The following is a 51774-nucleotide window of genomic DNA, read 5'->3' as shown; positions in this document are numbered from 1 at the left end:
TTATTGAAGCTTTTTTATATATTGATCAACTACAATAATAAATATAAAATTCTAAAAAATTAAAAATTAAAATAGCTTACCAGTCATATCGGTTTTTCGATAAAAAAATTTTAACTGACCGATTACCGACCGATAAGCTTATCGGTATAAAATTTTTAACTGATAACTATCGGTTCGGTTAAAGTCGGTAATCGGTTAATCTGCCCACCCCTAATTAAAAGTCAATAATGATAATCTCAAATTTAACAATAATTTTAAAAGACATATCACAATTGAGAGAACACAAAAAAAACACTAAAAAAACACCTAAAAATTTTCATATTTAAAATGTTTAAAGCCAATAAAGAAGAAGTGCTGCTTTGTCAGAAAATATCTAAGAATTAATCTAATCAAATCAATTCGTTTGAATAAAAGTGCGAACATTTTAAAATAAAATACGATGGAAAATAGTGGTCAACAATTTCACTTTATGCTTTTGTGCACGTTATATATTATTTTTTATTTACCCTGCCCCACCTGGCAACGGCCCTTCCATTTTCCACAACAACATCAACATGCCTACGACGTCGTCGGTTGAAGCTGTCAAAAGACAAAAGATAAATAAAATCATGCAAAGCCTTATAAAAATTTTCCAAAGGTTTTCCCAAGTCCGAGTGGTCATATGTAATTTATTAAGCTAGCAAAAATATTAAAATAAAATAAAAACAAAAGACAACATAAAGATATTTTGCCTAAATAAATTTATTTGGAAAAATTCATATACCCTCCTTAAACTATCACACAATTGACAATGTCCCCTCTAAATTTTTAATTGTGACAATTCATTCCCCAAACTATCAAAAATTGTCAATGTTCCTCAAATGACGAAACTACTCTTAGTAAAATAAAAACAAAAAATACTAAACTTCTAGAAAAAAACCTAAAACTAAAATCAATAAATAAATCCAAGGGTGGCAAATTTAAAATTTTAAAAAAATCCATTGTATAAGAAATTTTTTTTTTTTTTTGTTATGAAAAATATTTTTTTATAACTTTTTAAAATAAAAATTTCTGTGTTAAAAAAATTAACAATTTTCGTTTAAGAAAATAAAACCGTTTCTTTTAAATAAAAATCTATGTTTAAAGAAAAAATCGTTTTTTTTTAAAAAAAAAAATCGTTTTTTAAAAAAAAATTAAAATTTTTGTTTCAGAATAATTATTTTAAAAAAATATATATTTTTTTTTAAATTAAAATTTTCGTTTTTTTTAATTAAAATTTTATTTTATTTATTTATTTTTTGAATTTATAGGGATATTTTTGTCTTATTGAGAAATACATAAGGGCATTTTTATCTTTTTGCTAGCCTTTAGAGGAGATATTAACAATGTTTTGATAGTTTGAAGGGGACACTGTCACAATTGAAAGTTTGTGGGGTACATTGACATTGTCAATTAGCTAATAGTTTGAATGAGTTATACGGACTTGACCTAAATTTATTTTTATCTTTCTAAGATTGGTTGAAAGATAAAAAGGAAAACTACATTTATTTTCTCTAATTAGCATTCTTTTTGCAATGGCCCCCAATATTTTAATTTTTTTAATGTTTTTTCCCAATTTACCATAGGGGTTGTAATATCTATCTTTCACGACCCAAAATGACAAAACAAGATAAAAATTTTAGAAAAAAATATATATAAGTTTTTTTTTTTATTATCTTATGGGAGGTATTTTTGTAATTCTAAATCACAAAAGGAAGATATTGCAATTTCAATTGTAGACTAAAGAGACATTACAAAAATTAAAATATTGAAAGGAAAATGCTTGGGGTTGGAAACTTAAATAAAAGATCAAAGTTTTAGTAGCTAACATGATAATTGATGAATGTTACGTGAATTGACACATCAATTTATAAAACATGGTCACTATCATGTGAACTCCACGTCGCAATTTACATTTTAGTGACTAATATAATAAATGCCACATAAACTATATTGAAGCACAACTCACCAAGACAACGCAAGGAGTCCATCTATCTCCAACACTATGATCAACGATTACGAACAAAGACAATGAAGATCAAATTAACTTATCAAAAAAAAAAAGATAATCATGAAGATTAGTGTTAGTTTGAATAGATCAACATTAATTGAACTTGTACTTGTATTTGAAGAGTCCTAACTTAGCAATACATCTTATCTTGTAAAGGCTATTTATATTGTACACACAATTCACTGAAAATCTAAGTAGGCTCTAGGCAACTTCAATTTTAATCATGTAGTGTAATAATAAATAACGAGTAATACTATTTAATAAATATTATATAATTGAAATGACGTGATAATAAAAATTAATCTTTATTTTTTTTTTATAAAAATTAATTTTCCCTATTAAGATGTCAAATGCCTAAAATGATTTGGCATATCATTACTCATAAATAAATTAGAGGAATTAGTTTAGACTCAATGCCATGTGTACAGCCAGATCTCCAACTCTTTACGGTACAAGGATATCCCTACACGGTTCCCAAAATTCCATTTCTGCCCTTCCCTTTTCCTTTGCCTCCTCCCTCACCAGATGTTTCGGCCTGCCGAGTCCCACCAAGCTCTGCAAAACCCTGACTCATGTTAAAGCCTCTCTCTCTCTGTGTCTCTGTCTCGCGGTCCCTTCTGTGAAGTTCCGTTGTTTTCACTGAGAAACGGTGAAACTCTCTGCCAAACTGTGCTCTTTTTGTTTCCGAGTGTTTTTTTTTCTTTTTTTTTTTTCGCCCATTGAAACGCCTTTGGTATGCTAGAAAAAGAAAAAGAACCCCCTTTTGGTTCGTTTACCTTTCTGGTTTGGTTTCAGCCTTCTTTGCTACGTTCCAGAACTAAAACAAACCAAACCCTGTTCCGTTTTTTACCACTATCTTCCGGTTAACGCCATTTTAGTCCTCTCAGGATTTAGTTCTTGGAGCTTTTCGTTTCAGAGGCAGAGCACGTAATCGTTGAATATATGTTGTGTTTTTCGTCACAGATATTGAGCGACAGTGAGTTTTGGTTTACTGGGTTTTGTCTAATTTGTCTGTCTTTTCGTTTTCCTTTGACTGGAGTTCGATTTTTGTGGGAACCCAAGTGCCATCTGAGGGTTGTGAACTGGGATTGATTGTTTTTACTGTGTAACAAACTGGGTCTTGTTGAGTGTCAAGGCTTGTTGCCTGAATTGGGCTTTTTTAGCTGAATGTGATAAAGCGGCGCTCCTTGAACGCTTTTGTGGCTCTCTAATATTCAGGATGTCTGAGGATAATCAGGGTTTTGTGGCATGGGAGGAGCACATTGTATGTCATGAGCGTGGTAATCGTGTGATTCATTTTTATCTCAAGGATGTGTCTGGGGACTCGGTCCTTGCTGTTATAGGAACTGAGAGGAGTATAAGGCACATGACATATGTTGTCTCGGATGAGCTTATGCGATTAGACGGGTTTGAGAAATCTGTCATTGCGTGCACGAAATGGCGGGCAAGAAGAGAAGTGGTGGACTGGCTCACATCCTTGGTCTCAAGGCATCGTGTGCCGTATTCAGATATTTCAAGTACGTATTGAATAAATTACAATTATAGTTTCCTTCATTGGAACTTTGAAGTGTTAGGATTTAGCTTGAATGGAATAAATGAATGGCACAATCGTCTATTTGATCAAATTTAGTTACCACAAAAGCCGAAAAGATTCATTTTCTTGGCGTGTTGTTTACACCTTGATTTCAATATGTTAGAAGACTAGCATTGAGATACAAGGTTGAGGACAGATTTGCATGTATGATCATTATTTAGTGTTTAGGAATTTTCCAGGATTGTGCAATTTGAAGATTTTTCTTACTTGTTGGATTATGTCATGTTGTCGCCCTTCTGAGTTCTGACCTTTTGTTAATGTCAGTCAAGTATTGTCCTCCATTGGGAATTTTGAGTTTGTTCCACCTATATCTTAACTCTTATATTCCTTTCTGTAATCTAGAATTAAGTATACATGGAATGAAGAAGATGTACGTGAATTAAAACTTTGAAACTTCATTATTGCATCGGCACAACGAATTGCACCAACTAGAATTTCAATATCGAAGAAGACTAGCACCTGAGACATTCAGATTTAGACAATGTTCTGTATTTAAGTTCCTATTTCTCAAGTCAAAGTTAATAATTATATATAGTTGTTACCTAAAGAAATGTTCTCACTGAGAATTCCTTTGATTCAATTTGTTATAATCTCAATAGTTGTTTGAACTCAATTATTTTTAGGGTTACTTATCAAAAAAAATAGTTGTTTGAACTCTATTTAAGAAACATTTTGTGGAAGTTTGTTGGAAACTTTTGGATACATACTATCAGAGTAGTCATGCCAAATTACTTAATTTTTTGGCAGTATCTTGTTGTGTGATTCATCAGCAATATTTGATATATAAAAAGTTGTTCATGTCTGTCCCCCATAAACAATGTATGGTGCCACTTGTGTTGTTTTTTTTTTAAGAAATCTACCAAAGCAGATTATCTTCATTTATGGTTACTCCTCTTTCTCACGTGCATGCAGGGGCAGACCTACCTTCTATATTGGGGGGTCTTTGGCAACCCCAATTTTTTGTATAAGTCCTATAAAAATTTTATTTTCTATAGTATAGCCCCATCAATATTAACATTTCAACCCCAGATGATTTCAGCTTTCTACTAGTAATCTTATCTTATACATAGAAGCGCACACACGTACGCATAAAGAGACTATGTATCTATGTATTTATTTATTTACGTAGGTTCAGACCCCTCATACAAAAAATCCTGATTCCGCCCCCTGCGTGCATGTGGAAGTTCACATAATAATATGTTATCTACTGGCATGGTAACTACTTTTGGAGTATTAACTCAACCATTTTTATGACTAAATGTGCGTAGTGGTATTTTTTATTGCTGGTCTTAAGCTTAAATTTGTAATTAATGTTGGCTAGTCACATTTTATAAGTTCAATATCGTGATTCAGCATACCTTTTCATTAAGATCTGTGTGATTCTTTTTAGTTTTTGGATTAGAAGATAGAAATTAACTTGATTCTATTGTTAGAGATGCTATTATTTTAAGAGATTATTTTCTATTAGGAAGTGAATATATGATATTCCTCATTAATTTTCTTACCAAATGCTTTTCTATTTTACTTATCAAAAAAAATAAAAATAAATTATATTCCTCATTAATATCTATATTCTTATGGCTTAGAAATCTATTTCAAGAGGCTGTCGTTACTTTCTTAACACCATGTAAAAAGTCATATGATTGACTCTGAATCATTTGGTCTAGATTGTCATTTTAAGTGAAGTTGTCTGTCATATTTCAGGCCCAAGGGTTAGAGTCTAAGAAACGCTTCTTCCAGGAGAAGAATAATTTAAACCCGACTTGCATGCCTATCTATTTTGATTGAATGATAAGCTCTTTCTACCATGTCACCTTCTTCCTCTACTTATTTAAAAACCCATTGCGTCCAGCCCACTTGAGAGCTCAGCCAGTTATAAATCACCATCTTTCCATGTAAGAGAGGCTGGTGTTATGTGTCTGTCTATTCTAATACTTTAATAAGCTCTTTCTGCCATTACTCCACTTCTTCGATATTTACAAGCCGTCTGCATCCACTTGAGAGACGCTTTAAGTTGGTTGATATGATCTTTGAGCAGTGACAAGGGAGGGGTACTGTATCAAATCTGAAACCTCTCATCTGTCAATTTTAGTTTCTTTCATGCATTGTATTATTTCTTTTTAATTGTGTATGATTGGTAGGGATCCAAATAATTTGTTCCTAAATATAAAATTTCATTCCTTTTTTGCCTTCTCAAATTAAAATCCTTAACTTTCTTCTTTAGCGAAATTCAGAATGCTTATTATACTGCCATATTTTTCTGCACCTGGTAAATCTTTGGAATTTCTGTTCATACCTCTAGACATTGTGACTGTAGGCTCCATGGGTTGGCTAAACAGAGTCTGTATGGTTAATGCAACTTATCTAGATTATTATGATGGGGTTAGCATGCTTCATTCTTTTCTGGGACTTGTCACTCTAGTTTAAAGCAGCTGAGAAGCTTTAGTTCTCCATGAATGAAAGAGAAATAAATTTTTTACTTTATTTGAGAATTGGTTATCTGTTTGGTTTAATTTTGGTTGACATTCGCAATTACCATTTATGAGAAAGATAGAACATTAAGGTTGCACATGTTTTAACGTAAAATGGTTTCTGAGTGAAAATGTTTTGAGTCGAAAATATTTTCAAAGAAAATAACTGATTAAAAAATAATATCGATTTTTTTTCTTTCTTTCTGTTGTTTGGTTGGTATGAAAATTTTTTCCCATTGTGATTAAAAAAAAAAAAAAAAACTGAGCCAGATAATGTGAAATGTGAAATACCAGTCAATGAGTGGGGGGGGGGGGGGGGTGCGGCAGTGGGGAGTTGTTTGGGGGGGGTTGGAACACAAGGGTACAAGGGAAATCATGAGAGGTTTGGGGTTAGCAGGGGGATGATGGGTGACAACCAGGAGGAGAGGGCAATTGGGTTCCTTTTGTTGGGGTGGGATTCGTTGTAGAGGGGAGGAGGGTTGGGATAGGGTGGGGGGATGGTGGCCGAGAGGCAGAGGGGGGTGGCACCAGGGGAAGGGGGCAAATGATTTCCTTCATAGGAGTTGGTGGTGCTGTGGTTCAGGGAGAAGGGGGTGGGAGAGAGGGGGAGACAGTCCAGAAAATGACTTACACCTCTTGAAAGGTTTAAGCAATTTTCTTCCCTACGGTGGAAAATTTGCTGTTGACTTGGAAATTGTTTTCCATTGACCAGTATTTTTTCGTCCACACCGACACCGGGAAAATAGAGAATATTTTTCGGAAAACATTTTACACTGAAACAAATGCAACCTAAATTAGTTTGGTTGTCATGCTATGAATGCCTCAGGTTGTTTTCGTTAGTGGAGCAAAATAAAATAGGCTTCTTTAGTTGTGATAATTTCCCATTTTGTTTTCAGAAGTTGATTACCCAAGAGAGTACCACTAAGAGCTTCCAGTTAAAATTGTTTGTGTCAAATGCAACCAGTAAACTTTGGATTTTTCATTATAGAATAGAGCTATTTGTTTTTCATCTTTAGATAAAATTATCTGTGTTAAGAATAACTGTTCGCAAATCTAACTAGCAACTAGAACATGTTCATCACTTGGTTGGCCCAAGGGGTTTATTATAGGCTACTGTACTTAAGTCTGTTTCAATTTCCCATAATTCCAGGTATCATTGGAATGAGAATGACGGGATATCTCTTTTTAAACTTGAGCAGTCCCCACTTGCCTAACAATAGCATAGGTGAAGGTTTTAGTCTTGATTGGGCTCATTACCTTGAACTATCACTAGGACCAGACTGCACCAAGGACCCCTTTACCTTGCCACCGGCTAGTTATGAAAGGAGTAGCATTCCCTGGTTTGATTCTTTATAACATGATATATGCCTAGTTTTTCACTGTTTTGGTGTTTCATCATGGCATCAAGCTTAAAATTTGTGCGTCCACATTTTTATTCTTACATCTTTCCACAAATTGTTGTCATAAAATCAATCTTGGATAGATTATCTTTAGCTGAAACTCACCTTCTGTTAATGAAGGGGAATTTTTTAAAGCAATTTTAGTATGTGTGTAACAGATTCACCAACAATTGACTCAAGACAAGCTTTAGGACCACTTGAAGTATCGATGACTGGATCCTGTGCTCGCCCGACTTACTTCCAAGATCATATGGTATCTATTTACTGAAGTTTGTTTTCTGCTCTTTAGATTAGTATTTGTTCTATGTTTATTAAAATATTGAATTCTTCATGTTAATTCAGGTTTCAAGGAAAGTGAGAGTTCAAAATTCAGACATTGTATGGTCTGGTATTGCTTGGATCTGTGCCAAACAGCTAAAGCACTACCCAGCTTTTTGCAGGAATGGAACTACCATAGCTGTAAGCATCAACACATTGGTTGTTGTTTCTTTATTTAGTATTGGTCTTGCCCTGAGTGATGTTACTAATTCTATCACTTATCTTTGGATCCTCAAGATTATCATTTTTTTTCCTTTTGGTTTTACCGGGCTGTTCAGGTTCATTCATTTGTATTTATTATGGCTGAAGAAGGAAGTCAGTATCTTGGTTACTTGGAAGATATGTATGAAGATAAGAAAGGACTCAAAAAGGTGAAAGTGCGGTGGTTTCACCATAATAAGGAAGTCAAAGGTTTGATCCCTCAACTGAATCCCCACCCAAGAGAAGTTTTCATTACACCTCATGTTCAGGTGATCAGTGCCGAGTGTGTTGATGGTCCTGCGACAGTTTTGACTCCTAAGCATTATGAAAAATGTGTGGCTGCTGTTGCACCTGCTTCTTCACCTGGAATCCACATGTGCTTCAGGCAGTTTAAGAACAATAAGATCAAGCCCTTCACTCTTCCTAAGTTGCGTGGGTATTCTAATCAAGCAATCCTCTCTTCTATAGATGGTTCTCTTGTGGCCCAGCAAAAACTAAAGCGCGATAAATTGGATGAGGAAGATGAGGAAGAGTTTGCACATGGCGACCCTGTGAAGGTGGGCGCTAAGAAAAGCAGAAGTTACAAGTGGCATCAAGGACTTGAAACTGGTTCTTCTGATGTTAGAAATTTATTCCCTGGGGAACAGATAACGAAGTGTGAACCAAAATTCCCAATTTTAAAATTAAAATTTTCGAGGAAAGTGATGGGAATAAAGACCGTTGAACCCCTGGCACAATGTCCTGATTCTTTTAAGGTTGATGAGAAGATAGAACTACTCTGTCAAGATAGCGGCATTCGAGGCTGCTGGTTTAGGTGTAAGGTCTTGCGGGTGTCTCGGAAGTGTCTGAAAGTGCAATATGATGATGTGCAGGATGCAGATGGTTTTGGCAATCTAGAGGTAAGCAAATGCTTCAGTAATTTAAGTTTTGAGTTTTCCTTGGCTTTGATTTGGAATGGAAGGGGGAAATGAAACCTAGGTCGTGGCATGGGCATATAGTTGAGAGTAATTTTTTTTTTCTTTTCTTTTTTAAAGGGCCCTGCCTCAAAGATACGTCACAAAGAAGTTTGATTACATACATTCAATGATAAGTGTTTGGGTTGTTTATCTTACATGGCTATATTGTTTCATTCTGTAATTTGTGTGTTGGCTGAAATAATAACAATGGTGATTTGTTGGGCTATACAACACGTAAGAGGTGGCCCGTGATCTCCCATCAATTGGTCTCAACATGTGCACCTGCATTAAATGTTTCCTTCATGTAAAGACCTGATCAGGAAAGAAAATAGAATGTTAACATTTATATTAATCTGTAGGAATGGGTACCAGCATCTAGAGTTGCAGCTTCTGATAAATTGGGCATGAGATGCTCAGGCCGCCTGACAATTCGGCCAAGCCCTCCTGAGGATTTTACGGACTGTAAATTCGAGGTTGGTGCAGCAGTTGACGCACAGTGGAGTGATGGCTGGTGGGAAGGTGTTATAACTGGAGTTGACATATCTGGAAATGATACTCTGCATGTTTACTTCCCTGGTATGTTCTAATATGCTAAATCTGATGCGTTTCAGTTTAATTATTCTTGTGCTGTTGTTTGGGGTGCACATGGCTCATTGAGTTGATCAACAATGTCATGTCTGAGTTATACCCATCAGTTCTTATGGTGAGTGATGTGAGTTACCCTGTGATCTTAGGCGAAGACATGTTTCTGAAGCTCCAGAGAAAGAATGTTCGAACTTCCAGAGATTGGGTAGGGAACAGATGGGTTGATATAAAGGCAAAACGTGACATACTCGGTTATTTATCCGAAAATGCCAATCCTAGCTTGAAGCTCTCAATGTCTTCTGCTATGGCTGAAGTATTTGGGCGTGGTGGCTCTGCATTGTTGGAGCCCAAACTAGAAACAGTTGAAGAAAATGAACAAGAATTGCCTGAGTTATCCATATCTGATGACCTCCTGGAAAAAATAAATGGGTTCAATTTGAGTAAGCAGCCTCATGAAGAAGATGAAAATGGAGATAATAAGGATAACATCGATATTGATTCTGCCAGCCAGAGATGTGCGCAGCTGAAGCCATAGCACTAGTTGCTTACTGTCTGTCAGAGCTGAAGAGTTTTGACCTCAATGATAGATCCTTAAAGTTGGGTTCCCTTGTGTAAATTAGTGCATGACTTCTGGTATAGGAAGGCTGAAGGACGATCCTCAAGTTTTCTAACATCAGGAGGAGAATTGGCAGGTGTACAGCAATATATCAGGTAGGTTTTAACCTTGGGGGAGATGAAAGGTAGCATTTTGTTTATAATCAAAGTTCGTAGTCAGTATATCAGGCTAGGCAGTAGTAGTTGAATTAGGGCTTTTGCACCCGCAGCCATTGTGCTACCAAGATCTGGCTTTGTCTTCTCCACCTAATGGGTTTAAAGTAATAGTTTTGTGTTTTCAACTGTAAATCTTATTTTAGTTTCGGAAAGAAATTAAAGGATATATGTTGTTATCAATATCAATGATCTCTCACCATCTCAAGCTTTGTGTCGTATACTTCAAAAAGACTAATCAAGTCATAATTGAAACTCTCTAAAGTCACTTAATAGTCTTGCTAATATAAAACTTAATACTCATAAATGCATTTATAATCCACTCATTTCATTTCAACGTGGGGTAACTTTTTTTTGGATGTCACCGGAGTCATAGACATGATAACTGGTTTTAACTACACTCAGAAATTAGGCTACACTATGGTGAACAAAAGGGTTTCCTTTCTCCATGCCTTGTGAATACCAATTAAGTAATAATTATTTAAAAATAAACAACACAAAAATATAACATGCTTTTCATTTCCACAGAATAAAATTGATAAAAATGAAACAATTTACTATTAAGATAAAGAACAAAGTAAAGCAGGAGATGGTTTCAAGTTTCACGGTTGAGCAATCCCTTTTTTCACAAGCATGTCATAAACTCTGTCAATTTTGCTGGCTTCAAGCTTGAACAAGTGATGGGCATCGGGTTTCTTAGTGACAGAACCATTGATGATCTCGATTGACATAATCTCCTGCATCTTAAGGTAGAGAGGTGGGGGTAGCTGAATCTCGCCGCATAACCGTTTCTCCTGTTTAAACATGGAAGCAGACATCATAAAACATTGTCCGAGTTAAAAATCAAGAGAAATGTACACCAAAAATTCAACCGATATATAATACATGGTATAAATTGACGGATGAAGTTTTCTTTCAAATTGGGTTGACAAATATTCCTCCGACCTAACTTATTAAACTGACACGCATCCTAAAAGCATGTGATTCTCAAATATGAAGTTCAAGTTCGAAAAAAAAAAAACTTTATCCTAAACATGCTTCTTTCATAGTAAAAACAACATAGATTTTGGCTAGTTGCATTCAGAATTATATCCAAGCCACACACTAACATTATCTTACAAATTACCCAGCTGGATGGGTTTTTGGCCTGGGCAAGTGTGAGGCTACAGTTTTTTAGGCAGCAGACTCAGAAGAGCATATACAATGCACAGCAAACTTTGGGCTCAAGCCAATGTTTCCTGTGTCACACTTTAATAAGCCCAAATAAGCTCAAGCCGTCCTATTAATGTCAATTACTTGTCAATTTTAGGAATACAGCACACAAAAACAAAAAGGTTTCCTTATGCTTTCTTGTTAAGAAATAAAACTTAGGGACTGCATACTTACACTTTCAGACAATAATTCTGCTCCATAAAAGCCCATTATATCCAAATCGTTCACAGAGTTTGAAGTAGCTTGTCCCACTGGTCTCGAATCAAACTCCTTGCCAACAGACTCTGAAGCCATGAATGCATTTGGACCAGCTTGACTGCTTGGACCAACCTGAGAGCTTTCCTTTACTAGACGAGCATTCTCTTCAACTTCCCTTTTCCTTTTCTGTTTAAGGTATCTATCAGCCTCAGCTGATGTGCGGCAACCAGCAGCTCGGGCATCCTGAAAAATTGTACAATGAAGTTCATGCAAGCAAGACATTAGTTTGACAAAATGAATTATCACATAATATAAACCAGACTGAAGCATTCTAAATTCACGTGTAGCATTGGCGGTTGTGCATCATTTGCATACAATATGATATCACACAAGGGAACTTTCAAGAATAAGAGGCCATGTCAATGTGGCAAGCTTGTTTTATATGAAACGTTTAAGGTAACCATATAAATAATTAGGGAATGCTAAGTGCTCTCCTGGTGTTTTCATAGTGTCTTCTTAGTTCTAAGTAGATATTAATTTTTAAAAATCAAGAGAGAGAAATAAGAGAAACTTTTTTTTTTTTTTTTTTTTGCTTTTTTAGAAAATAATATCCACTTAAAACTAGGAAGACATGAGAAGAATATTAGGCGAACACCTAACATTTCCCTAAATAATTTCAAGCACAACTGTGATTATTTTCTTTAGACCCAGTCTACACAACCTCAGTGGGGCAAGCCATGTATCATACCTTAAGTTCTTGAATTCTTTTCAGTGTTCTATGCTCTGTAATAACAGTCTGAAGCAAATCTTCATGCTCTTCCTTGGTCAGAAAACGCATGAATACATCATATCGCCGACAGATCGCCCTCTCTTCAGGCGAAAAGTCCTTCTCAAGAGGATTCGGATATAACAAATTTCTTTCTAGTATAAAATCCTTCCTGCGCTTCCTCTCATCAAGCCTGCCAACAAGTTTATTTTAACCATAATGCGGACGAAGAGAGAATAAGCATATTTCAGTTTGAGCCAGTAGGTTTATGCCATACTATTAAACAGTCTACACAAAACCTCCACAGCAAATAATTTCATCAAAAGACAGAAAAATAAAGAAATTATGCAGAAAAATACTCATCCCGTGTTCATCATGATTTTTTTAATGATAATATCTCAATTCCTCTTCTCCTCCTTTTTTTTTTTTCTCATTCTTTACCATTATGCTACATCAGTCTGACTTAAAATGCTGTCTTACAAGTTTCACATATTTAAATAAATAAATCCACCAAAAAGTGTGAAAATCAGATTATTGTGCCCACATACCTCTTTGAATAGATACGCAGCACTCGCAACTTCAGCTCACGCTCCTCCTCTAAGTCTGTATCCTTAAATTCCATCTCAGCCAATAACTGTTCAGCATCATTGTCATATTCAGGATCAAACTCCTGTCTTTTGTGGTTGTAACCACTCAATTCAACTAAAGGACCCTCATTCCCTGAAGAGTTTGGTTTCTTTCCCCCAAAGCTCCTGTCTGCTTGAGGTTCTGCCAACAATATTAAAAAACATAATTTAATGGCTTAATCATTACCATTCAGATTATGAATGCTCCACCAAGTTTTGAACTTTTCAGTACATGAAAAGTTAGAAGCATAGAAGGCAACAGACACCAACAAACAACAAAATACAAAAATGTGATTATAACATTTATTCAAGAAAATCTTTTAGTTAGATCAGCTTTACTAGAAAAGATATATTAATCAACAATTATTTGCAATCTGTAGATAATTTGTGTCACACCTTCCACTTTAATGACACCAGGGCCATCTTTAACCTGGGCAACATTAGATGCCTTCTTGTTAGCAGCTGTTGCTGCTGAACGGACCCCAGATTCCACTTCTAAAGTATAAGAAAACAAGGTAGATAATTTAAGGATCATATCTAAAATTTAATTGAATAAATTATTTCATAAATAATGGAAGCTAGTCAATAATATAGTTTGCCTCACCAGCACTTAAGCTTGACAATAAGCGGCCAGAGGAACCACCTTTATGTGAATCTTCAATTCTGGTTAAAATAAAAATCATAAGAAGGCTTCTGAGGTAAATTGTACAGCACATACATGGAAGAGAACGAAAGCATACTTGACTCTTGAAGAAGAAAAAGGAGATTCTTCCTTCAAATTAAGCTCCCCTATCATAGGAAATCCTGTTATAGTCACCAGCAGTTGTTCATCACAAAATGAATATCATAGCCTCACTAATCATTCACCATATAAACAAGACAAGATTAAAAATGATCAACAAAAAAGAAAACAATTGAAAGGTTCAAAGAGTTATGGTAAACATGATCACACACCTTTTTTGTCCTCACTATGTCCTTTAGCCATAGCAAGAAGCTCCTTTCTGTTTTTTCCAACAACATGAGACATGTCCTAGAAACAAACATGTTCCACAAGTTACCTTTCTAAAAATTAACAATTCAGAAGAGAATTCACTTTGTTCAAGATGTCATACCGGAAGAGGGAAGTATGGGGAGTTCTTATATACATTTGTATAGTGTTCTATACATTGTTCTTTACTCTTAGTTCCCACATGCTCAGCAACTTCTGCCCAGTTACCCAAGCCATACATTTCAGTCCCCTGAAATAAGAATTTTGATAATACAAGTAAATAGATTTTTCCAGGTAACAAATATAGAACTGAAAAAAAAAAAAAAGGTAGGATCAAGCAACGCTATTGTCGGGATAAAACAGAGATTGAAAGTACCTCTAGTAGCAGTATTTCATCATCTGCATTCCAATCAGGGCAAAAAAGAGGAAAGGATAAACTATCCTGTTGAAAGGGACAACATAAAAGCATAAGCACAATTTATGGGTTTACATCCTCATCACAAAAACATGAATAACAGCCTCTACTAATAACTTAACACCATACAAAACTCTACGACTCTGTAAGGTATCAGCAGGAGAAGTACTTTATTAATGAGATTACTAACCATAACCCTGTAAGGGTGATTGTTCTTATGTGGTGTCACCTCAGCTCCAACAGAAAAGCACTCTATACATAGGTCAAAATCAGGGCACACGACACATTTGATACGGATCTTCCCTGTAATGTCTTTGTTGCAATAATTGCAGTGGTATAAAGCCCTTTTCCCTTCACTTGTCCCTTGACCTGTGTCCAACACACACACACACACACACAAGAAAAAGAAAAAGGATCAGAAAGAAGAAAGAAGAAAAAGAACGTAAAAAGCATATATAGACAGCAACAGCCAACAGGTACCACTACCAATTATGACTTAGATAGAAAATCATCAGCACCATCATATTGGTATAGCAGCTTCTAAAAGTACTCCAAACTCATTATAGCAACAGAAGGCAGGACTCAACGACATAAAAGATGAAAAAGAAAACGTATGCCTGGGCAGAACCTCAATCAAATGACCCTAAGAGTTGAGGTTTCTTCAACAGGCTTCCTACACATACTGTTTATAAAATGTTAATTACCAGATTACAACGTAGACATCAAGGGCGAGAGTGCATGTGTGTGTTCCAGGGGGGAAGTGGGAGAGAGGAGATTGGGTTTTAGTTTGAAAAGAGAGAATAGTTGAAAACACTTTCATACCATTGTGACCTCTCCTACAGCTAAGTCATCAAGAAACCATGCCACTAGAGATTACTTCTAAACAGCCCACATTTAAAGCCATGCAAGAGTGGAATAGTACCTGCAGCTGCGGATTCTGAATTTTCTCCACTGGAGGCATTCTTTTTTCTTCTTGATCTGCATGGCCGAAAATTGGTACTCTAAAATAAGAAACTACAGCAATGTGCCAAATGTGAATCAACGAGGCAAGTAATATGATGCACTCATATAAAGATAGAAAGCTTAACCAAAATCATAGCACAATTAAGAAATCAAAATGCTTCAGAATCTTGTCAAGCTTGTTACAGCATAGTGGAAATCCCTCTCTTTTTCCTTCCCTCTGGGCAAGTATGAGTCTACGCTCAGACAACTCAGTTGGAGAGGTGACTGCACGTGTATATAGATGAACTAACTAACCTTTTTCAGTTGTAATATTTTTCAGTCGGTTAATTCTGTCTGAGTGCAGTTGAAGTTAGTTAGCTTAGTTATCAGAATCTGTTATCATTGTAGCCGAGTATATAAGTAGAATTGATTCATTATTGTAATCAAGGTTTATTATACAGAAAATAAGAACATTCATTCTCTCTTCTTCTCTCAACTTGTTTCAACCTTTCTTCTTCCTTCTTCTTGTTCCTCTGTTTGTTTTCTTCTTCTTTCTTCTTTGCATTCTTCTGTTGCAGAGCTTGACATCTACTTCCACCATTATTATCAGTGGTTACACATAAACCAATTATGTATTTACTGCATTCTTTCCACTTTCACATTTAAACAAACTGCTAATCTTATATAACATTTCACAATTCCATCTTTTTTGCGCCTAAAGATATGATCAGTAAGAACTAAGAAACACCGAATGTATGTCCAAAAATCGAACTTTTTACACAAAAACTAACAAAATCAACAACCAAGCAAGCTCAAATGTGAATTAAACTCCAAAAAAAAAAAAAAATAAATAAATAAATAAAATATTAGAAAGCAGATAAGAACCTTTGGGTGGGGTCCTCATCGGCAGAGTGGAAATTTCCACGAGAGCGACCCATTGAACTCTGAAGCTGAGCGAGCTCAGGAAGACCTGTGTAATTAACGCTGCTTGCTCAACCCAAAGGCACAAAGAAGAATGCGCGGGAGACCAGTATATAGGACCCAGTACAACCCAAATTTCACAACACTCGTGAATTTTTGTGATTGCTTCCAAACTGGGTATTAATAGGTCAAGCTCAAAATCACAAATTTCTGAGTTTTTTGGTCATCTTTTTGAGAATTTTGGTTTTCGAAGTAGATTTGGATTTGGGTTGTCTCACAAATGCTCAAACGTAGGGGCTTTAGGGCCAAGCAAAAACCCCTAAAGTCCTCAGGCACTGAGAATTGGTTTTGATAGCTTCCAAACTGGGTATTAATTGGTCAAGCCCAAACTCATACATTTCTGAGATTTTTGGTCCTTGGGAATTTTGGATTTTGACAGATTTGGTCCTACGTGAATGATTTTTTTAAAACTCGTAAAGGAGATAGATGTTAGGTTCTTAAACTTTTTTGAGAAAACTTGAAAAAAGAAAAAAGAAAAATTCAAACAGATTAATTTTGCTTAATTTATTAATGAACTTGATGTCTTTAAATAAACAATTATAATGCATAAGTAAAATAAAATAGTCTAATAATAATACTTATCTCTATTATTTAAATTTTAAATTCCTATTTCTAATATTATCTATAAAAATCGTATATTAGTGGTAACAAAATGCGCTACTATGAGCTAAAGTTGCAGGTCAAACTGAGTTTTAGAGCTCGGCTGTTTTCATGAGTACGAACTCGACTAGAAAGAAAAAGTGTGTTTGTTTGGTGAGAAAGCGAATGCGCCAGCCAAGAAAACTTTTAAATGGACCGAAAAAGAAAAAGTCCTGAGTTTATTTGGGCTTTGGCTGACTTTTTATAAATGGTGGCTTCTTTGTTTTGGGTAATTAACGTGGGATAAGTTAGGGGGTGTACCGTGTACAAACGAGGCAGCCGTTTATATCATTTAATTGCATAACCGTTTTGGTAAGGTTTTTTCAGCAGTAAGAAGGGTATTTTACCTAATCAAAAAGTGAAATTCTTTATTTTAACTATTTATTTTTTAATACCAATTCTAACAGATACTTTATTTCATCTTTTTTTTTTTAAAAAAAATATTATTATTTAATCTTTCTTTATTATTTTCTTTTTATAGTCTTTGTTCATCGTCAAACTAAAAGCATTTCCCATTTCTCATCTAGTATATGAACCCCTTCCTCCTCTTCTCGGTATGATTTTTATTACCAGCCATGCCCTTTTGGGTCAAAGCAGTCGAGAAATTCATGCCCTCTTGGGTCATGCTCTCTTGGTCTAAAATCCACGGGGGCAGAAAGGACGACATCAAAACAGTAACAATTTCAATAATGTAGAGTAATGAGAATGAATTGCGATAACAATGAGGACCAATATTGCTAACGTTTCAATAAAAACAGAGTATAGATGAACTTTTTTGTTGGAGAAAGTGAGTCTCCAAAAGACCAAGGAAGGTTGTGCTAAACAAGGCCGTTGAGGGTGAGAGAGAAGAGAGCAAAACGTTGAGGGAGAGAGAAGAGAGAGAAAAAATATTAAAAATTTTGAATATTGTGCTACAATGAATAGCAATATGTAGCTATTCATTGTAGCAAAATCTGTGATTTATTTATTCCGGAGCTAATATGTTTGAGACATAAAAATGCTCATAATAGCTAAATATACTTATTATGAGCTATTTAGCTACTCTGCTGGAGATGCTCGGAATGGGCGGTTAGTGGTTTTAAGAGTAGGTAAAAGCAGTTAATAACTGCTAACAACTTTGTCCAAATTTAAGACAATTTCACCTGGTTAGTCAAATGTTATTTTGGTTAGTCAATATGCTAGAATATCTGCAGAATGGGTTACATCTAGCTTAACAATGAGCGCTGTTTTACTCATCAAATATAAAATCAGATCATTTTTTAATCTTTAATATTCTTTCTCCTCTCAATAAATAATATTTTTTTTTTTTAAAAAAAAAATATTTAAATAAAACGGTGAAAATGAATAGCTAAAAATAAAGCTGAATATGGATTTTTTTTTTTTTTTTAAAAAAATGGCAGCTAAAATTAAAAAGGACAAAGTTTTCCTCCAAACTAGGTTGGAGGAAATTCCTCCAACCTAGTCTCTAAAATTGACATGTGTCTTCAAACATGTGCTTCTCACATGTTTTTTTTAATACCCTAATTTCCACAAACTCTCCACCGTTAGTTTATGTCTCTCACGTTCTCTCTCTCTCTCTCTCATGTTCTTCTCTCCTTCCCCTCCTGCACGAGACCAAGCTGTCTTTCCAACCCAAAAAATCTCTCCATGGAGAGTTTCAAAGCAACAGAAGAGCACGACACTCCTTCATCAACACTCGCGTCGTCGAAGCCTCAATGTCTTCATTGCCCTCGCGTCCTCGAAGCCTCAACGTCTTCATTTGCCGACTTTTCAGATTTGACCAATCTGAAGGAGCAATCGACGTCAACCCATCTCTCAGATATGGTTTCTGTGATCAATTTTTGAGATTCTGTGACTAGATCTAGATGGAGATTCGCCACTATGATAAGCAAGAAGAATCATGGTTGCAGGGAAAGTGTGGGGATGATTTTATACCGTTGTTGTTTGTATTGAGAGAAATTTACCTGAAGAGGATTTGAGAGTTCTTTTTTTTCTTTTTCTTTTTTTTAACAAAAAAGTGTTGTATGAACGTGTTTGTTGAAATGCATGAATGGCAATTGAAGTTTAAGAATTTTTTTTTGCACATCAATTGCTTGCTAAAATGCATAGTAGAGTTATTATTATCAATTGTTTGCTGAAATTTAGAACCTCTTTTTGGAGAGAGAGAACATGAGAGAGAGAAACTAACGGTGGAGTTAACTATGGTTTGTGAAAATTAGGGTATTAAAAAAAACATGTGAGATGCACATGTTTGAAGACACATGTCAATTTTAGAGACTAGGTTGGAGGAATTTCCTCCAACCTAGTTTGGAGGAAAACTTTGTCCAATTAAAAATTAGTAACTTTTTAAAACAAATTTAAAATGCTATAAATAGAGTAGGCCGATGTAACTTATGTGGACACAAATTGGTTTTTCATCATAATTTTTGTTTTTAGCCCTCATAAATAGAGTTTAGGCGTTGTAAAAAAAATTATTGAAAACTTTTTGTAGTTTTTTTAACAGTTTAAATTTAATTTTATTCCCTCCTTTGAATACCAAAAAAAACAAAAAAAATCTTAAAAAAATCATCAACAACTCCAATGATAGCACTAGCACGTCCTAAGTATTGATCGTGAGGTCCCAAAAACTAGCTAGAACATGATTATCTCAATTTCAAATTAAATAAAAAAGATTAATTTAATAGTTTAGATTTGATTTTACAGATCTAATAATGAAAGTGTTATCACACAATAAATATAATACAATATGATTTAAAGCTTTAAATAAATGTAGCACTATATACACGGTTAAATACAATAAAACAAAATCTTTGACAAGATCAAGATTTGGATCCTCTTGCTTGGCTTTAGAAACGAAGCTATATGGTTTAGCCAAATTTCTCATAATTTTCTTTCTTTGCCTTTGTGGGAATAAATATATAATTTTTTCTTTATTGTAAGATTGTGATACCTTGACTTGGGACTTAATTCCGGTCACTCAAGAAATTGATTTGCAAATAAGACTTATACCACTTGCCATTTTGAAACTCTTAACTAGATATTGAAAGTAATTGCAAAGCTTTGAATCATTCGTAATGTGTAAATGTAGGAGAAGTTCCATTTTCATGGATTTTATATAATCTCAAGTCCATGTGCACTTCCCACAGAAAATACTTCAATAAGTATAACATATTAACTTTATCAATTTATAAAATAAGAAAGAGAGTTAAGCTTTTATAGTTTTCTTACAAATTGACTTGTATAAGAGTGTTACTCTTGTTGCGTCATATGGCAGTATTCGTCACGTGGGTTTACAAGAGAAGTATAATAATTGACGTAGTGTCGAAAAAAAATTCCTGTAAAAAGAAAAAAACAAAGTTACAAAAGTTATTGTCGTTTAGGGTTTATTATTCAGGATTATGGCTAAACTAATCCAATATGAAATTAACAAGTTAAGGTTGAGAAGTCTAATTCGTTTAATTAAATGAAAAAAATTATAGTTTACCTATATAGTCTTATATCAATGTCTCGACTCGAATCTGACATTCAACATTAAGGACTAGTCATTTTGATACGACTTGCAAACTCTACACGAACTCAATATAAAACTAACGAATTATAATTAACTTGATCGGATTAAAGTTAAAGTATATAATTTTATATTCATATTTTAACATAGCCTAAAATCTTAAAACGAACACGAATTGGCACTCTATTTAGGATAAACTGGATCGCTGCAACACAGCCATCTTATTTCACTTATGTAAATCATGATAAGGTTGATGACATCAACATGTTAAGAGTGTTCAGCAAGTATAGGGCATAATAAAATTGTGTACATATTTGGACTTTGACCACAATAAAATTCAACACAAGAATAATGAGAAGAGTCGTCACGCCAAACGTCATGCGTTGAATCTTTGAAACTGCCAAGAAATTTCTGGTTCTTGCCACAGTTGATCACTCACCTCCGCTCTACTATATAGTATACACCGTACTTTGGCTTCCCAATACTACCACAAGTCCACAACCATTCATTTCTTTGAACTCCATTCAAGAGCTCCACAAAACAATGGCAGCTTGTATTGCTAATTCAAGCGAAAGTACTTATAGTAGTTCATTTTCTTTGAACTTCAAGCGAAAATCAAGAATATTTTGGTCTTTTTTAGTATTTTTAACGGCTAAAATTGAAAAAAAAAAAGAAAAAGAAAATGGGTTCACATTGAGAGTAATTGAAAGTTTATGAGTCTAAATTGAGAGATTTTAAAGTTTGGAAGAGTTTGTCAAATCACGTAGAAGTTCAGGGGTCTAAAGTGAAGTTTTTCTTAATAATTATGTTTTCAACTGTAAATCTTATTGTAGTTTCGAAAAGAAATTAAAGGATATATGTTGTTATCAAATATCAATGATCTCTCACCATAGCAAACTTAGTGTCAGATACTTCAAAAAAAACTAATCAAGTCATAATTGAAACTTTCTAGAGTCACTTAATGGTCTCACCAATATAAAACTTAATGTCCTCAAGAGGTAGAGCTTAATCGGCTGGGACCACGCCTAAGGAAGTAGATGTCACTAGTTTGAATCCCCTTCTCCCTCTTGTGCTGACATGTCAATATATATATATATATATATATATATATATATATATATATATAACTTTTTTTTGGATGTCACCAGAGTCAACAACATGATAACTAGTTTTAACTACACTCAGCAAGTAGGCTACATTACGGTGAACAAAAGGGTTTCCTTTCTCCGATGCCTTGTGAATACCAATTAAGTAATAATTATTTAAAAATAAACAACACAAAAATATAACAAGCTTTTCATTTTCACGGAATAAAATTGATAAAAATGAAACAATTTACTATTAAGATAAAGAACAAAGTAAAGCACGAGATGGTTTCAGGTTTCACGGTTGAGCAATCCCCTTTTTCACAAGCATGTCATAAACTCTGTCAATTTTGTTGGCTTCAAGCTTGAACAAGTGATGGGCATCTAATTTCTTAGTGACAGAACCATTGATGATCTCGATTGACATAATCTCCTGCATCTTCAGATAGAGAGGTGGGGCTAGCTGAATCTCGCAGCATAGCCGTTTCTCCTGTTTACACATGGAAGCAGATAGCTTAAAACATTGTTTCAGTTAAAATTTTATACTAAACTAAAGCTATAACATGCTTCTTTAATAGTAAAAATATTATAGATTTTGGCGAGTTGCATTCAGAATTATATCCAAGCCACACGCTAACATTATCTTACAAATTACCCAGCTGGATGGGTTTTTGGGCTGGGCAAGTGTGAGGCTACAGTTTTTTAGGCAGCAGACTCAGAAGAGCACATACAATGCACAGCAAACTTTAGGCTCAAACCAATGTTTCCTGTGTCACACTTTAATAAGCCCAAATAAGCTCAAGCCGTCCTATTAATGTCAATTACTTGTCAATTTTAGGAATACAGCACATAAAAACAAAAAGGTTTCCTTATGCTTTCTTGTTAAGAAATAAAACTTTGGGACTGCATACTTACACTTTCAGACAATAATTCTGCTCCATAAAAGCCCATTATATCCAAATCGTTCACAGAGTTTGAAGTAGCCTGTCCCACTGGTCTCGAATTGAACTCCTTGCCAACAGACTCTGAAGCCATGAATGCATTTGGACCAGCTTGACTGCTTGGACCAACCTGAGAGCTTTCCTTTACTAGACGGGCATTTTCTTCAACTTCCCTTTTCCTTTTCTGTTTAAGGTATATATCAGCCTCAGCTGATGTGCGGCAACCAGCAGCTCGGGCATCCTGAAAAATTGTACAATGAAGTTCATGCAACATGCAAGGGAGACATTAGTTTGACAAAATGAAGTATCACATAATATATACCAGACTGAAACATTCCAAATTCACGTGTAGCATTGGTGGTTGTGCATCATTTGCATACAATATGATATCACACAAGGGAACTTTCAAGAATAAGAGGCCATGTCAATGTGGCAAGCTTGTTTTATATGAAAGGATTTTGGTAACCATATAATAAATAATTAGGGAATGTTAAGTGCTTTCTTGGTGTTCGTCTAGTCCTTTTAGTACTAAATGGATATTGTTTTTTTAAAACCAAGTGAAAGAAATAAGAGCAACCTTTTTTTTTTTGCTTTTTTAGAAAATAATATACACTTAAGACTAGGAAGACACGAGGAGAACAATAGGAGAGCACCTAGCATTTCTCTAAATAATTTTAGGTACAACTGTGATTACTTTCTATAGACCCAGTCAACACAACCTCAGTGGGGCAAGCCATGTATCATACCTTAAGTTCTTGAATTCTTTTCCTTGTTCTATGCACTTTAATAACAGTTAGAAGCAAATCGTCATGCTCTTCTTTGGTATGAAAACGCATGACAAAATCATAGCTCCGACAGATCGCCCTCTCTTCAGGCGAAAAATCTTTCTCAAGAGGATTCGGATATAACAAATTTCTTTCTATTATAAAATCCTTCCTGCGCTTCCTCTCATCAAGCCTGCCAACAAGTTTATTTTAACCATAATGCGGACGAAGAGAGAATAAGCATATTTCAGTTTCAGCCAGTAGGTTTATGCCATACTATTAAACAGTCTACACAAAACCTCCACAGCAAATAATTTCATCAAAAGACAGAAAAATAAAGAAATTATACAGAAAAATACTCATCCCATGTTCGTCGTGATTTTTTTAATGATAATATCTCAATTCCTCTTCTCCTCCTTTTTCTTTTCTCGTTCTTTACCATTATGCTACATCAGTCTGACACTTAAAATGCTGTCTTACAAGTTTCACATATCTAAATAAATAAATTCACCAAAAAGTGTGAAAATCAGATTAATGTGCCCACCTACCTCTTTGAATAGATATGCAGCACTCGCAACTTCAGCTCATGCTCCTCCTCTGAGTCTGTATCCTTAAATTCCATCTCAGCCAATAACTGTTCAGCATCATTGTCATATTCAGGATCAAACTCCTGTCTTTTGTGGTTATAACCACTCAATTCAACTAAAGAAGGACCCTCATTCCCTGAAGAGTTTGGTTTCTTTCCCCCAAAGCTCCTGTCTGCTTGAGGTTCTGCCAACAATATTAAAAAACATAATTTAATGACTTTATCATTATCATTCAGATTATGAATGCTCCACCAAGTTTTCAACTTTTCAGTACATGAAAAGTTAGAAGCATAGAAGGCAACAGACACCAACAAACAACAAAATACAAAAATGTGATTATAACATGCATTCAAGAAAATCTTTTAGTTAGATCAGCTTTACTAGAAAAGATATATTAATCAACAATTATTTGCAATCTGTAGATCATATGTGTCACACCTTCCACTTTAATGACACCAGGGCCATCTTTAACCTGGGCCACATTAGATGCCTTCTTGTTAGCAGCTGTTGCTGCTGAACGGACCCCAGATTCCACTTCTAAAGTATAAGAAAACAAGGCAGATAATTTAATTGAATAAATTATTTCATAAATAATGGAAGCTAGTCAATAATATAGTTTGCCTCACCAGCACTTAAGCTTGACAATATGCAGCCAGAGGAACCACCTTTATGTGAATCTTCAATTCTGGTTAAAATAAAAATCATAAGAAGGCTTCTCAGGTAAATTGTACAGAACATACATGGAAGAGAACGAAAGCATACTTGACTCTTGAAGGAGAAAAAGGAGATTCTTCCTTCGAATTAAGCTCCCCTATCATAGGAAATCCTGTTATAGTCACCAGCAGTTGTTCATCACAAAATGAATATCATAGCCTCACTAATCATTCACCATATAAACAAGACAAGATTAAGAATGGTAAACAAAAAAGAAAACAATTGAAAGGTTCAAAGAGTTATGGTAAACATGATCACACACCTTTCTTGTCCTCACTATGTCCTTTAGCCATAGCAAGAAGATCCTTTCTGTTTTTTCCAACAACATGAGACATGTCCTAGAAAAAAACATGTTCCACAAGTTACCCTTCTAAAAATTAACAATTCAGAAGAGAATTCACTTTGTTCAAGAAGTCATACCGGAAGAGGGAAGTATGGGGAGTTCATATATACACTTGTATAGTGTTCTATACATTGTTCTTTACTCTTAGTTCCCACATGCTCAGCAACTTCTGCCCAGTTACACAAGCCATACATTTCAATCCCCTGAAATAAGAATTTTGACAAGACAAGTAAATAGATTTTTCCAGGTAACAAATATAGAACTGAAAAAAAAAGGTAGGATCAAGCAACGCTATTGTAGGAATAAAACTGAGATTGAAAGTACCTCTAGTAGCAGCATTTCATTATCTGCATTCCAGTCAGGGCAAAAAAGAGGAAAGGATAAAGTATCCTGTTGAAGGGGAAAACATAAAAGCGTAAGCACAATTTATGGGTTTACATCCTCATCACAAAAACATGAATAATAGCCTCTACTAATAAGTTAACACCATACAAAACTGTACGAGTCAGTAAGGTCTCAGCAGGAGAAGTACTTTATTAATGAGATTACTAACCATAACCCTGTAAGGGTGAATGCTCTTATGTGGTGTCACCTCAGCTCCAACAGAAAAGCACTCTATACATAGGTCAAAATCAGGGCACACGACACATTTGATACGGATCTTCCCTGTAATGTCTTTGTTGCAATAATTGCAGTGGTATAGAGCCCTATTCCCTTCACTTGTCCCTTGACCTGTGTCCAAAACACACGCACACAAGAAAAAGAAAAAGGATCAGAAGAAAGAAGAAAGAAAAAAAAAAAAAAACGTAAAAAGCATTTAGACAAGAACAGCCAACATGTACCACTACCAATGATGACTTGGATTGAAAATCATCAGCACCATCATATTGGTATAGCAGCTTCTAAAAGTACTCCAAAGTTATAGAAGATGAAAAAAAAAAAAAAAACGTATGCCGGGCTAGAATCTCAATCAAATGACCCTAGGATCAAGTCAGTTGAGGTTTCTTCGACAGGCTTCCTACACATACTGTTTATAAAATGTTAATTACCAGATTACAACATAGACATTAAGGGCGAGAGTGCGTGTGTGTGTGTTCCAAAAGGGAAGTGGGAGAGGAGAGATTGGGTTCTAGTTTGAAAAGAGAGAATAGTTGAAAACACTTTCATACCATTGTGATCTCTCCAACAGCTAAGTCATCAAGAAACCATGCCACTAGAGTTTACTTCTAAACAGCCTACATTTAAAGTCATGCAAGAGTGGAATAGTACCTGCAGCTGCGGATTCTGAATTTTCTCCACTGGAGGCATTCTTTTTTCTTCTTGATCTGCATGGCCAAAAATTGGTACTCTAAAATAAGAAACTACAGCAATGGGCCAAATGTAAATCAACGAGGCAAGTAATATGATGCACTCATATAAAGATACAAAGCTTAAGCAAAATCATAGCACTATTAAGAAATCAAAATGCTTCAGAATCTTGTCAAGCTTGTTACAGCATAGTGGAAATCCCTCTCTTTTTCCTTCCCTCTGGGCAAGTATGAGTCTACTATCAGACAACTCAGTTGGAGAGGTGACTGCACGTGTATATAGATGAATTAACTAACCTTTTTCAGTTGTAATCTTTTTCAGTTAGTTAATTCTGTTTTAGTACAGTTGAAGTTAGTTAGCAGAATCTGTTATCATTGTAGCCGAGTATATAAGTAGAATTGATTCCATATTGTAATCAAGGTTGATTATACAGAGAATAAGAACATTCATTCTCTCTTCTTCTCTCAACTTGTTTCAACCTCTCCTCTTCCTTCTTCTTGTTCCTCTGTTCGTTTTCTTCTTCTTTCTTCTTTGCATTCTTCTGTTGCAGAGCTTGATATCTACTTCCACCATTATTATCAGTGGTTACACATAAACCCATTATGTATTTACTGCATTCTTTCCACTTTCACATTTAAACAAACTGCTGATCTTACATAAGATTTCACAATTCCATCTTTTTTGCGCCTAAAGATATGAACAGTAAGAACTAAGAAACACCGAATGTATGTCCAAAAATCGAACTTTTACTCAAATGTGAATTAAACTCCCAAAAAAAAAAAAAATTAGAAAGCAGATAATAACCTTTGAGTGGGGTCCTCATAAGCAGAATGGAAATTTCCACGAGAGCGACCCATTGAACTCTGAAGACCTGTGTAATTAACGCTGCTTGCTCAACCCAAAGGCACACAGAAAAATGCGCGGGAGACCAGTATATAGGACCCAGTACAACCTAAATTTCACAACACTTCTGAATTATTTTTTTGCAAACACAAACACGTAGGTACCTCGATCTTAGATTCTAAGGAACTAAATCTCTTTCATTTTGAGAAAACTTAAAAACTTTTTTTCAAACAAAAGGTTTTCGATTAATTCTGCTTAATTTATTAATGAACTTAGTATCTTTAAATAGATAATTACAATGCATAGTGAAAATAAAAGACTAAGTAAAATAAACTACATTAACGATAATACTTATCTCTAATATTTAAATTCTAATTCATACTTCTAATATTATCTATAAAGTTAACATATTAGTTATAGATAACATATTATTCTAAGATTAAAATACCTCTATTAGACTCCTAACACTGTCCAAAAGCCGTAACAAAATGTGCTACTATGAGCTAAAGTTGCAACATTTGAAACATGATAGTGCTGTCATTCAAATCAAGATTGGAGTTATCATCAACAACTCCAATGACAGCACTACCGCTAGCACGTTTTAAGTATTGATCGCGAGGTCCCAACATTTGAAACATGATTATCTCAATTTTAAATGAAATGAAAAATATTGTTTTAATAATTTAGATTAAATTTTACCGATGTATTAATAGTGAATATGTTGTTACATAGTAAATCTTTTACAACATTATTTAAAACTTTAAATAAATGTAGTACTATATACACCGTTTAATACAACAAAACAAAATTTTGACATCATCAAGAGGAACTTGATTGCTTGGCTTTAGAAATGAAGCTATCTGGTTTAGCCAAATTTCTCATCATTTTCCTTCTTTGCCTTTGTGGGAATAAATATATAATTTTTTCTTTATCGTAAGATTGTGATACCTTGACTTGGGAGTTGGGACTTAATTCCGGTCACTCAAGAAATTGATTTGCAAATGTGACTCATGCCACTTGCCATTTTGAACCTCTATTTATTATTATTTTTTTCCTAATAAAATAAGAAAAAAAGGTTATATGAGAGGATCTTTCCCATTTTTGATCCGAATGGAAAAGAGAATGAAAGATCTTATGGGAATGCTTTAAAAAATACAATTAAAAGCGGCCCATTAAGTTAAAGCATGTGTCCTAAAAAACTCTAATAAGATATTGAAAGTAATTGCAAAGCTTTGAATCATTCGTAATGTGTAAATGTAGGAGAAGTTCCATTTTCATGGATTTTATATAATCTAAATTCCATGTGCACTTTCCACAGAAAATGCTTTTAAGTATAACATATTAACTTTATCAATTTATAAAATAGGAAAGAGTGTTAAGCTTTTATAGTTTTCTTACAAATTGACTTGTATAAGAGTGTTACTCATGTTGTGTCACATGGCAGTATTCGTCACGTGAGTTTTCAAGAGAAGTATAATAATTGGCGTAGTACCGAAAAAAAATTCCTGTAAAAAAGAAAAGCAAAGTTACAAAAGTCGTTGATGTTTAGAGTTTATTATTCAAGATTATGGCTAACCCACTAATCCAATTTGAAATTAGCAAGTTAAGGTTGAGAAATCTAACCCGTTTAATTAAATGAATCAAATTATCGTTTACCTATACAGTCTTATATCAATGCCTCGACTTGACTCGACTCGAATTTGACACTCGACATTAAGGGCTAGTCATTTTGATATAACTCGCAAACTTTACACGAACTCAATATAAAACTAACGAATTAAAGTTAACTTGATCGAGTTAAAGTTAAAATATATAGTTTTGTACTCATATTTTAACACAGCCCAAAATCTTAAAACGAGCACAAATTGGCACTCTATTTAGGATAAACTTGATCACGGCAACACAGCCATCTTATTTCACTTATGTAAATCATGATAAGGTTGATGACATCAACATGTTATGAGTGTTCAGCAAGTATCGGACATAATAAAATTGTCTACATATTTGGACTTTTGACCACAAAAAAATTCAACACAAGAATAATGAGAAGAGTCGTCACGCCAAACGTCATGCGTTGAATCTTTGAAACTGCCAAGAAATTTCTGGTTCTTGCCACAGTTGATCACTCACCTATATACACCGTACTTTGGCTTCCCAATTCTACCACAACCCTTCATTTCTTTGAACTCCAATCAAGAGCTCCACAAAACAATGGCAGCTTGTATTGCTAATTCAAGCTAAAGTACTTCTAGTAGTCCATTTTCTTTGAACTTCGAGCGAAAATCAAGAATATTTTGGTCTTTTTTAGTATTTTTAACTGCTAAAACTAATGAAAAGGTTCATATTGAAAGCAATTGAAAGTTTAAGAGTCCAAATTGAAAAATTTTAAAGTTTGGAAGAATTTATCAAATCACGCAGAAGTTTAGGAGGATAAAGTGAAGTTTCCCCTAATAATTGTGTTTTCAATTGTAAATCTTATTGTAGTTTCGGAAAGAAATTAAAAGATATATGTTGTTATCAAATATCAATAATCTCTCACCATCTCAAGCTTTGTGTCGTATACTTCACAAAAACTAATCAAGTCATAATTAAAACTCTCTAGAGTCACTTAATGGTCTCACCAATATAAAACTTAGGTCCCGTTTGGTTTGCGAATTAGACCCTTGGATTGGACTAGCTAATATTATGCATAGCTAGTCCTTTGTTTGGTAACATTTTATTCTTGAGAATAGTCTATTTCCATGTGACTACTAATCACATACACACAGAATTAGTTAAGCCACTAAAAAATGAATGGCTTAGCTAATCTAGTACTGTGGAGTTATAATTAACGTATAAAATTGCCAAAAAAAACCTTACACTTCTCATACTCATGAAGCTCTCATGATCTCCATCTCTCTCCCCCTCTCTTCTCTTCGATCTCTCAGTTTCTTGGTTATTTCGATCTCTTTTTGCTATTTGAATTTTTTTTTTCTTCTCTAAGTTTTTTTTTTTTTTTCGTTCTCACTCAGTTTTTTTTTTTTTTTTTCTACTCTCTCAGTTTTTTTTTTTTGTTGCTTCTCTCTCAGCATTTTTTATTCTTTTTTTTTTAATTTTAATTTTTTAATTTTTTTTTTTTTATAATTTCTTTTGATTCTCTACGACGTTTATTTGATTTTGTTTCTCCGTCTCTGTTTTTTTTTTTTTTTTTTTTTTTTTTTTTTTTTTTAATTTATTTCTTTTGAATCTCTGCAAGATTTCTTTGATTCTGTTTATCCGTCTCTCATTTTTCTTTTTCTTTTTTAATTTTTGTACCATTTATTTTTCTTGATTCTGTTTCTCCGTCTCTCTATTTTTTTTCGTTCACTCTCAGTTTTTTTGTTTTGTTTTTGTTTTTGTTTTTGTTTTTTTTTTTTTTTAATTTTTTTAATTTCTTTTGATTCTTTGCAACGTTTCTTTGATTCTGTTTCTCCGTCTCTCTGTTTTTTTTTTTTTTTTTTTTTTAAAAAAATAAATAAATAAAAAAAATTATGTACAGTTTATTTTTCTTGATTTTGTTTCTCCATCTCTCTTTTTCTGTACCTTTTTTTTTTTAAAATTTTAATTTTAATTTTTTTTAATTTTTTAATTTTTTTAATTCTGTTTTTTTGATTTCTTTCGATTCTCTGTAACGTTTCTTTTTAATTCTGTTTCTTCGTCTCTGTTTTTTTTTTAAAAAAAATTTTTTTTGCACCATTTATTTTTCTTGATTGAGTTTGATTGACATTAGAAGTCAATATTGAGTTTGTTTCTATATAGTTGTTTATGTTTCCAAAAAAAAAAAAAAAAAAAAATCCATAATAATATAAATTGTATTTGTATTATAAGGGTATTTTAAGAAATAAGATCACAATACGATTCCATTCACCAACAGATTGCATTGTACCAAACAAATGAATATGATTATCTAGCCTATTCCAAAGTTATAACCAAACAAAGGAATAAAAATAACTAATATATTCTATACTTTTCTATTCCCAGTGATAACTAATCATTTTTCAATGGACTAACAATCCGCGAACCAAACGATGCCTTAATGTCCTCAAGAAGTAGAGCTTAATCGGCTAGAACCACGCCTAATGAAGTAGAAGTCACTAATTCGAATCCCCTTCCCTCTTCTTGTGCTGACATGTCAAAATATATATATATATATATATATATATATATATATATATATATTCATAAATTCATTTATAATCCACTCATTTCGTTTCAACGTGGGGTAACTTTTTTTTGGATGTCATCAGAGTCAACAGACATGATAACTAGTTTTAACTCCACTCAGCAATTAGGCTACATTACAATGAACAAAAGGGTTTCCTTTCTCCAATGCCTTGTGAATACCAATTAAGTAATAATTATTTAAAAATAAACAACACAAAAATATAGCATGCTTTTCATTTTCACATAATAAAATTGATAAAAATGAAACAATTTACTATTAAGATAAAGAATAAAGTAAAGAAGGAGATAGTTTCAGGTTTCACGGTTGAGCAATCCCCTTTTTCACAAGCATGTCATAAACTCTGTCAATTTTGCTGGCTTCAAGCTTGAACAAGTGATGGGCATCAAATTTCTTAGTGACAGAACCATTGATGATCTCGATTGACATAATCTCCTGCATCTTAAGGTAGAGAGGTGGGGGTAGCTGAATTTCGCCGCATAGCCGTTTCTCCTGTTTACACAAGGAAGCAGACAGCTTAAAACATTGTTTCAGTTAAAAATCAAGAGAAATGTACACCAGAAATTCAACTGATATATAATACATGGTATAAATTGACTAATGAAGTTTTCCACTAAATTGGGTTGACAAATATTCCTCCGACCTAACTTATTAAATTGACACAGATCCTAAAAGCATGCGATTCTCAAATATGAAGTTCAAGTTTGGAGAAAAACTTTATACTAAACTAAAGCTATAACATGCTTCTTTAATAGTAAAAACAACATAGATTTTGGCAAGTTGCATTCAGAATTATATCCAAGCCACACACTAACATTATCTTACAAATTACCCAGCTGGATGGGTTTTTGGCCAGGGAAAGTGTGAGGCTACAGTTTTTTAGGCAGCAGACTCAGAAGAGCATATACAATGCACAGCAAACTTTAGGCTCAAGCCAATGTTTCCTGTGTCACACTTTAATAAGCCCAAATAAGCTCACGCCATCCTATTAATGTCAGTTACTTGTCAATTTTAGGAATACAGCACACAAAAACAAAAAGGTTCCCTTATGCTTTCTTGTTAAGAAATAAAACTTAGGGACTGCATACTTACACTTTCAGACAATAATTCTGCTCCATAAAAGCCCATTATATCCAAATCGTTCACAGAGTTTGAAGTAGCCTGCCCCACTGGTCTCGAATTGAACTCCTTGCCAACAGACTCTGAAGCCATGAATGCATTTGGACCAGCATGACTGCTTGGACCAACCTGAGAGCTTTCCTTTACTAGACGAGCATTCTCTTCAACTTCGGTTTTCCTTTTCTGTTTAAGATACATATCAGCCTCAGCTGATGTGCGGCAACCAGCAGCTCGGGCATCCTGAAAAATTGTACAATGAAGTTCATGCAAGGGAGACATTAGTTTGACAAAATGAAGTACCACATAATATATACCAGACTGAAGCATTCCAAATTAACGTATAGCATTGGTGGTTGTGCATCATTTGCATACAATGTGATATCACACAAGGGAACTTTCAAGAATAAGAGGCCATGTGAATGTAGCAAGCTTGTTTTATATGAAAGGTTTCCGGTAACCATATAAATAATTAGAGAATGCTAGGTGCTTTCCTGATGTTCTCATAGTATCTTCCTAGCTCTAAGTGAATATTATTTTTTAAAAACCAAGTGAAAGAAATAAGAGCAATTTTTTTTTTTGCTTTTTTAGAAAATAATATCTACCTAAGACTAGGAAGACACAAGGAGAACATTAGGAAAGCACCTAGCATTTTTCTAAATAATTTCAGGCACAACTGTGATTATTTTCTATAGACCCAGCCTACACAACCTCCCAGTCTACACAACCTCAATGGGGCAAGCCATGTATCATACCTTAAGTTCTTGAATTCTTTTCCGCGTTCTATGCTCTTTAATAACAGTCTGAAGCAAATCGTCATGCTCTTCCTTGGTATGAAAACGCATGACTACATCATAGCTCCGACAGATTGCCCTCTCTTCAGGCGAAAAATCTTTCTCAAGAGGATTCGGATATAACAAATTTCTTTCTATTATAAAATCCTTCCTACGCTTCCTCTCATCAAGCCTGCCAACAAGTTTATTTTAACCATAATGCGGACGTAGAGAGAATAAGCATATTTCAGTTTGAGCCAGTAGGTTTATGCCATACTATTAAACAGTCTACACAAAACCTCCACAGCAAATAATTTCATCATAAGACAGAAACATAAAGAAATTATGCAGAAAAATACTCGTCCCGTGTCCATCATGATTTTTTAATGATAATATCTCAATTCCTCTTCTCCTCCTTTTTCTTTTCTCATTCTTTACCATTATGCAACATCAGTCTGACAGTTAAAATGCTGTCTTACAAGTTTCACATATTTAAATGAATAAACTCACCAAAAAGTGTGAAAATCAGATTATTGTGCCCACATACCTCTTTGAATAGATATGCAGCACTCGCAACTTCAGCTCACGCTCCTCCTCTGAGTCTGTATCCTTAAATTCCATCTCAGCCAATAACTGTTCAGCATCATTGTCATATTCAGGATCAAACTCCTGTCTTTTGTGGTTATAACCACTCAATTCAACTAAAGAAGGGCCCTCATTCCCTGAAGAGTTTGGTTTCTTTCCCCCAAAGCTCCTGTCTGCTTGAGGTTCTGTCAACAATATTAAAAAACATAATTTAATGGCTTTATCATTACCCATTCAGATTATGAATGCTCCACCAAGTTTTCAACTCTTTAGTACATGAAAAGTTAGAAGCATAGAAGGCAACAGGCACCAACAAACAACAAAATACAAAAATGTGATTATAACATTTATTCAAGAAAATCTTTTAGTTAGATCAGCTTTACTAGAAAAGATATATTAATCAACAATTATTTGCAATCTGTAGATAATATGTGTCACACCTTCCACTTTAATGACACCAGGGCCATCTTTAACCTGGGCCACATTAGATGCCTTCTTGTTAGCAGCTGTTGCTGCTGAACGGACCCCAGATTCCACTTCTAAAGTATAAGAAAACAAGGCAGATAATCTAAGGATCATATCTAAAATTTAATTGAATAAATTATTTCATAAATAATGGAAGCTGGTCAATAATATAGTTTGCCTCACCAGCACCTAAGCTTGACAATATGCGGCCAGAGGAACCACCTTTATGTGAATCTTCAATTCTGGTTAAAATAAAAATCATGAGAAGGCTTCTCAGGTAAATTGTACAGCACATACATGGAAGAGAATGAAAGCATACTTGACTCTTGAAGGAGAAAAAGGAGATTCTTCCTTCAAATTAAGCTCCCCTATCATAGGAAATCCTGTTATAGTCACCAGCAGTTGTTCATCACAAAATGAATATTATAGCCTCACTAATCATTCACCATATAAACAAGACAAGATTAAAAATGATAAACAAAAAAGAAAACAATTGAAAGGTTCAAAGAGTTATGGTAAACATGATCACACACCTTTCTTGTCCTCACTATGTCCTTTAGCCATAGCAAGAAGATCCTTTCTGTTTTTTCCAACAACATGAGACATGTCCTAGACACAAACATGTTCCACAAGTTACCCTTCTAAAAATTAACAATTCAGAAGAGAATTCACTTTGTTCAAGAAGTCATACCGGGAGAGGGAAGTACGGGGAGTTCATATATACATTTGTATAGTGTTCTATACATTGTTCTTTACTCTTAGTTCCCACATGCTCAGCAACTTCTGCCCAGTTACCCAAGCCATACATTTCAGTCCCCTGAAATAAGAATTTTGATAATACAAGTAAATAGATTTTTCCAGGTAACAAATATAGAACTGAAAAAAAAAAAAAAGGTAGGATCAAGCAACGCTATTGTCGGGATAAAACAGAGATTGAAAGTACCTCTAGTAGCAGTATTTCATCATCTGCATTCCAATCAGGGCAAAAAAGAGGAAAGGATAAACTATCCTGTTGAAAGGGACAACATAAAAGCATAAGCACAATTTATGGGTTTACATCCTCATCACAAAAACATGAATAACAGCCTCTACTAATAACTTAACACCATACAAAACTCTACGACTCTGTAAGGTATCAGCAGGAGAAGTACTTTATTAATGAGATTACTAACCATAACCCTGTAAGGGTGATTGTTCTTATGTGGTGTCACCTCAGCTCCAACAGAAAAGCACTCTATACATAGGTCAAAATCAGGGCACACGACACATTTGATACGGATCTTCCCTGTAATGTCTTTGTTGCAATAATTGCAGTGGTATAAAGCCCTTTTCCCTTCACTTGTCCCTTGACCTGTGTCCAACACACACGCACACAAGAAAAAGAAAAAGAAAAAGGATCAGAAAGAAGAAAGAAAGAAAAAAAAGAACGTAAAAAACATATAGACAACAACAGCCAACATGTACCACTACCAATGATGACTTGGATAGAAAATCATCAGCAACATCATATTGGCATAGAAGCTTCTAAAAGTACTCCAAAGTCATAAAAGATGGAAAAAAAAAAAAAAAAAAAAAAAAACGTATGCCCGGGTAGTACCTCAATCAAATGACCCTAAGATCAAGTCAGTTGAGGTTTCTTCGACAGGCTTCCTACACATACTGTTTTTAAAATGTTAATTACCAGATTACAACATAGACATTAAGGGCGAGAGTGCGTGTGTGTGTTCCAAGAGGGAAGTGGGAGAGGGGAGATTAGGTTTTAGTTTGAAAAGAGAGAATAATTGAAAACACTTTCATACCATTGTGACCTCTCCAACAGCTAAGTCATCAAGAAACCATGCCACTAGAGTTTACTTCTAAACAGCCCACATTTAAAGTCATGCAAGAGTGGAATAGTACCTGCAGCTGCGGATTCTGAATTTTCACCACTGGAGGCATTCTTTTTTCTTCTTGATCTGCATGGCCAAAAATTGGTACTCTAAAATAAGAAACTACAGCAATGCACCAAATATAAATCAACGAGGCAAGTAATATGATGCACTCATATAAAGATAGAAAGCTTAAGCAAAATCATAGCACAATTAAGAAATCAAAATGCTTCAGAATCTTGTCAAGCTTGTTACAGCATAGTGGAAATCCCTTTCTTTTTCCTTCCCTCTGGGCAAGTATGAGTCTACTATCAGAAAACTAAGTTGGAGAGGTGACTGCACGTGTATATAGATGAACTAACTAACCTTTTTCAGTTGGTTAATTCTGTTTTAGTACGGTTGAAGTTAGTTAGCTTAGTTATCAGAATCTGTTATCATTGTAGCCGAGTATATAAGTAGAATTGATTCATTCTTGTAATCAAGGTTGATTATACAGAGAATAAGAACATTCATTCTCCCTTCTTCTCTCAACTTGTTTCAACCTTTCCTCTTCCTTCTTCTTGTTCCTCTGTTCGTTTTCTTCTTCTTTCTTCTTTGCATTCTTCTGTTGCAGAGCTTGACATCTACTTCCACCATTATTATCAGTGGTTACACATAAACCCATTATGTATTTACTGCATTCTTTCCACTTTCACATTTAAACAAACTGCTGATCTTATATAACGTTTCACAATTCCATCTTTTTTGCGCCTAAAGATATGATCAGTAAGAACTAAGAAACACCGAATGTATGTCCAAAAATCGAACTTTTTACACAAAAACTAACAAAACCAACAACCAAGCAAGCTCAAATGTGAATTAAACTCCAAAAAAAAAAGAAAAAAAGAAAATAGAAAGCGGATAAGAACCTTTGGGTGGGGTCCTCATAAGCAGAGTGGAAATTTCCACGAGAGCGACCCATCGAACTCTGAAGCTGAGCGAGCTCAGGAAGACCTGTGTAATTAACGCTGCTTACTCAACCCAAAGGCACACAGAAAAATGCGCAAACCAGTATATAGGACCCAGTACAACCTAAATTTCACAACACTTGTGAATTGTTTTTGATTGGTTCCAAACTGGGTATTAATAGCTCAAGCTCAAAATGACAAATTTCAGCAAAACCCCTAAATTCCTCAGGCACTGAGAATTTGTTTTGATAGCTTCCAAATTGGGTCAAGCCCTAAATCACACATTTCTGAGATTTTTGGTCCTTGGGAATTTTGGATTTTTGACAGATATGGTCATACGTGAATGATTTTTTGGCAAACACAAACGAGTAGATGATAGGTATGAGACAACCTGGATATTAGATTCTAAGGAACTAAATCTCTTCGATTTTGTGAAAACTTAAAAACTCTCTTTTTTTTTTTTTTTTTTTTTTACATGTCCGCGCAAGGAAAGGGAGGAGGATTCGAACTAGTGACCCCCGCTTCATAAGGCGTGGTCCCAGCCGATTGAGCTACCTTTTGGGGAAAAACTCTTTTTCAAATCCAATGTTTTCGATTAATTCTTCTAAATTTATTAATGAACTTCGTGTCTTTAAATAGACAATTACAATGCACACTAAAAATAAAAGACTAAGTAAAATAAACTAACTAACAATAATACTTATTTTTAATATTTAAATTCTAATTCATCATTCTACTATTATCTATAAAGGTATTTTAATCTTAAAATTCCTCTATTAGATCCCTAACACTGTCCAAAAGCCGTAACAAAATGTGCTACTATGAGCTAGAGTTGCAACATTTGAAACATGATCCTGCTATCATTCAAATCAAGATTGGAGTTATCATCAACTACTCCAATGATAGCACTAGCACGTCCTAAGTATTGATCTTGAGATCCCAACATTTGAAACATGATTATCTCAATTTCAAATAAAATGAAAAATATTAATTTAATAATTTAGATTAAATTTGACAGATCTATTAATAGTGAATATGTTGATACATGATAAATATATTAAAACATTATTTAAAACTTTAAATAAATGTAGTACCCTTTTTTTTTTTTTTTTTTTGAGAAAAAAATGTATAATTTTTGACATGATCTATTGATTGCTTGGCTTTAGAAATGAAACTATCTGGTTTAGCCAAATTTCTCATCATTTTCCTTCTTTGCCTTTGTAGGAATAAATATATAATTTTTTCTTTATTGTAAGATTGTGATACCTTGACTTGGGACTTAATTCTGGTCACTCAAGAAATTGATTTGCAAATATGACTTATACCACTTGCCATTTTGAAACGGTAACTAGATATTGAAAGTAATTGCAAAGCTTTGAATCATTCGTAATGTGTAAATGTAGGAGAAGTTCCATTTTCATGGATTTTATATAATCTCAATTCCATGTGCACTTCCCACAGAAAATGCTTTGAATATAACATATTAACTTTATCAATTTATAAAATAAGAAAGAGTGTTAAGTTTTCATACAAAATGATGTGTATAAGAGTGTTACTCATACTGTGTCCATGGCACTCATCACGTGAGTTTACAAGAAAAGTATTATAACTAGCGTAGTATCTAAAAAAATTTCTGTAAAAATAAAAAAAAAAACAAAGTTACAAAAGTCGTCGTTATTTAGAGTTTATTATTCAGATTATGGCTAACTCACTAACACAGCATAAAATTAGTAAGTTAAGGTTGAGAGGTTTAACTCGTTTTATTAAATGAGTCGGATTATATTTTACCTATATAGTCTTATATCAATGCTTCGACTCTACTCGAATCTGACACTCAGCATTAAGGGCTAGTCATTTTAATGACTCGCAACCCTAGCGAATTAGAGTTAGCTTAATCGAATTAAAGTTAACGTATATAATTTTATACTAGTACTTTAACGCAGTCCAAACTCAAAACGAACACGAATTGAGACTCTGTTTAGGACAAAGTTGATCACCGCAACACATCCATCTTATTCAACTTACGTAAATCATGACGAGGTTGATGACATCAACATGTTGGAGTTTTCAGCGAGTATCGGAATTCGGACATAATGTCTACATATTTGGACTTTGAACCACAATAAAATTCAACACAAGAATAATGAGAAGAGTCGTCACGCCAAACGTCATGCGTTGAATCTTTGAAACTCAATTACACAACATGTACTCTGTTGTTGCCAAGAAATTTCTGGTTCTTGCCACTGTTGATCACGCACCTCCGCTCTACTATATAGACCGTACTTTGGCTTCCCAATACTACCACAACCCTTCATTTCTTCGAACTCCAATCAAGAGCTCCACAAAACAATGGCAGCTTGTATTGCTAATTCAAGCGAAAGTACTTCTAGTAGTCCATTTTCTTTGAACTCCAATCAATGCCAAGCGAGGTCCAAATTCTGCAGATCCAGCTTCTCAAATCTTGTTTCATGCAAAACCAACAACCGGGCTGGGAAGAAAGTCTCATGTTCTTCAAAAAACATTCTGCTGGTTGATGATGAGGATGAAGATGAGCAGCTATGGTTGAAAATCCGAGAGGAAGCTTTGTGTGACTTGGAACAGGAGCCAATGTTGTCTAAATACTACCACTCATCGATATTGTCACATGTTTCACTAGAGAGCGCGTTAGCAAATCAGCTAGCGATGAAGTTGGGGAACGCAGACATTGCTAGTGATGCACTAAAGGAAATTCTCTTGAGCGTTTTCGCTGAAGATGATGAGATGATGGGGGGAGCCATTAGAGATGATCTCAGAGCTGTAAGAGAACGAGACCCTGCTTGCCTCAGTTATGTCCATTGCTTGTTGAATTTTAAAGGTTTTCTTGCCTGCCAAGCTCATAGGGTGGCAAATAAATTGTGGTCACAAGGCAGGATTGTCATGGCACACCTACTTCAGAGTCGCATATCTGAGGTTTTTGCAGTGGACATCCATCCAGGAGCAAAAATTGGTCGGGGGATATTACTTGATCATGCCACTGGTGTTGTGATTGGAGAGACAGCAGTCATAGGAGATAATGTTACAATTCTGCATAATGTGACACTGGGTGGCACGGGGAAAGTTTCTGGGGACAGGCATCCTAAGATTGGTGATGGGGTTTTTATAGGTGCAGGAACCAAGGTTTTGGGTAATATTAGAATTGGAGAAGGAGCTAAAATAGGTGCAGGGTCAGTGGTTCTGAAGGATGTGGCTCCTAAGACAACTAGTGTTGGAAATCCAGCTAGATTGGTTGGAGGAAAATAGAAACTTGCTGTGATTTCAGTCTCTTTGTTATGTAAATTATCTTCATGACATTCTATTTGAAGATTGTTGTTAATATTTGAGGATGAGTTAATAATGTATGGTGATGAAGCCCCTTTCATCTTAAATCATTGTGACAAAATCCAGCTAGATTGGTTGGAGGAAAATAGAAACTTGCTGTGATTTCAGTCTCTTTGTTATGTAAATTATCTTCATGACATTCTATTTGAAGATTGTTGTTAATATTTGAGGTTGAGTTAATAATGTATGGTGATGAATCCCCTTTCATCTTAAATCATTGTGACAATGTCTACTTACCCAAAAGTGGACAAGAAAACTTGAAAAAGAAGTGATCATTTATCACTAGATTCCTGGAAAGTCCTCTCTATCTCTCTTTGCTTATATATTTATGCTGGGCAAATACTTCGTCTACATCAAATATTTGACTTACAGATGAAGCTTTTATTGTGTTAAAAGAGATTTGCTTGCACGTGAATGATCCTAAATGTAATCACATAAAATCATCATCGGATGATTTGCATGTGCTAATTTGTACTGTTATTTAACTGTGTACACCCCTGCATTCTCCAAAAAGCTAATTTATTCTGCTATAATATTAAGGTATTCTGTGTGAATCATGTAAAGAGAGAAGTCATGAGAAATTGCTTCCCACATGAAACAAAACAAATCAATTTGGTTTGGAATATGCCATATTTATTTGGCGTTGACTAGTCACCTACAAGTAATTGAGACTGCAAGAAAGAGTCAGCTCTTTCTTTGTTGGCTCCATGGCCCCTGGAATAATTATTTTCCTACTCAACATTAATTATGAAATTGTGCCTTGTCATTTTCACGAATGAGACACGCCCTTAAATTAATTAGCATCATAATTGAGGTAGTCCAATATACTATATATATTTGCACCAAAAAAGTCAATGTTTATACCTACTGGCTGATGGGATCCAACTGCTAATAGCACTATAATTTTGCGACTTGGGTGAAAGAAATTTCTCGAGTAATCACTTGTTTATCCTTTCTGTGATGGTGCTGTAATACTCCTTGGCTCTCGCCACTTTCATTCTTTTCCTCTCTTTGGTTTGGCTGTTAAAGCTACGTAAAAGATCCAAACTTGAGAAATTGCCCCCGGGGCCATGGAAGTTACCTCTTATAGGAAACTTGCACAACTTGGTAGGTTCACTACCACACCATGCTCTCAGAGAACTAGCCAAGAAACATGGACCTCTCATGCACCTACAATTGGGTGAAGTTTCTGCAGTTGTGGTGTCATCCCCCATGATGGCCAAAGAGTTCATGAAGACACATGACCTTGCCTTTGTGCAAAGGCCACTATTTCTTGCCCCTAGAATTTTGACTTATGGTGGCTCAGACATTGCCTTTTCTCCATATTGTGATTACTGGAGGCAAATGCGAAAAGTCTGCGTCTTGGAACTCCTAAGTGCTAAGAGGGTTCAGTCCTTCTCTTCTGTTAGAGAAGAAGAGGTTGATAATCTCATTGAGTCCATCCACTCATCTTCAGGATCTCCAATCAATTTTAGTGAACATATTTTCACTTTGACAAGTACCATTATATCTAGAGCAGCATTCGGTAGCAAATGCAAAGACCAAGATGCATTTCTATTGTTGGTCAAGGAACCGATATCCTTGGCAGGAGGCTTTGAGTTGGCTGATTACTTCCCTTCACAAAATTTTGTTCGTATGATGTTGTAAAATTAAATGAATGGTGAAAAAATTCTTATTGATGCTAAATAATATTAATCCAAACAATTAACAATAAGATAAATAGAATACAATAAATAAAAAATAGAGCAAGGAAAAATCTCACAAAGATATAGAATTACGCAAGAGCGTTGTCCTTAAAGGTTGATTTCGTGCCTCCCGGAGTGTATGACTCGGTGCGATCGGATCTCTTGACACGCAACCTCCCAGGATTAGATTATAGCTTCTACCTTCGTTAAGAACGCACTTTCAAGTAACGAAGATCAAATGAACAACCCTTTTTCAAATTGAAAAGGATAAAAAATTGAGTAGCAAATAACTCTATTTTTCTCTTTGGTAACAAAGAAAAATTCTGGAGCATGAAAATGAAATCTTACTAAAAAGTAATATTTTTTTGATGATTTTTTGTCAAAGTTGAACACTTGCTTATATAGACATGGGGGAAATTTTTTTCTTTTAAAACTCATTATCATGCAATCTATGTCTTAAAGAACAAACGGTTATGAGATCAATGTATAAAAATCAACGGTCAACATATTTAAGACAAACGGTCAACAAATCATCAAACGGTCATGAAAGCTTGAAGACAAATGGTTTTTAATTTGAGAAAACCAACGGTAAAACCAGCAGCTAAAAGAGCTTGTAAATATTGAAGACAAATGGTTTTTAATTTAAGAAAACCAACGGTAAAAGAATTAAAACCAGCAGTTAAAAAAAACTTGTAAAAGGTTTTATTGCCCAACGGTCAAAACTCATGAATAGATTTTATGTCAAATGGTCAAAAAATTAATAGGTAAATAAAACCAATATTTATAACATCACAACAATCCCCCACATGTTACAAATATTAGAGTAGAAGGAGATTGAAAGCATGCATCGATGTGGTACCCGAAAGTTTTAACCACAACTAGGATAAACAAGTAGGAACTTAATGAATTGTGGTAGAGTTAGACTCTTTTAACCAAATTCATAAAGTGAGCAAACTTATCACCCACATAACTTTCTCCAAAAGAAAACTAATAAATAAATAAGAATTAAAAAAAAAAATTAGGTTGTTCTGTGGGTTGACGCTTTATACAGGCCATGCGCCCCTGGGTTTCATGAGTGCTCTAGAGACCTACCCAAGTCTCATAGGAAGCGGCACCACCTCCACACTCACATAGATGGTATCCATCAAGAGTGTGTGCAGGTAACACCCCATCCCAATAGGTTGGGACTATGGAACCATTAAGAGTTTTAAACTCATCCTTAATCACCTTGCATCTTTGTACTGTCTTACACCATAGGGATGTACTCACCAACAATCTTCTCAACAAGATAGTGAAATAACATAGAATGACAGTACCACACCATGATCACTTGTGACTTCGTTTCCCATTAAACCTCATTTATGGGATCTCCAATCACAGAGGTTGGGTATCCATCACAGTGTCATCATTTGGGTATCAGTCCTATCCCTCTCGATGTTTCACTCACCAGCCTTCTTGCTAGTGGCTTGGTCAAAGGATCTGCCAAATTCCTTTCTGACCTCACAAAATCCATGGATATTACACCGGTCTCAATAAGTTGCCTTACAATATTGTGCCTTAATCGGATATGTCGACTTTTCCCATTATAGATCTTGCTCTTGGCTCGAGCTATGGCAGCCTGACAATCACAATGAATACAAACAGGTGGAACTGGGTTAGCATATAAAGGCAAATCAATCAAAAGGCTCCTTAGCCATTCAGCTTCCGTTCCAGCCTTCTCCAAAGCAACTAACTCTGCCTCCATTGTGGATCTTACTATGCAAGTTTGTTTGGAGGACTTCCAAGATATAGCTCCTCCTGCTAATGTGAATACATAGCCACTAGTAGGCTTTGGTTCATCTGAATCAGAAATCCAATTAGCATCACAATACCCTTCTAATATAGCAGGAAAACCATAATATGACAAACCATAATTAATTGTGCCCTTTAAATATCTCAGCAATCTAGAGATTGCATCCCAATGCTCAACACTAGGATTATGAGTATATCTACTCAATCTACCGACATCATATGCAATATCAGGGCGTGTACAGTTTGTCAAGAACATTAAACTACCAATGATTTGTGCATATTTCTTTTGTGAAACACTATCACCGTGATTCTTAACCAAATGCATTTTAGAGTCATATGGTGTAGACATAGGTGAATAATCAAAGTGCTCAAATCTTTTTAGCATCTTTTCAACATAATGTGACTGAGATAAAGTACTACAATTATTATCTCTAAGAACTTTAATGCCCAATATAACATTAGCTTCACCCATGTCTTTCATATCAAAATTAGATGAAAGAAATCTTTTAGCTTCATGCACAACATTCATGTTGGTTCCAAAAATAAGCAAATCATCAATATATAAACAAATAATGACACCTTCATTATTACTAAACTTGCTATAAACGCATTTATCTCCACCATTAATAGAATAAGCATTAGATAACATCACTTTGTCAAATTTTTCATCCCATTGCTTAGGAGCTTGTTCTAATCCCTACAAAGATTTCACCAATTTACAAACTTTGTGTTCTTGCCCGGGGATTACAAGTCCCTCGGGTTGCTCCATATAAATTTCTTCTTCCAAATCACCATTTAAAAAGGCAGTCTTGACATCCATTTGATGTACCACAAGTTTATAAATAGAAGCAATAGCAAACAATATTCTAATAGATGCAATTCTAGTAACCGCCGAATAAGTGTTAAAATAATCAATATTTTGCTTTTGCTTGTAGCCTTTAGCTACCAAGCGTGCCTTGTATTTATCTATTGTACCATCCGGTTTGAGTTTCTTCTTGAACACCCATTTACAACCAATTGGTTTGGTCTTAGGAGGTAACTCAACAAGTTCCCATGTATGGTTAGACATAATTGAATCTAATTCATTATTAATAGCTTCTAACCAAAAAGGTGCATCAATAGATTTGATTGCTTCATTATAACATATCGGATCATCATTAACAATATAAGCAATAAAATCATTACCGAAATTCCTTTTCGTTCTAGCTCGCTTGCTTCTCCTCAATTCTTGCACATCATCAACAATTTCATTAGAAGTAAAAGAAGGTTCATGCAATAATTTTTCCTTATTTTTCAAAGGAAACACATTCTCAAAGAAAATAGCATTTTCAGATTCAATAATAGTATTGTAATCTAAAACATCACTCTTAATAACAAGAAATCTATAACATGAATTATTGCAAGCATAACCAATAAAAATACAATCACAAGTTCTAGAGCCAAGTTTCCTCTTTTTAGGCTCGGGTAGCATAACCTTTGCCAAACACCCCCACACTTTGAGGTATTTTAGACTAGGCTTACGACATTCCCAAAGTTCATAAGGAGTTTTACCGGTTTTCTTATGAAGCACTTTATACTGAATGTGACAAGCCGAAAGAATGGCTTCCCCCCACATGTTAGGGGGTAGCCTGGAACTAACAAGCATCGCATTCATCATTTCTTTCAAAGTTCTATTCTTTCTTTCGGCTACTCCATTAGATTCCGGTGAATAAGGAGGTGTAACTTCATGTATTATGCCATTTTGTTCACAAAATTCCTTAAAAGGATTAGACTCATGTTCACCACCTCTATCGGTCCTTAGTCTTTTAATCCTTTTATTCTTTTGATTTTCAATTTCAATTTTGTATTTTATGAACATTTGTAAGGCTTCATCTTTGGATCTTAATAAGTAAAGTTTAGTAAATTTAGATTAATCATCAACAAATGTCACATAATATTTTTTACCACCTCTAGTCATTGCGTGCTTTAAATCACCCAAATCACTATGTATTAAGCCAAGAAGTTCAGTTTCTCTTGTAATAGATTAACAAGGTTTTTTAGTGATTTTAGTCTCAGCACATACTTCACATTTATCCATATTGGTTTCACTTAGTGAATTAATAATTCCGGTTTCTTTCATTTTCTTGATGTACCCAAGATTTACATGTCCAAGTCTACTATGCCAACTATTAATAGAATCAACCAAGTAAGCACAAGAAGATGAATTTTCATTAATAGTATTAGCAACATTTAATACAAAAAGACCTTGATCTTCATAGCCTTTACCAACAAACATATCATGCTTAGTTAAGGTAACAATGCCACCATCAAATAAAATCTTAAGTCCTGCCTTACCAAGCAAGTGTACCGAAACAAGATTATGTCGGAAATGAGGAACATGTAGAACATCGAAGAGTGAAAAGGTTTTACCCAAAGTTAGCTTTAAGAGAGCTTTCCCTTTTCCTACCACAGGCACAGATCTATTGTCTCCAACAATTACCCGCTCAGTATTCTCCTTTATTGGTGTGTAGGAGGATAAATCTTCTTTATTTCCACAAATGTGCCTAGTAGATGCGGAATCAATCACCCATCCTTTTACTTCTGTAGTCATGTTAGCTTCGGATACGACAGCTGCAATGATCTCTTCCACTTCCGTCACATTTGCCTTGTTTTTTGATATTGATCCTCTGTAGTTGTTGGTAGTCCTTTGCTTACATACCGCTACATAATGACCTGCTTTGCCACAAACAAAACAATTGACCCTTTTCTTCTGTATTAGAGAATGAGATGTGTTGAGTTTTTTCTTATTATTCCAAGGTTTTCTTTTGAGCTTATGGTCAAATTTCTTGTAGTGTTGTGGAGGCCTACTAGATCTCTCTTCTACTAAATTAGCTTTGGAAATAATTTCCTTAGCTTTGTTAACCTTTTCCAAAGACCTATTCCTCTCTTCTATTTTAATATGCACTATGGTTTGTTGAAGACTCATGAAAGTCTTCTTTTGTTTGAAATGGAGTTTATACTCTTTCCAAGAGTCGGGTAATTTTTCAACCAGACACTGGGTCATAAAACTTTCAGGTAGACCATCACCCTCTTTGGCTAATTCAGCAACTATGTTATGAAACTCATGAATTTGAGAAGTAATACTCTTTTCATCAGTCATTTGAAAATGTAAGAAATTGCTTGCAGCAAATTTCTTAGTACCCTCATCCTCAATCACATATCTACCAACTAATTCATCCCATAAATCTCTAGCAATAGTAAAATTGCAATAAACATCAAACAATTCATTAGATAAAGAATTCAATATAGTATTCACACATAATGTATTAGCCATTTCCCAATCTCTTAATTCTTTGGATTGTTCTTCAGATTCCTCATCCGGTCTAGGCTCAGTTAAAGCACTAGAAATTTTGTAAAATCTAAAACTGCAAGAACCTTTTGTTGCCAACTTTAAAATTATTTCCATAAAAAAGGTTCAATTTTTGTAGCATCTGGAAGAACTTTAGCAGCAGCAAGAATTTGTGCATCCATGATCAACCTTTAAGATTTTAGTGGGATGAAAGCTAAACTAGAGAAGATTTATAGGAAGCTTGACAAGATCCTGGAGAACATAATAGATGAGCACAGGGAGAACCAGATGAGTGCATCAGCAGATCTGGAAGATATTGTTGACGTCCTTTTAGGCCTTCAGCAAAGTGGTACAGCACTTGAGTTCCCAATCACAACCAACAACATCAAAGGCGTCATTTTGGTTAGTATTTCTGCCAATCATAATCATTCAAAAAGAATTAATTCCCAATGACTTGGGGTCAGTCACTTTTGTTGTCAACAACATATTTTTCTTCAATATATAAAAAGGAATCTATAAATGTTTCTTAATAAGAAGATTATGGTCTATATGCAACACTGATGACATGAATCTGCTACAAAAGTATGAACTCAGATTTTGATATTTTGAATGATGCAGTCATGAAGCTGATTTATACTTGATTAAATCTCAACTTTATACTTTATTAGAATGAGCGTTCCCGAAAATAGAAATCTCACTTTTAGAAAAATAAAATAAAAAAATACAAGTGTTGTTCAGCTAGGATGTTAGTATTTGATCATGCAGGAGCAAAGATTAAACTTGAGAATTTTCTGAATAGTATCAAACTTGGAATCAGTATTGTCATGTCGCTGGCTGAGAATGTTGAGGGTATTGTTGATGCATTATTTTGGTCTAACAGTCTCAGTTTGGTGTGATCTTTGCGTTCTTCGAGGCGTCTTTGATCATTGACCTTCGGGCTCCTACAAAATAATAAAAGCGATAAAGGGGTCTCCGGGGAAGGCCCCACAGACCCTTCGATACTTAAGTTAGCAGTCGCATATGGGGTCAAAATGTAACCGGAGCTAGCAATGTGTTGAGAAAAATATGATTGATCCTCGTTACCGCTGCTTGATGTTCCCGGTTATAGGATTTTATCTATGTAACGTTACCGGTGCCTGATGTTCCCTGTTATAGGGTTTTATCTGTGTAATTGCTTCCTCGATCTTCTCCCTTTAGGTGATTGAGGGATCATTTGAAATAGTTTAGAGATAATGTGAGGTAGTTGAGATAATATAGGATCTTATGAGATAATTGAGGGTTGTTGAAAGATAGTGGGACCCCATTGTGGATTTTATCCCCAACAGGTATCATGCTGTAAAATTCTTAATGTTATTTTATAATTTTTGTTAATGGTTGCAAATTAGAGAGTTAAAGTTCAAATCTTTCATAAAATGTCAAATTTTAGTTTTTGAAGAAGATTAAGCTTATAAAAATTTATGAATATAATTAATTAATCATTATTATAAATTTTCAATTTTTTTTCTAGGACATATTTTCTGGTGGCAGTGACACTTCATCAACCGCAATAGAGTGGGCTATGACAGAAATTATGAGAAACCCTCAAGTGTTGGAGAAGGCTCAAGCTGAGATAAGGCAGATGTTGAAAGGAAAGAAAAAAAATTGAGGAGAAAGAACTTCATAAACTATGTTACTTGAAGTTTAGTGATCAGAGAAATATTAAGGCTACACCCTCCTCTTTATATGTTACTTCCAAGAGAATGCAAGGAGCAATGCAAAATTGATGGCTATGAAATACACATCAAAACCAAAGTCATTATAAATGCGTGGGCAATTGGAAGAGATCCTGCATATTGGCATGATGCTGAAAGTTTTATGCCAGAAAGGTTTGCTGATAGTTCAATTGATTTCAAAGGGACTCACTTTGAATATATGCTTTTTGGGGCAGGAAGGATGATGTAGGACGATATTTACCTATATCTTTGGTAAAAACAGTGATACGGAAAATGTCAAAAATACCATTGGAATAGTGTTGTTTAATTATAATTTTGGACTTGCCCCAACAATGGAAGTACAAAAGGAGGTTAGTACTGCCCGACACATCCCCGGGCCCTGTTCATCAATTGGGCACTATTCACCCAAGCAACACTCGGTCACTCAGCTCACCCTGAGCCACACTCGGGATTAGATGTCAAATGTGCCAATACCTGGGCATGCCCCACATGCCATCCAAGTGCCTCTACTCCCGGGGAACAACACCCTAGAGTAATATTCGGGAACCAGCCTTGCGACAAAACTGACTGTTAGTGGGCACGCGTGGTCAGAGCCGAAAGGAGGATGTCAGGAGAATAAAGTCAGGCGTGAATTCCTTTTGTCAAGGCCATCATTTATTGTCTACAGTAGATTACTTTATTAGGCAATTATTTCTTGTCTAGGATAATTTATTTTAATTGCCCATTATTTCTTTCTAGGTAGATTACTTTTGTCAACACTCATAAATGCATGCCTACGGTTCGGGGATGTGTTTTATTAATTGTTTAGGGTAGGATAGAATATTTTATAAGAATATTGTCAGATGGGCGGTGAAGGCCGCAACTTTTGCCAGAGCAGGGAAGGCCGTAAAACAGTGACAGGGTTGGGAATAATGTCAGAACCAGGGTCTAGCAGCCGCAAGGAATAATGTCAGAACCGACCTGCCAACAACATAGAACCAATTTGAAGCTTTTACCGGTTAAGGAGAACCAATAGGAAGCTACTGCTGGATTAGGGGAACCAATGGCCAGTTGCCATTGTTAGGCCAATCATGTTAGGGCCAAGTTTATTTTAATATTTCTTAGAATAGTTTATTATTTTATTTTCCTATAAGTAGGAACCTTGTAACATTCATTCGGCAATCAACCATGATATTTTGAAATCAATATATTTGAATTGAGAATTTCTCTTAATCTTTTCTCTGCAGAGAATTATCTTCAACTTGCGGGTTGTATCTTGCAATCTGCGAATTGTGTTGTGTGTCAATCTGTGGATTGAGCGCTGTTTATCAAGTCAGGAGACGCAGAAGCTCCTAAACCTTTGGTTACCAAGTCTTCCGCTACGTCAGTTGGTATTAGAGCAGGCATTATCCTGGTTATGGCCAATCAGCGCATTGGCAACCACCCCTATTACGTCGCAGCTCGTGTCAGGGAGGCTCTTTTGAGGGCCAAATTCGTTGGGTATCTGAGCCGGCGTTATCTGGATTCGATGGTCAACGTGTACTGCAACAACAACAAATTCTATAACGACGCCATTCATGAAAGAGATGATGTTTCGAGAATGGAATTCCAAAAGCTCCAACAAATGGTACAGACCATGAAACTGCAAGTGAGCCGGTTGTGGGAATCATTTGAGCATAGGCAGAGGCGTACCCAGTTGAGTTCTCCTTCTACCGGGATCACTGTTGACCCTGGGCAGCATTGTTCACCCGATCACTATTCATCCAAGCACTAATGCACTATTCACCTGGGCATTCTAACCAACCTCACCCGGAGGAAGATGTTAAAACAATGGAGTTGCCACCAGAGAAAAATTATGTGCAATCTCCACCCTTGCTTGCAGCGACTTCACCAATGGAGGAACAACCACTGCCTCCTTCACTACAGGTGCAACCTCCTCCACCACATATTGAAGTCGACGTCCACGAAGAAATCGTTGGAGGAATTTTTATGGAAGAAGACGAAAAGGAGAAATCATGTCTTGGTGAAATCTATGTAGATTTCTCCAAATATATTTATGCCGAGGAGCTGCGTGTGCCAAGTCCCAAAGAAAACTTGAAGACGAGTTTTTTTCAAGTGGGAGTGTCTAATGTAGGGCGATATTTACCTACAACTTTGGTAGAAACAACGATAAGGAAAATGTCAAAAATACCATTGGAACAGCGCCATTTGATTATAATTTTGGACTTGCCCCGACAATGGATGTACAAAAGGAGGTTAGTACTGCCCAACATATCCCCGGGAACTGTTCATCAATCAGGCACTATTCACCCAAGCAACACTCGGCTCACCCCGAGCCACACTCGGGATTAGCTGTTAAATGTGCCAATACCCGAGCACGCCCCGCATGCCATCCAAGTGCCTCCACTCTCGGGGAACAACCCCCTAGTGTAATATTCAGGAACCAGCCTTGCGACAAAACTGACTGTTAGTGGCCACGCATGGTCAGAGCCGAAAGGTGGATTTTAGGAGAATAAAGTCAGGCATGAATTCATTTTTTCAAGGCCATCATTTATTGTCTAGAGTATATTACTTTATTTGGCCATTATTTCTTGCCTAGGATAATTTATTTTAATTGCCCATTATTTCTTTCTAGGTAGATTACTTTTGTCAACACCCATAAATGCATGCCTACGATTGAGGGATGGATTTTTATTAATTGTTTAGGTAGGATAGAATATTTTATAAGAATATTGTCAAATGGGTGGTGAAAGCTGCAACTATTGTCAGATGGGCGGTGAAGGCC

At 35.0% G+C, this 51774-nt stretch overlaps 4 protein-coding genes and 2 pseudogenes across 7 annotated transcripts; 3 read left to right on the top strand and 3 right to left on the bottom strand.

The window, feature by feature from the left end:
• The first annotated feature begins 2535 nt into the window (after positions 1-2535).
• LOC132172518 (uncharacterized) lies at positions 2536-10530 on the top strand. 2 transcript variants are annotated; one of them, XM_059584031.2, is made up of 6 exons: positions 2536-3546; positions 7653-7747; positions 7837-7953; positions 8091-8912; positions 9329-9545; positions 9704-10530. In XM_059584031.2, exons 1-6 carry the CDS (start codon positions 3249-3251, stop codon positions 10087-10089), a joined length of 1935 nt encoding a protein of 644 aa, XP_059440014.2. In that variant the 5' UTR covers positions 2536-3248; the 3' UTR covers positions 10090-10530. The 2 variants fall into 2 exon arrangements, with proteins under 2 accessions (XP_059440014.2, XP_059440015.2); XM_059584032.2 differs by having other exon boundaries at positions 3377-3546; positions 7639-7747.
• A 286-nt stretch (positions 10531-10816) lies between these two features.
• Positions 10817-16908, bottom strand: LOC132172795 (transcriptional adapter ADA2b). Its single transcript, XM_059584365.2, has 13 exons — positions 16355-16908; positions 15450-15505; positions 14718-14896; positions 14489-14554; positions 14237-14362; positions 14079-14154; positions 13865-13928; positions 13729-13787; positions 13521-13619; positions 13047-13266; positions 12481-12691; positions 11709-11975; positions 10817-11116 (listed from the first exon to the last, which is right to left on the bottom strand). Exons 1-13 carry the CDS (start codon positions 16405-16407, stop codon positions 10925-10927), a joined length of 1668 nt encoding a protein of 555 aa, XP_059440348.1. The 5' UTR covers positions 16408-16908; the 3' UTR covers positions 10817-10924.
• A 5072-nt stretch (positions 16909-21980) lies between these two features.
• On the bottom strand, positions 21981-27196 carry LOC132171546 (transcriptional adapter ADA2b-like). Of its 2 annotated transcripts, none has more exons than XM_088511517.1 (13): positions 27144-27196; positions 26301-26356; positions 25585-25763; positions 25356-25421; positions 25109-25234; positions 24951-25026; positions 24737-24800; positions 24601-24659; positions 24379-24511; positions 23936-24160; positions 23370-23580; positions 22598-22864; positions 21981-22172 (listed from the first exon to the last, which is right to left on the bottom strand). In XM_088511517.1, the coding sequence occupies exons 1-13, from the start codon at positions 27194-27196 to the stop codon at positions 21981-21983; spliced, it is 1707 nt and encodes a 568-aa protein (XP_088367643.1). The 2 variants fall into 2 exon arrangements, with proteins under 2 accessions (XP_088367643.1, XP_059438872.2); XM_059582889.2 differs by having other exon boundaries at positions 23936-24158; positions 24413-24511.
• Positions 27197-31622: 4426 nt separating this feature from the next.
• Positions 31623-37533, bottom strand: LOC132171545 (transcriptional adapter ADA2b). Of its 2 annotated transcripts, none has more exons than XM_059582887.2 (13): positions 37099-37533; positions 36222-36277; positions 35495-35673; positions 35266-35331; positions 35014-35139; positions 34856-34931; positions 34642-34705; positions 34506-34564; positions 34298-34396; positions 33820-34042; positions 33255-33465; positions 32476-32742; positions 31623-31875 (listed from the first exon to the last, which is right to left on the bottom strand). In XM_059582887.2, the coding sequence occupies exons 1-13, from the start codon at positions 37149-37151 to the stop codon at positions 31684-31686; spliced, it is 1671 nt and encodes a 556-aa protein (XP_059438870.1). In that variant the 5' UTR covers positions 37152-37533; the 3' UTR covers positions 31623-31683. The 2 variants fall into 2 exon arrangements, with proteins under 2 accessions (XP_059438870.1, XP_059438871.1); XM_059582888.2 differs by having other exon boundaries at positions 34512-34564.
• Positions 37534-39486: 1953 nt separating this feature from the next.
• On the top strand, positions 39487-40416 carry LOC132170197 (serine acetyltransferase 1, chloroplastic pseudogene; annotated as a pseudogene).
• Positions 40417-41451: 1035 nt separating this feature from the next.
• On the top strand, positions 41452-49239 carry LOC132170195 (cytochrome P450 71D8-like; annotated as a pseudogene).
• Positions 49240-51774: the final 2535 nt, after the last annotated feature.

This window comes from Corylus avellana, chromosome 1, assembly GCF_965113065.1.
Source record: "Corylus avellana chromosome 1, dhCorAvel1.hap1.2, whole genome shotgun sequence".
Lineage (NCBI taxonomy): Eukaryota > Viridiplantae > Streptophyta > Magnoliopsida > Fagales > Betulaceae > Corylus > Corylus avellana.
Note: the sequence above shows the minus strand (reverse complement) of the source record. Positions and strands in the feature narration are given on the sequence as shown.

Bases quoted from the DNA above. Each gene is read 5' to 3' on its own strand.
- LOC132172518 (XM_059584031.2), top strand. From the start codon at position 3,249: ATGTCTGAGGATAATCAGGGTTTTGTGGCATGGGAGGAGCACATTGTA. The intron at 7,954-8,090 runs GTAAGCATCAAC...CGGGCTGTTCAG, and splicing joins GGAATGGAACTACCATAGCT to GTTCATTCATTTGTATTTAT. The intron at 8,913-9,328 runs GTAAGCAAATGC...ATTAATCTGTAG, and splicing joins ATGGTTTTGGCAATCTAGAG to GAATGGGTACCAGCATCTAG.
- LOC132172795 (XM_059584365.2), bottom strand. From the start codon at position 16,407: ATGGGTCGCTCTCGTGGAAATTTCCACTCTGCCGATGAGGACCCCACC. The intron at 13,788-13,864 runs GTATGCTTTCGT...TATTTTAACCAG, and splicing joins TTTTCTTCTTCAAGAGTCAA to AATTGAAGATTCACATAAAG. The intron at 13,267-13,520 runs GTGTGACACAAA...TATTGTTGGCAG, and splicing joins TGGTGTCATTAAAGTGGAAG to AACCTCAAGCAGACAGGAGC.
- LOC132171546 (XM_088511517.1), bottom strand. From the start codon at position 27,196: ATGGGTCGCTCTCGTGGAAATTTCCATTCTGCTTATGAGGACCCCACT. The intron at 25,027-25,108 runs GTATGACTTCTT...GTTTTTTTCTAG, and splicing joins CCCCATACTTCCCTCTTCCG to GACATGTCTCATGTTGTTGG. The intron at 24,801-24,950 runs GTGTGTGATCAT...TGACTATAACAG, and splicing joins ACATAGTGAGGACAAGAAAG to GATTTCCTATGATAGGGGAG.
- LOC132171545 (XM_059582887.2), bottom strand. From the start codon at position 37,151: ATGGGTCGCTCTCGTGGAAATTTCCACTCTGCTTATGAGGACCCCACC. The intron at 32,743-33,254 runs GTATGATACATG...ACAATTTTTCAG, and splicing joins AAAGAATTCAAGAACTTAAG to GATGCCCGAGCTGCTGGTTG. The intron at 31,876-32,475 runs GTAAGTATGCAG...TTGTGTAAACAG, and splicing joins CAGAATTATTGTCTGAAAGT to GAGAAACGGCTATGCGGCGA.